This window comes from Sciurus carolinensis, chromosome 16 (genome assembly GCF_902686445.1).
Source record: "Sciurus carolinensis chromosome 16, mSciCar1.2, whole genome shotgun sequence".
Classification (NCBI taxonomy): Eukaryota; Metazoa; Chordata; class Mammalia; order Rodentia; family Sciuridae; genus Sciurus; species Sciurus carolinensis.
This window is the reverse complement of record NC_062228.1, coordinates 28,248,975-28,319,525: the sequence shown is the minus strand read 5'-3', so window position 1 is coordinate 28,319,525 and position 70,551 is coordinate 28,248,975. Positions and strand designations below refer to the sequence as shown.

The window sequence follows — 70,551 nt, the reverse complement described above, 5'->3', positions numbered from 1 at the left end:
TGCAGAGAAAGGAGCCCCAGCATCAGGATCCCGAGGTGCTGGTCCCTGCATTCACCCACTGATTCATTGTCTCTTACCTCTCTGGGACTCAGTTTCCTCATCTGTATAGAGGGGATGTTACTTTTTCTACATGTGCTACTGAAATTTTATGAGTATTATTTCAGACCAAATGTGTGTGCGTGTACACAAGGTCGAAACATAGAGAATCTGCAACAGAAAGAGAATGAGGAGAGGAGGAGAGAAGACCCCGGGAGGTGTAGCATCCTTCCCAGGGTGGACTATCTCCTTTAAGCTGACGTCATTGTCTGAGCTTCAGAAAATCCAGAGAGCTGTTGGGAATAATGTGATAGTTTTCTCCCAAGGACCTCTGACATCAGAGGAGATCTTGCCGGGGTTGTCTGTCTAACGTCCTGAAATACCCATTTTACAGATGTGTGGTGAGGAGGAGAGGTAAGACCAGGAGACTGAGAAAGATGGTTGCTTATTCACCCAACCAACTCCAAATGGCAGCCAAGGAGAAATGGAACAAAGGAACGCTCCCGGACTGACCCTGGGATAGTCAAATGGTGGCCCTAATGCAGTGTGGACGCTGGGTGGGGCAGGGCCTACTGAGTGCTTCCCATGCTCAGCGTCCTATTGACAAATCCTAGGGCGTCTGAATTGCCTTTCTCAGAAGCACACTGTGTAGTCTTGGGCGAGAGGACACGGCAGTGAAGTAAGCTCTAGCTCCAAACTGGGACTGGCGGGGGGTGGGGATCAGGTTTATTTTCTAGAACTTGCATTGAACCAGTTGGGTTTTTTCCCCCTTGAGTTACTAAGGACAGCTAAATTTTAGCTTTTCACTTATCCACTAATAGTTTCATTATACCTGGAATGAACTTGTTGCTCTGCACCTCATAACTAGATTCTTAGAAGAATTAAATGTCATTATGTGACTTACACTGAAGGGGTTGGGTCTGAGGCTGAAGCTGATAGGACAGCACCGGAGTGGAGGGCCCTTCGACAGAGCTCAGTCAGGAGGGGCCCCCACCGGGCTTCTGGTTCACATTTGGGACAACTTGAACCAGTTACTCTTCCTTAAGGAGGGAAAAGAACCTGGCATCTCGCAGGGACCTGCGATGACAACCACCCAGGCTCTCACAGCCCCATGGGACCAGCGGCCAGAGTGGAGCTGGCCTGACCCGACGGGATTAGCATATGGCAGAGATGGCCGCTAGGCCTGTTTTGTCCACAGGCATCCTTCATGGACCTCCGGGTGGACTAGGATGGTCGGGAGGCCCTGCTGGCCTTGGTTCATTCGTGGCAACAGCTCAGCTGATTCTGTCGCTGAGGTCATCCTTTGGCCGTCAGCTTGGGGACAGCAATGACTGCAGTGAAAGAGAACCGGGTACTTGGTATGGGTTAAATTGTATCCTCCACACAGTGATATTGAAGTCCTAACCCCAGCACCTCGGGAATGTGACCAGAAATAAGGATTCTCTAGATATAACTAGAAGCCTTCAGGTTGCTCTAATCCAATGACTAGTGTCCTCATAAGGAGAGAAATCTGGACACAGATCCACATGGGGAAAAAATGGCCACGTGATGGCGGAGGCAGAGACGAGGGCAGGGCAGCTGTGAGCCAAAGAAAACCCGGGATTTCCTTCCACCCAGAAGCTGGAGGAGGCCAGGAGGGGCCACCGACAGGTCTCAGAGGCTCACGGCCTGCCAACACCTTGAGTTCAGACTTTCAGCCTCCGGAACTGCGCGGGACACATTGCCATTAATCGAAGCCACTTTGTGTTGCTTTGTTACAACAGCTGGAGGGAATTCTCTTGGTAAATGTTTTATTTCCAAACATAGAGCAACCAGCTTCAGCGATGGCCCTCCAGGTCCTCAGGCCTCGAGGAGAAGTGGGTGCCCCTGCTCGCTCAGGGCAACGGGCAACGTGCTGGTGGGTCAAGGAGTCCACGGAGTCCATTCCCACTCCCTCCTGCCTGTCCAGTACGACCTCGGCCACACCTGAACACCAAGGCGGACAGTCAACCCAAGAGATGGGTGCTGGCAGCCAGGAGTATATGGTGATCAGGACTTGACCTTGGCCTTGAGGAGCTCCCAATCCACAGGGAACGTGGGTAATTAATGACGTGTGGACGAGCCTGTGACCAGGATTCCTGAGTGTCACTGGGACATGTACCAGGGGTTCTCATCCAGTCTATTGGGTCAGAAGCTGAGATTGAGACCTGAGGAGGTGGAATACTCCAAGCCGAGGAGAAAGACCTTTGCTCACAGGAACAAGTTGAGCCTGGCGGAGGAGTCAGGAGGGCCAGCTTGGCTGGAATGAGGGCTGTGAGCTGGGGGAGCCTGAGAGAAGCTCCTGGAGAGACACGCGGGGCCTGACCGGGAGGAGCCTGGTGGCCAGGTGGCAGATTCCAGACTTGGCCCTGCAGATCAAGTGTTTTCAGGTTCTCCAAGTGAAGAATACAGACCCCAGAGAACCCACCACTCATGAGCTTCGACCTCTGTCCATGGTTTTGACCAGGAGGAATGAGTGCCTATCTCTGCTCCATAGTTTCTTGATGATCAAGATTTTGTTCTTTGGGTTCCCTCTTGGTTTGATCAAAGTTGAAACCCTCATCAATCGTCACCTGTGTCCCCTAGGCGTCCCAGCTTCAGATCAGCCAGGAAGAGCTTCTCCATGAGCCTGGGCCTCAAAGTGACTGAGCCATCCCAGGAAGACCTTGACCTGCTACCATGGCTTCTGCCATGAGGCCATCAGGAGGCCATCCCCAGAGACAGAACAGATGGGACCGGTGGATCTTGAATGTTCAGTCTCCAAAACCAAACTAAATAAACCTCATTTTTAAACGAAGTGTCCAACCTCAGGTATTTTGTTATAGCAAGAGTGGATGGACTAATATATGAGTACTGGAGAAGAGGCTGCTGGGTAGAAATATTTTCTAATGTTATGATCCATGGTAGGCAAATGAAAGAAAGAAAAAAAAAATAGAGAAAGGAAGAAAGAGAAAGAAAGAGAGAAAAAGAAGGAAGAAAGAAAGGAGAAAGAGGGGGGAGGGAGGATCGAAGGAGAAAAACATGTACCAAAAGCAATCAGCTTTTCTTCTTCCATATTTAGCGGGGAAACGGTCCCTGTACTGGGGCAAGATCTCATTGAGATACACCCATTTGTATCTGCATTTGAAATTTTCACTGGTTCACTCCAAAAACAATGGGTGAGGACTTGCTTTATGTCTGTAAGATTTAGAAATACGACCAAAGTCTTCCCTCTGGGAGCGGAGGTTGGTCAGGTCAAGAGAGCAATGCCAACTCCAGCCTTGGCTCAGAAACTGCTGCTACCCCCAAAATGGTGGGCCCGTGGTTTCTCCTCTAACAACATGAAGAGACCACGGATCCATTTGAGTTTGTCCCCAGTCTCTGGCCAGCGTCTAGCCTGTAAAAGTGGAGAAATCGCCTGTTGCTAAGGACTCCGTGGGTCTGAGCTGGATACCCTGGGGGTTATGTTTCCAAAGTTGTTCTGGGCCCCACAGTGTAGCTGTCTCAGATCCTGGGCTGGGTCCTGGAGAGAACTCAGTGTGTTCTCTCCAGGTCACTGTGGTCTCGAGGGCCAGGCTTTTGGCCTCAGGGTGTGCTGAGCTGGGCCAGCCCATCTGGCTTCAGAAGTTCTCAACCTGGGGGGCCCAACCACGAGAGGAGCAAGGTCCCTCCCAAGCAGCGTCGCTCTGGTGTCCACTTCTGGTTTGTCCAACCTGTCTCACTTTTTGTCATTTGCCTCCCAACTTGATCTTTGGATAATATTAAAGGACACCCTGAAGGGAAACCCAGTCCTTTATCAGCTTTTGTTTTATCAGCTTGTTTTCTTGTTTCCCATGTGTAGATCTGAGATCCCCAATTAGATAGTCAGCCCCGCTGAGAGCAGGAGTTTTGCTTTTTCTTCTTTTCTGTAAGAAAGATGAAAAAGAAAAAAAAAAAAAAAAAAAATATATATATATATATATATATATATATATATATATATATATATATATAAAATATTTCTAAGGGAGCCCAAGGCAGAAAAGGTCAGCACTGTGCACTGAGAAAGGACATCTCAAAGCCGATGATGTAGGAAGGATGTTTGTTTAGCAGACAAGAAAGTGGCCGGCTCGAGAGGGTGCCTCAGGGGACTCGGGATGGAGTGGCGTGTGCAAAAGCAGGGAGGGGCAAAGGAGCAGGAACTGCATGGGACAGCTGCCCCCACTTGGGTAGGGGGAGTTCAGGTGCACGGCCAGTCATGGCTAAGGGGGTCGGGTGGAGAGTCCCCGATGCTCCTGCAGGGGCAAGTGCTGACTTTCTCAGGGCAGTACTGGTGCAAAGAGGGAGAAGTGACAAGGAAGAGGGTGCAAGCTCTCAAACACCCAGAGGCTGGGGCAGAAAGGCCAGGCGGCCAGGAGTAAGAAGTCCAGGGTCAATGGGAAGATCTCAGGCTCTTCCCGCGCTCAGAGCATTCAAGCAGAGCTTCTGATGCTTTAGGAACCAGAACCGTGTGTGATGTAGATCTTCCTGACTTGCCAGGCAGTGAGCGGGTCAAGTAAATTTCGACGGGGGCTCCAGTTGGTCTGCAAGGCTCTGACTGGTGATTCCCCGGAACAGAGGTAACTCCTTCCACAATCCACCCTGAACATCTGGCTGTGTAAAATGCCACAGCTGCCTTGGTGACTCCCAGGCACCTTCCTGAGTGATCGCAAACGGTGATGGCCTGTCCCCGGTGAGAGAGAAGAGGCAGATCTCTCAAGGTGGCGAGGCGGCGCAGATGTTTGCATTTCCTGGGATTGCAATCCATGCAAACGAGAGAAAGGAAACCTGAGAAAGTCAATGGCTGAGGCAGGGTGAAATGTGTCCCTGTGGTCTCCTAAGCAATTAGCTTTGATGTCCCTGGCAGCTGCTGAATTCCAAAGGCAATTGCAGGAGCTTTGATTTGGAACCAGTGTCTTATTAAGACACCCCTAGAAGCAGCGGGGGCCGGAGAGGAGGAAATCCAGGGTGGTGGTGATGGGGGGTGGCGAGTGGAGGGAACCATTCTTCTCACCCTCAGGTATCTGCAGGGCTCTTATGTAGACGGGGAGGGATCAGTTTTCTTTGTGGGGATCCGAGGGCTAAACCCAGGGCCACAAAGTAGAATCGATAGGGAAACAGACTTTTTACCTGACGAACTTGCTCACAATCGCACATGTCTAAAAGCGTAATCAGTTGCCTTTGGAAGAAGCAAGTCCTCTGTTGTCAGAGACATTCAAGAGCATGTGAAATCACCACTGTTTGGGGTGGAGAGAAGGGCTGCTTTGGATGAACTCTGAAGCCCTTTCCATCCCAGAAATTTTGTGGTTTATCTTGATAGCAACAGCTTGTGATGTTCAATAACCTGCTGTATTTGGGGTCATGACCACACACACACACACACACACACACACACACACACAAACACACACATATGTGCAAATGTTTGCTCTTCAGTATTTACCCTGAAGAATTAAAGTCATCTTACTATAGTGATACATGCACACCCATGTTTAAAGCCACACAATTCACAGTAGCCAAACTATGGAACCAGCCCAGGTGTCCATCAACAGATGAATGGGCGAGGAAAATGTGTATACGGAGTTTTATTCAGCCACAGAGAAAAAATGAAATTATGGCATTTGCAGGAAAATGGATGAAACTGGAGACCATGATGTTAAGTGAAATGAGTCAAGATCAGAAGGTTAAGGGTGGAGCATGTACAGATTTGTAACAATAAATTCCATCCATATGTAAAACTGTAATGCACCAATAGAGAAATAAATATTCAAAAAAGAAACTACAGATGTCTCTCTTTTTACTCTGGAAATGGGACTTGGGAACTCTCAGCAGAGGAACATGGTAAGTGGAAGGATCCAGAATCACGGTACCCAGAGGCACAGGTTAAAGGGCTGCGAGCTGCTTTGTGGCTGCCCTGGAAGAGTTCGTGTATGAGCCCAGCTTCTGTTGGAATAGGCAGACAGGACATGGGAACCCGGAATTATTGGTCAAATGGCTGAGTCACTGAACTAATTTCAAAGTCTGAAAGTAATAGAAAAAATATTTTTTATAAAACAGAAAGAAAAAAAAAGGAACAGGAAATCAGACAATTGGAAAGTAATGAAGGTTTTGCAAAGACCCCAGGTGACTAAGACAACAGGAGAAGCCAGGAAAATGTAATTACTCACCATGGAGCGGGAGTCCCTTGTGGCAGCCGGTTACCTCGCCCCTGGCCCTCCTCTCACCTGATTCCTGCCAGGACATGATTGAAGGGGCAGGAGAGGGGGCTTATCATTAGCTCAAAGTGGTCTCCATCACCCCTAATCACAGAGCCAGCAAGCCATCATTTCGTCCACCGCTGGGGTGAGGGCGAGGGGGTCAGCATGCCATGAAGAGGTGGGCAGTGGCCTGGCTTTGAGGCATCCTTTGGCCACTCTGGTGGACAGCTTTTTTTTTTTTTTCACATAAGGACATGGAATATCAGCACAGAAGTGGATGCTGGGATCCTTCACCCATTACCCAGAAGGGAAAGTTGAGGCCCAGAGAGTCGATCCTATGGGAAGAGCAGTGGGGCAGGTGGAGGAGTGTGGAGTCAGGTTGCTTTCTGTCCTGAGTTCACAGAAAGAGAAGTTCGTACTGGGGAACTTAGAGGTTGGGCCTCTGCTTTCAAAAATCATCATCCTGAGAATTAATAGGGAAAGTCTCTCAAAGTTAGTAACTGGGTTTGGAGAAAGAGACTTATCCCGTTCCATATGCTCAAAGTCACTTATTTGTTGGCAGAGTGAGTTTTAGGGCGCGCTTAGCAGCAGTGGAAATTTGCATTCTGTTCACAGACTGATCAGGGGGCAGCAGCCCCTGTTTATCCACCTGAAAGGCAGAGAGGCCCCAAGAAGGCTTCCGGCAGGAGTGGACAAGCGAGGCAGTTTTCTAGAGTGGTCATCTCTGAAAAGAACTGGACAGCGTGTTCATTCAGTGTTTATGTATTTCTTTATGTACTTTCAGAATCAGAAAGCGTCCCCAGACAGTCCTCGTGCGATGTCAGTGGAAGCAGCCTCTACTTGCCTGCCATCTTTCCTTTCCTGCCTGGGAGGAACGCTTCATCTCTTCTTCCTCTCCCTCTTCTCCCCCAGGAGACTCCAGGGCCTCCTGCCTGGGCCCTGCTCCCCTGCCAGCTCCCTGCATTTGAGTCCATCAAATGCAAACTGGATCGTGCCGCTCAGGTGGGAAACCCTCCTCGGCTTTCTCACTGGGTGGAGAGGAGAAGCCGTCCACCAGAGTGGCCAAAGGATGCCTCAGAGCCGGGCCACTGCCCGCCTCTTCAAGGACTGCTGACCCCTTGCCCTCACCCTGGGATGGCCCTGCCCTTCCTGCTGCTCTGCCTCCCTCCAGTCCATGCCCCTGCCCCCGTGGTCCACGTCGGTCCTTCCTGGCTCCCTGCAGGGCAGAGTCCTCCTTGTCTTCCAACTGGAGAGGCCTTGGGGACATCCCTGAGCACCCGCTTCTCCAGGTCCAACCTGCCTCTTGGGTGTTTTCTTCAGAGCGCTTGCTAATAGTCGACCTCTGTATTTGTTTGCTTATTTTTTTCTAGACTTTCCTTCCAAGTTTGGTGAGGGACCTCAGCTGTCTTTCAACCTTGTAGTCCTGACTCATAGAATTGTTCCTGTCACAGAGTTAAGACCTGGTCATACTTGTGGGAAAGAAGGAAGGAAGGAAGGAAGGAAGGAAGGAAGGAAGGAAGGAAGGAAGGGAGGGAGGGAGGGAGGGAGGGAGAGAAGAAGTCTCTTTTTTGGGGGTGAGCACCAGGGATTGAACTCAGGGGCACTTGACAACTGAATCTCATCCCCAGCCCTATTTTGTATTTTATTTAGAGACTGGGTCTCACTGAGTTGCTTAGCGCCTCGCTTTTTCTGAGGCTGGCTTTGAACTGGTGATCCTCCTGCTTCAGCTACCCGAGCTGCTGGGATTACAGGTGTGCGCCTCTGCACCCAGTAACACGAAGTCCCTTGTATCTACATATTCTAAGTGAATGTGAGTCAGAAGAGAGTGACACTTGAAAGGCTTAACCATGGGCTTCAAGGCATTAGAACAGCCATATTTGGGGGCAGGGTAATAGCAGCCGGGAAGCTCCCACATCTTACCTTTCAGGCCAGCTGAGATGCCCGGGGCAGAACAGACAGAAGCCAGGGGAGATGGGGAGTGGGATGGGAGTAGGCTGGCATACTTGGAGAAGGGGAGAAATCTCAGCTCTCACAGGTGTGCAGGACATGGTCCTGCCTGGGAGACTTCTGAGGCCAGCATCGGTCATTTCATGAATCACGTCGGGGCTAACATTGTCCTTGAAGAACATAGACAGGGCAGAAAGAAGAGTGGGTGGGGTGCACTTCGGACCCAGAGGAAGGAGCTCCTCCGAGATGGAGCTGGGGTCTCCCAAGTGGGGTCTCACTGCTCTGCAAGTGGCAGTGTCTCTGCTGCAGAGCTGGCCTTAGGACGGCACTCCACACTTAGAGGTTCAACGACAGTTGATGGCATGGGCGAGGTCACTTGCTCCAGGGAGGGGGGATGACACTGACCTTTGGCATCCCCGGGAGCAGGACTCAGGTGGGTGTGTCACGGGAGAGGAGGTCCCAGGAGTTCTCAGAAGAGAAGGGGGACTCGACTCAGGACCAGCGACATCCTTGGCATATGTGACAGAAAAGAATTTCAGCAGGCGCCACTCAGAAGCATAGGGAGGTTTATTGAAGAATGCGTACACACGCTCTCGAGAAACGTGGGCGATCTCCAAAAAGAGATGCGTTCCAGGGTAAGAAAGGAACACCCATTCAAGGGAGGATGTTGGCCACCTGGAGATGCATTTTGGGGGTTCCCGACTCTTCTTCTAACGGAAATTGGGTGAGGGGTAGGTTGAGGAAGCTATGTAGGAATGATATCAGTCTGGTGATCTCAAGACAGTTAGTGGTGGTCTGGTCAGCCTCTGGATTCTTAGACTGACCTGGTCTTTGTCATTTTATCAGTAGATATGCTAGGAAGTCCCCTAACCTAGAAGTTTCTCGAAATATCATCTCTCTTTACTTAATATATTTGTTGAGGGGGTGTTAATTATCAGTACTCATGTGGATTTACAGATTTCCCAGGAATTCAGGTGTAATAGGCCTGGGAAAGGAGTCACAGGCCTGGATAAGAATGCGGGCCTTCTGAATTAAAATCTTATTTCCCATGTGTGTCCTTTCTACCTGTTTCTCACTCCTTCCATCCTAACCCAGGTAGACATGCAGACACAGCCCAGCAACCACCAGTGAGGAAACTCTGCCAACCAGGAGGCTGGGCAGGCAGCTGCCTGGGGCATGAGCTGGCTTGGGCAGAGGAAGAGGAAGGTGAGGGTGGTGGTCAGGGTCCCTGGCCAACCTCCGATTCGGTGGCTCTCAGACCAGGTCCGTTTCCTGCTGATGCCCAAGTGAACCCTCAGAAGCATCAGGAGGGTGTTCCGCCCATCAAGTCGGTTCCCTGGGGCTTTGACTTGTAACTTTGTTTGTAGATAGTGGGCCTTTTCCGCCCGGCTCCTCATCTCGAGCCTTCTGCCTCTAACAATCACATTATTTAATTTAGACGAGTGAAGTTACCTTAGATCAATTATACTTATTTTTCCTGTGTAATTTCCAAAGCTTAATATCTCCATTCGGGCCCAGCCTGGGGGACAGGTTGTCTAGCAGAGTCCTAAACGATTTCAGCCTTTAATTCAATTGTACTTTTGCCATAGCCTGGACAGCGAGCATAATTCTTTTATCCCTAAGATGTCTCATTAGCAATAATCTAATAGCGCACATTAAAATATAGGTCACCGAGGTGGGCTGCTGGGTGGAAGGCTTGTCATAACTTTGAAGACTGGACAGCTGCCTCGGTGGGTCCCCCCAACACAGCACCGCCCCAACTCCAGGCTTAGCTCTGACACAATCGACTCAACGAAAAACAGTTTACTTTCTGCAGTTCAAGGTTAAGGACGAGCGTTGGCTAGAAAATAGAGTCCATGTCTGCGGCTGTGGGATGGGTGAGGTGGAGGGAAATGTTTCTTGCCAACATGACATAATAGAAAAGATTTCTGGCCTCAGGCATCTGGGACCAGAGCCTCCTGCCAGTTGTGTGAGGACACAGAGAGGGACCTGGGATCAGCTCTTACTCTCTCTGGCCTGTTTGCACACCTGAAAATGGGGAAAGTGGCCGGGTCAGGACCATGTTTCCTACACCCCGGCACTTCATGCTGGCCTTGTCCCCGTGTGCACTGGATGCTCTCTTTTACATCAACTCATTCTCCTTAATTAAATACATTTGTTTTATAAAGGAAGCTCAAGTGTCAACATGGAAAAATCTCAAGAACATTTGCAGAGGGACTCGTGCAGAATGATAGCGTTTGTATAAACTTGAAGCATATACAAAATGATCTTTTCTATTGTTTTGACAGGCAAAACGAACGCATGCCAGTAGAGGTCAAGAGAGTGGCCACCTTCGGGAGGGTGGAGGACATGCTGACGGGGAGAGGACACCAGGGGACTTCTGTGGGGTTCGTCATTGTTTTGAATGACCTGGGTGTGGTTATGGGGGTGTACTGACTATGTGAGCAGTACACTCTTAACCAGTTCATTTTTCTGTGTATGTTATCCTTACATACACACAAAACAAGAGTATGAAACTTGAGGGATACACACATAACTTTAGGGATTTATATATATATCAATATATATGTATATATAATAGTATATATAAAGTATATTACATGCATCTCTATATATTATATGCATATGTAGATGCATACAATATATTTAATATGTATACTATGTTTAATGTGTTATTAGGTATGTAGTATATATGTATATAATGTTGATTATTCCTGAGGATAAGCTGTCATCTACTTATACATCATATATGTATATGATGTATCTAATATGTGTTATTAAGCATGTATTATGCATATACATGCAGGGTTGATTATCATAGGCATGTACACATGCTTTCGTGGCTCAGGTACATGCTCGGGAATACTTAGCATTATTTAAGGATGGTGGCTACAGCGGGGAAGTGGGAGGAAGGAGCAGGATTTCTAATGTTTTTGCTTCTTCAACTACCTGGTTGTTTGTTGCATTACTTTCTATATTTTTAGGCAAGTGCAACATCTCTTAATTTTAAAAATGAGGCCAAAGGTGACGAATAATGAAAGAAACTTTATGTAACCACCATAAATTGAAACCAATATCCAATGCTATAAATGAATGGTGACTGAAAATAAATACAGTGAGTCAGGTGTGGTGAGGCACATCTGTAATCCCAGCAACTCGGGAGGCTGAGGCAGGAGGATCACAAATTTGAGGTCAGCCTGGGCAACTTAGTGAGACTCTGTCTCAAAATGAAAATAAAAAAGGCTGGGGATGTGGCTCAGTGGTAGAGCACCCCTGAGTTCAAGCTTCAGTCTCACACACACACACACACACACACACACACACACACACAGGCAAATGAAAGCAGTTAGGAAATTCTCCTTGGACACTATTTTGGCCAGAAGTCTCCGACTCAAAGCCAGGCTCTCTCTGTTGAGATGGGGATCAGTGGGTGGGAGAGGCTTTAGAGGCTGTTAGCGCCAGACTGAGCCTCGCTCCTTCCATAATTAAATGATCCAGAGTAATTTAAGGCAGGGCCTGTGCAGCCTTAAGACATGGCCCCCGGGAAAGAGTCCCAAGGTCCCTCTAAGCTCTGACTGTCCTCACCTCCAAGTAGATGAGGGCACAGGGAAAGAAAGGTCTTGTTAGGTGGGGGGCAGGGAGAGAGAAGAGGGGAGAAATTATTGGTAAAATTTGTTAAAATTTAAAGAAAAGCCCCCTTCCTTCCCATGGCCCCTTTCTCTGGGTTCTTCCCAGGGTCAATGGGCCCAGAAAACAATCCCCCGTGACTTTTGTCATTCGGAGGGTCAGTGGAAATTTCTGGAAGCAGGACAGTCACACCCGGGGACGGCAGCCTGTCACCCTGACACAGCCTTCAGCTTCCTCCTGTGCCACAGTGAGCTAGGGCCTGGCTCCCAAAAGCGTGTATTCACGGGCACTGGTCTCAAGGTTGGTCTCGCGTTGGTGACCACAGGTTGCTCTCCAAGCCCGCAGATCCTAAGACTCGGGTGACTTCACCTCCTGCCCTGCTTCACTGTTCCCATGGAATAAGCAATAAGCACCCTGTCGTGATGGGTAGGGCCAAATGTCAGATGGAACCGACTTCAACTCAGCTCCCACCCACACGCAGCAGCGGAACTGGCTACTCGTCCACAAAGGGATGCACGTGCTTGGGAAGGCGGTTGTGTGCTTCTGTCCCCTAGGACAGGCAGGAGTGGCCAGATGAGAGCCCTCTGTCATCCCCAAGAGTCCTGTCCAGCCTGAGCCCTCCTTCTGCTACCTAAGATCTACCTGGACCTCCAGGTCTTCCCAAACTCCTCCTCAAGATCCGCCTGGGCATTTTTCATTGCTTCAAAGTGTGGCAGCAACTCTGGTCTGAAAAATATCTCCACGGAGAGGACCTGGGATGCTGGAAGAGCCTTGGACCAAGCGTCAGGGGCTGGGGTCTGAGTGCCTCGGGTCACGACTAACCTGTGTGGCTGCTGGAGTCCGGGCGAGGCGTGAAGTGGGAGCAAGTGTCCGATTCTTCCAGCTCCTTGGCGGGAAGGGGAAGGAGGAAGACTTGGTAATGGCGGAGGGGTGTCATCAGATGCTGAAGTCATGGGCAGGTGTGGCAGGCAAAGGGCAGGAGCGGAGACACAGGATGGCGTTTGGGACAGGCCCAGAGGTGGTGGAGGGCTGGCCTGAGGGCTTGTAGAGGAGGAGGTGAGAGGCGGAGAGGAAATCCTCCCGCTCTGTGAGAGAGGGCCAGGGAAGGTGGCAGCCCGGAGAGACCCTGCTGGAGTTCAGAAGTGCATCCAACACAGCCCCGAAGCCCCCAGGCAAAAATGATGAGTGGCCCAGCTGGGAATGGGCAGCTTAGGTAGGAAGGGAGCAGCGAGGAGGGCGGGGACCAGGCAGGGATCCACCGCGGCTGGAGCTGAACGGCAGTAAGAGCGTGTGCCCTGGAGCAGCCCGCATGGAGGTTCCACTCCTACCCGCATTCCGCTCCAGCCCGCAACCCAGCCAAGGCCCTTGACCTCTTCCCGCACCCATTCTTCAATCTGTCAAGTGAGAAGAGCAGTAGTGAACGTTATAGTAAGTAGCCCGTTTGTACTGTGCATGAAAGATGGACCACGACAGATATGGACTCTGTATTTAGCACGTGCCACTGTGTTTAGCACTTTGCAGGCACTCGTGCGTCTAAGTCTCCTGACCGCCCCAGGAGACAGTTCTACTGTGGGCCCTGGTTAATAAGTAAGAAACAGAGACACACATCAGTCCACCCAAGGCAACACAGCTGGGAAGTAGGAGCCGGATTTAGCCACCTCGCAGTGTGAAAGTTGAGGGCCACTGTACCTGCTGGATACTCAGGAAGGCCAGGAGGTTAGGGACCCCTCAAGAGACTAGGAGGGAGTGTGATGGAGTTCTCCACAAAGAGGGCCAGCACATCACTGCCCTGAGCCCTGGTCCCCAGTGCCCCTGCCTCTGCCCTGTGACTTTTCAGCTTTCAACCTGGGGCTGCAGGAGGGAGGAGGAGCAGAGCTTCTCAGGTGTCTGTGTGTGTGGTCCCTAGAGTGTGGCCTACCGACTGCACCGCTGTCTCCGAGTGGCTTCGAGTTCCAGGTCCCGAGCCTGAGAGCAGAGCAGGAGCAGCACAGACCCTGAGCAGCAGCCCCAGCCCTGGGCCTCACGGTGCCGCAACCTCGGGAGCATCACGGGAAGAGGGTGCGGCTCACACCCGCGTTCCCATGTGCATCCCACCTGCTCTGGGGGCTACGGAAACTGCCGGAACCTCCAGGATGGTCCCCTAGATGGTGAGCCTGAAGCCGTTTTTCTCCCTTCCTCGCCCCAAAGGTGACACACCTCCCTGGGGAAAGACAGTTCAACTAGGAAATGACTGTGGTTTTCACTAAGTGTGCTCAGACCAAAAGGAGGATGTCCTGGGTCTGGAGAGAGAAGGCACTCGGGTCGGACACAGCAAGTGCAGACCACCAAGGCCACCCTGGACCGGCCAGCAGTTACGAAATGTATGTCACTGACGGGGGGATTATTAAAAAAGAAAAAAAGAACAAGAGTGAAAATGCTTCAAATATGCAGATTCCTGGCCCCACTGCTGACCCACAGGTTCCAAATTTCCAGAGTGGAGCCTGGAAATCCATGCTTTTAATAATCTTCTAGATTGGCATGAAAAGTGGCAAGAAGGCAAAATATGTCTAGGAAAAAGCAGCAACTTTTTTTTTTTTTTTTTTTTTTTTTTTTTTTTTTGCGGTGCTGGGGATCGAACCCAGGGCTTTGTGTTTGCAAGGCAAGCACTCTACCAACTGAGCTATCTTCCCAGCCCAAAAGCAGCAACTTTTGAGGACGTGACTGATGCCAGCATCATGGAGGCTTGATAAATGTGATTATCCTAACAGGTGTTGTTATACCCATTTTATAGGTGGGGAAACTGAGGCTCAGAAGTAGAAGTTCAACAAAGACAAGGCTTTAAACCAAGCTTTTATTTAAAAAAAAAATAGCTCCAAAGACCACATTCATGATTGTTGGACGAGTCCACATTTGTTCTTTCAACCTGGTCTTGAAATTTAAAGTCAGATAAATCTAACTTAAAATCATGGAGAAGGTCTCTGCCTCCCACAGACACCAAGGAATTAAAAATTTTCAATAACAACAACTTATGACCCATGTGCTACATGAGTAGCTTCCTATGTTCTTATTCATTTAATCTTCCCAACCATCCTGTGAGGTAAGTACTATCATTCGTCATCGTTGTCTTTCCCATTTTACAGGTGAGGAAACTGAGACCGAGAAAAAAAGGAACTAGGTCAAGATTTCATGGACATTTAATGGTGGAGGTAGGACTAAAAATTCAGGCCAAGTGGCTCCCAAGTCCATGCTTGTAGTGTCTGCACCTTTCTGTCTCTCCAGGCTGCAGAAAAAGCCTAACCTGGTAAGATTCCCAGGAACAGACACAAGTGGAAGGGGTCGGAAGGTAGTTGTAAGAATTGTGTGGCTCAAATGCATTACTGGTGAAGCCAAAGATTAGTGTTTCCGGAGGAAAAAGAGTGAGCATAGACACTTGAGGGTAGTGATTTTAAGGGATTCTGAGATAGATTTCATGTGGGAGTCTGAAAATCACCCCCAAACTGTATTTTTTCCATATTTTATTGGTGCATTATAATCTCAAAACTGTATTAAAATGTGTTATACATTAAGGAAGAAAATACATGGAAACATATCCTCTGTTCTTGGATGAGAAAATTGAATATTGTAAAGACATTCATTCTCCCCAAATTGATCTATAGATTCAACACAATTATTGTTAAATTGCAATGAAATCTTTCAAAAACCTCTGAGTTGATTTTGAAATTTGTAGGGAAGAGCATTGCCAAGGCACTTCCAAAGAAAAAGAACTGGAGAGTCTTGCTCCATCAGACAGGATAGCTTATTATAAATAATGTTAATTAAGCCAATGTGGTGTTGCTCAAGCACAGATAAATAGATGAAGAGAGAGCCCAGGAAAAGTCCAACTACACAAGGAAACTTGGTTAAAGATGGAGAACTCTCTGTTCATCAGAGCAGAGATGTTAACTACTTAATGACTGAATGAGGACAACATGTTATCAGTTTTTTGCATGAAAATAATGAACTGGAATCCCTACCTCACACCCTACACAAAAATGAACTCTTGGTCCTGACTAAAGACATAAATATAAAGGGCAAAGCTCTCAAATTTTAAAATATAATTTAGGAAAAAAAATAAAATAAAATATAATTTAGGAAAATACAGCCAGGGAAGGACTTTTAAAAACTAGACATAAATATTTAAAGGAATAATTTAATTACTGCAAAAATAATAATCTCTACAAAATCCCCTCAGTAGAACAAAACAGCCTAGAACACAACCAAGTGAAGATATTTGCAACATGATAGGAAAAACTTAGTAGTACCCAGAATGTTTATGAAAAAAAAAAAAAAGTGCATTTCACAGAGGAAAAAGAAACCCAAAGGAGCCATAGCATAGGAGAAGACACTGAGTGTCTTTAGAAGTCAGGGAAATGCAAATGAAAACTCCAGTAAAACACCATTTCTGAACTGAAAGGTGGTCAAAAGTTAAAAGCCTGCATAGTAAGTACTCCAGGTTAGTGAGGATGGGAAGAAATTGGAAGTGAGGAATTGATGCACCACTAGAGGTGGAAGGGGTATAAGCACTTTGGAGAACAGTTTAACATTACTTGATAAAGCTGTGCAAACACAGAGCCTATGAACTAGCAATGGACTTCTATGAAGAAAGCCTGGAGAGATTTTTGCACAGGTATACAGGAGACATTTCAATGATAGACACAACCTAGTTCGAAATTTTAAAAATAACTACAAATAAGACAAAATTCCAAAAGTCCTTCACATAGAACAAATAAATCAATTGCGATTATTCATACAACAGAGTGAATATGTACAGCAATGAAGATAAGCCCACTACAGCCAACCCCATGCTCATGAATAAATACCAAAAATATTATAGTCAGCCAAAGAACTCATGGGCAACATCTACACCATAAGGGCTTTCGTGTGAAGTTCACGAAAGAACAACACTAAACAGCGTACTGTTTAGAAATGCATTCATAGGTGGTAACACTCTAAAGAAAAAGAAGGAACCAGGATTGCCAAATTCAGGACAGGAGTGACCTCTCTGTGGAGGGAAGGGGGCGAAGGACACTGCTGAGGGAGGGACACAGGGCACCTGTGGGACATGGAGGTATTCTCCTGCTTAAACTGGAGGACCGTGTGAGTTCTTGTATGTTCCTATAATAATAATTACTATTATTGGAACCGTGAACTGTTCACACCTGTGCTATATACATTTTCTCATGCATGATCAATTTCATACTAAATTTAAAAACGCTGAACACCGCACACCTCTGGGAAGAGCCCATGTTTCACTGATTATCTTTGGAATATCTGGTCAACAGGGCTGAAGATTTCTGAGATTCTGTCCTATTCTGCGATTCCTGGAGGGACAGAGGCCTCATTGCAGGCTGATCATCCCTGTTAAGCACCGACAACCCGCTCTGCCTTGGAGAGTATCGTGAACCAGGCGCGAGACTCTGTCCCCCAACCCTCATGATCATGGTCAAAGGGTGTGTCTGGTCCTCCCTTCTTCCAGGACACTGAGCGCCTATCCTGGACACCTTTCCTTTCTCCTGACACCTGCATTGTCTGTCTTTGCTCTTTCCATGGTCCAGCCCATCTTGCTGGTAGACTTGACCATCACATGTCAGAGTTGAGTGATGGCTCCCAGCCCAGTGTCCTTTCCGCCACACCACCTGCACTCCTGTCCTCCGCCCCAGCACCCTGTCCTTGCTTGATCTGGCTTCCCATGCGTTGGCAAGTCGACGGAAGGGAGAATGTCCTCATTCATTCATATCAGCCATGAAGGACTTGGTTTTTATTCTGAATAAGACAGAGAGGAGAGAGAGAGGGAGAGAGAGGAAGACAGGATCCAAACTCATTTCCAAAAGGTCTTTCTGCAACTGTGTAGGGCTCAAGCTTCAAAGGACAAAGGGGAGAAATTGGGGAGGTGACTTAGAGACCATGCCAGCCATCCCAGCAGGAGATGGTGTGGCTCGGAACAGGAAAGTCACCGGCACACAGGGATGCAGAGATGCGGTAGGATTTGGAGCCCATGGCGTTTGCTGCAGTGGCGCAGGTGGTGGTAAAGGAAAGAGGAGTCGAGGCTGACTCCAGGGTGTGGCCAGAGGGACCAGAAGGAAGATGGCATCCTTCGTAATGGGGAAGGAGTGTGGAGAAGCGGCCTGTGTGTGAGTCAGGGAGGGACGTCCAGGACTCTGTTCTGGACATGGGCAGTTTCAAGGGCCTTGTATTATCCACGTCGATGTCTCTCACTGGATAAAGGAGTGTGGAATTTGGAGGGGGTGGGGGAGACACAGGCAGAGGGTACACGTGAAGGTCAATCGTGGGGTGTGCGGCAGTGCATTGGGGTCGGTTGGGCTAAGAACTTTAGGGAGAAGACTCCAGGGATGGAGCCACATCTGGATGGGATGGAAGTCTCAAGTTTCCCCAAGGGGCTTTAGTCACAGTGCCCGAGGGAGACCAGTTTCAGCTCAGGGGGGTCTCGTATTGAGGAGCCTTTCGTGCTATTTGTGAATAGAGCACAATTTGGATAAGTGACCAGTGACCCCAGGGAAAGTTACTGCAATGAAACAGATCTAATGTCCCTAGAGGAGGGGGGACGGGTGGGGGGAGGCGGGAGGCAGCCTCCTCTTCCCCTTCCCCTCGGTTTCCCCCTTGGTGCCGCGGAGGTGAAGGCTGACTGTGCCTAAGGACCAGCCCTGCGTGCCAGGTCCTTGGTGCCTGCAGGGAGCCGGCCAGCTGGACTGACAGTGCCAGCCATCGCCTAGCATCCCATGGCCTGTGTCACCAAGGGCCACAGTAAGTGGAAGTGACGCCTCCCCAGAGGCCGTGTTAGCTCTGATAATGCTCCAGCCTCCTGCCCACCCCTTGCCCTCAGGCCACCTGGGGGCAGGATGCAGGGCACCAGGAGAAGCCACATGGCCCCGTGGCTTTTGGAGCTGTGAGCAGGGAGTCTGGGCCGGAGATGCAGGCGACGCCTTCCCCTTCTGCTCAGCCTCAGCCTGTGCTCTCGCTGCTGTACCCCAGAAGTCTCTGAAACCACAGGAGGAACTCTCAGGGCTTGCTGATTGGCCCTGTGAGGGCGTGCATGCGGGGAAGTGCCTCCCGCTGGCCCTGGGGGACTGCTTCCAGGGCCCTGCCCACACCCCTCCTCATTGGCTGCACCTGCCAGCGCAGCCCGGACCCTACAGCTTCCTGCCGCCAGCGTCTGGGACTCTGTGGGAAGCCTTTCTTTGGCAGCAGAAGCAAGATTACCCCATATCAGGTGGGCTGGAAAGTGGGGAAGTCAGTCCTCAGGTGCCACCCAGGTGGATCAACATGCCAGCTTCCTTGCCCCTAGATGAGACGGCTCCAGGCCATAATGTGTCTCCAAGGTCCCGGCAGCATGCACACCAGTTGACCACAGTGCTAACTGCATCTCAAACTAGCATCCCCACTCCTTCTACCCTCTGTTGGGGGTTTCCTTCCCTTTCCTGTCACACTGCCCAAATTCTCTCCCAATGCTTCTAGCAACTACCTCCTAAATAAACTACTTGAATTTGAATCTTTGCTTCAGGGTCTGCTTCTAGAAGAATCCAATATCAAAGACACTCAACCCACTCAAAGAATGAGTTCTCTTCTAGTCCTGTTTTTTTTTTTTTTTTTTTTTTTTTTTTTTTAAGCCTTTTCTGGATACTAGCTATGTAATAGGATAGATTAAACATCGTCCTTGTCCCCAGTAGGGAAGTCACGCATGTAACTGTATGACACAAATATCTAATATAGCAGTATAAAAGCAATCAAAAAGTATTTGACTCTGTTGTGAGAGATGGTTATCAGGGAAAGCTCAGAGTGTAGTGACACAGGAGGTTTTGGAGGATGAATAGGAGTTTTCCATATAGAAAATAAGATGGAACCAGCATACTTAAAAATTCAACAATGCATCAGAGCATAAGCCTAAGTTCAGGGAGCTACTAGTAGTGGAGTCTTTCCCATGTTGCATGTTTCGGGGTGGCAAAAGGTTTAGGGAAAGTGAGGAATTCGAATAGTAGAAGATATGGTTGCACAGACAAGTGGAATCTTGCCTACACTGACGAACTTGTTTAAATATTGTCTTGGAAAGATGAAAGGATTTTTGAAAATCGTGGGTTATCTTTTTCTGATTGTGTAAAGATCAACTGCTCATTGTAGAGAAGTTGGCAGCAACAAAGAAGCATGAAGAAGAAAATAAAATTACCTTGAATCCAAGGTTAATTAAATCACGTTGTGTCTTGGTGTATCTCGGAGGAGTTTTAGGCAGAGGAATAAGAGGGTCAGACTTGAGTTGTAGGAAGAATCTTGGCAGCTGGTGATGATCATGTGGCTGGAAAGATACTGGACGTGGGGTGATTAGCCAGGAGGCTGCAGTGGGGAACAGCATGGGGACTCTCTGCTGGGCTGCTGTAGGAGTGGGGGGCTTTGCAAGGTTTTTAGGAGGTGGGACTCTCAGAACTTGGTGACCAGATGGGTGAAGCCTGGGATAGAGGGAAGGCATCTGAGTGTCTCCAACGATAAGGGGACAGAGACTGGGAGCCAGGTGACCTGGGCTCTTATTTCAACTCTGTCACTTCCCAACTGTGGGAACTCAGACGGATACCTTACACCCTCAAAGTCACAGCGTCCTGACCTGAAAAATGGAAAGACGATTCTGTGCCTGCTTCCTTCCAGGCTTGTCACATGGTCCATAGTCCAAGGGGGTTAAGTAGCCCTGATGGGTGGGAACCTCAGTTCCCGGATCTCATCCTAAAACCTCTACGCCATGCTTCCCCTGGTCTCCTGCCTCCTGCCTTCGGTCTCCAGAAGACCAGGGCAGACCTAATCCCTTCTAGGTTTCCCTTCCTCTCCTCTCTGCATCGGCCCAGAGCACATCTGTCACGCTGGTCCCACAGGTGTGACTGCCACAGGCACACCATTCATTCATTCATCCACTTCACATACTAACTGATGCTGCATCGTTGTACGTTACAGGTGCTAGGAATTCAGAGGTGTATCAGAAGTCCCTACTCTCAAGGCGCTCATATGACACCCAGTTGTCAAATTAATAATTTTGGATTGCGATGTAATGAAGGGAACAAAATAGGGTGGTATGTTAGAGGTTGAGGGTGTATTTTGGATTCGAGAGGTTGGAAAGGGACCTGAGTAACTCAGGCAAAGGAAGCAGCAAGTGTAAAGATCCTGGGGTGGGTTTTATCTTTGGATGCTGAAAATAGGGAGAGATCCATGTGGCTGGCCTTATCCAAACTTCTACCCACCCCACCCCTTACTTGCTGATTTAGCTTTACCAAACTTCCACACTTCCATGGTCACAACCAGTCCCCACTATACTGGGCTGTGACCCACTCTTTACACACTGGGCTGGGAACTCCCTGTCAGCAGGAACTCTCCGTAGCTCCTCCAGTCTGCTCCGTTGAGGCCATCTGATTGTGAATCAGGTGTCTTATGAATGAAGGAATTAATCACCTGACTAGTGAATGAGTAAGTGAAAGACCACCAGGTCCAAGTGACTGACTCTAAGTACAACCTTCTTGAATTTTCTGACCCCGCTCCTCCCCCACCATTCCCCTCCCTGGCTGTACTTTTCCACCATAGCAAGTCTTACCTTCTTCCCTACTACATAATGTGTTTGTTGTGTTTTCTGTTTGCCCCTGTCTCCCCGGACTAAATGTCAACTCCATGTCATCAAGAAACTTTGCGGTGTTGTCCGCCAATGGGCCTCGAGAAGCAAGGAAGAGGCAAGTGTCAGAACCAATGAGTGCAAGGGTGAGTAAATAGATGGATATCAGTCCTTAGCCTTATAAAACAGGGGTCACAACCTTCAAAGGTCACTGCCCATGACAGTAACCTTGCCGCGCAGGGAGCCAGTCAAGCCACCCAACGGGCCGCAGGCTACCAGTTTGAGTCCCCGACAGCGAGCAGAATATTCGTCCCCATTTTGTTGACGAAGAAACCCTGAGCAGGTAGTTTAAGTGGCCTGGTGCCACTTCGCTGATGGCAGCGCTAGCTCTGCACAGGTCACCCTCGTCCTTGACCCGGGTCCCCTTTCCTGGGCCTTCTTTGACCCGACTCAGATCCCAGTTCTGGGCGCCTGGCGTTGTCTCCTGGTCAGAGTTCAGAGTCTGGTGTCCGTGGGAGTGGTGTGCGCTGCTGCAGCGCAGGATAGAGAATTGCGCTCCCGGGTCCCCTGAGTCCTCGTAGCCCGCTCCCGCCGCCCGAGCCCCCGCCCCTGCCCATCCCGGCCGCGCTGTCAGTCTCCATTAGTGCTAACAGGCTCCAGACAGAGCGGGCTGGGCGCTGGGCTAATGCAATCGGCGCGTTACCTGGGGCGCAGGCTACATTACCAGCTCGGCCCCCGCCCAGCGCCGCCAGAACCAGCCAGCCCACGTCCTGCCGGCCACCCCGGACTCCAGCGCTCCTCTGGCAGCGCCCGAGTGCCACGCGGCGGAGCCCAACCCCGGCTCGCGCCCCAGAGCCGGGCAGACCGCACGGCACCCGGGTCCCCTTGCTGCCCACACGTGAGTGCGCCTTGCGCGCGGGACTGGGCTAGGTGTGCGGGGAGACCCAGGCTGAGCTTCACGAAGTGGAGTGCCCACAAGTTTGAGTGCAGATGCTCCTGGGGCTGTTGGAGGTGGCCGAGACCCGCGGTGGGGAGGGGGACGGCAGGCTGCACCGGGCACTGTCACCACGGGAAACTTCAGCCTTGGTATGTCCAGACCCCGCTGTTTGAGGGCAAGAGCGAGCGAGGCAGTGAACCAGCGAAAGCGCTGCGGGGTCTTCAGCCGGACTCACAGGGAGGTCAGAGGCGGTCTCCATCTCTTGAGTTCTGTCCCAATGGTGCGCGTCACAAGTTCTATATCCAAATTTTTCCAACAGACGCACTCCCTTTTCTGCGAACCATGAGTAGGTTCAGCGCGCGCTGATCTCCATCTCCCGGGTGGTCTCTGTTGGCACAGGCAGGAAGGACGCCCCCGCCCTCACCAAGTGACCACTTCTTTTCCTTTGATACGAGCAGAGCTTCGGTGTGTCCCCGGTACCGCTGAAAGTCCCTCTCACCAGCCGCACCCATGCTTCTGGCGCGAATGAACCCGCAGGTGCAGCCGAAGAACAGCGAGGAGGATCCTGAACCGGAGCCCTTGCCGGCTTGCAAAACTGCGGATCTGCTGGTGGTGAAGGAACGAAACGGCGTCCAGTGCCTCCTGGCGCCCCGTAACAGCGATGCGCAGCCGCGTGAGACCTGGGGCAAGAAGATCGACTTCTTGCTGTCGGTGGTCGGCTTTGCCGTGGACCTGGCCAACGTGTGGCGCTTCCCCTACCTCTGCTACAAGAATGGTGGCGGTGAGCACCGGGTGGGGCTGAGGCTTTAATCTCCGGAGGCTACCTGTCCGGTAGCCGTGGCCGGTAGGGAAGAAAGGACACACGTGGGGGAAGGAGGAGACACACGGACAAGTCTAGGACATAGGAAGGAACCGGACAGGGCTCAGGGAAAAAGAATTACCCTAAGGGAAGAAAGAAATTGAGGCAAGACCTTGGACCCTGATAAGCACATGGGTGGAAGGATAGAATCTGGGGCACCTGTTGAGTGAGGAGCTCTGACCCTTTGATGGTCCCCTGGAAGGGAGCTGGAGATTTGGAGAGTTCTTGAAGGGCCCCTAGAAGTGCCTGCAATGCAAGGTGATTTAGGAGTGCAGCACTTGGAGCCTGGGGGCAGGGACTCCTGGGTCCAGAGAGGATAGAGGATTTGGGTGCCCGGGAGGCACCTGGAGAGATCCTTGAGGATAGAGACTGTGGAACAGACACAGGCTGAGAGAAGCCTGTAAGAGATGCCGGCATCTGAGAGAGCAGCCCTCTCAATTTGGCAGTTGTTTCGCTTTAGGGTTAGTGTGTACCCCATCCATAGGATTGGGTCAGGAGGTGCCAAAAGCTGGCCTGGTCCTTGAGATAGGAGGCCTGGGTGATTGGGGTGAAGTCTCTTGCTCCACAGGTCCTGGGCACCTTGCAGGGTGGAGTGGGAGAGGGACCTGGAGAAGAGAGTGGAGTTCTCTCCCCCTCCTGCTGCTGGGTAGGTAGATTGCCACTTGCCCTGGAATGGGAGCCTGGAGGTCACCACCAGCCCCCTCAGGTAAGAAAAGGTAGAGCATTTGGAAGCATCCAGGGGTCAGGATGCTGTGCCTTTAAGGCCTAGCTCCTTCCCGAGGGTCCTTGCTCCTCAGATATCCAAGTCACCCCAGTCCTATCATTTGTGCTAGGATGAGCTATAGGATGCCCTGCAGAGCTCTCAGGAAAATAAGAGGAAGAAATTTGTCCAGTTCTGGAAAGTTCTCGATCCCCTGGGCCATCCTTCCAGGTCCTGGCTGTGGCTCAGGACCTGGAGGTCCTGAGGAGGTCAGTGGGAGGGAGCCGGGTAAAGGGAAAACTCATGACTTTGTCCCACAGGGCCTAGGACTCACAGTTCTTGGCTTCCATGTATACTCCAGACATTTTTTGGGACAGGGAAGGATCAGTGTTTGCAGCGAGGGGCTGGTCACCACAGAGAGCAAGTGTCTGTGAGCAGAGGATGCTGTGGACAGAAACAATTTGCCCCTCTCTGAAAAAGTTAATCCAGAGTTGGAGCCAACAGATGAGGGTTTGTGTCCCTGATCTCCTCAAGCACTTCCTGAGATGAGTCTGTCACGGTCAGGTGGCTGGGGCAGCAGTCCTCAGCTTCAGGAGCCCCGCGGCCTGGGGGCCTCTCTACTCTGCAGGCTCAGCACTTGTGTCTGACCCTAGGATGGCGTGGGCAGAAGACATAGGTAAAAAAGGGAAATGTAGTCCAGAGGTGAAACTGCTCCACATTCGCCTGCAGGAGTTTCTCAGGGCTTTCGGGGCAGGTTTGAGCATTCTGTCCCTTGGGACCCGAGGAGGCAGAAGATGCAGCCTCTCAATATTTTTAGCAGGTAGGGAGATGATGAATGAAAGACAGATTGGGAGACCATAGGACATGCCAGCCAGCTCGTCCTCAGTGACCGTCCGAGACGACTTGTCCCCGACAGCAAAAGGCCCTGTCATCAATCAGCAGTATTTATCTGGGTCCCCTCAGTTAGGGCAGAGTTCTTCACTCTGTGTGGTCACCTCGATGAATGAACCACAGCTTCTGCCTGCCAGGAGCTTGAAACTCGGAAGGTCCTTATTGTCATGCTGCGACAAATCGTTTTCCTTGTTACATGTTTTGTTGAAACTAAAACTACCCCAGATGGCCAGTTGGACTCGTGAGCTAGATAAATACTCTAGGGCTTATTGACACTGTGTTCACTCTGTCATTGCCACCAGTGCAGACAGAACACCTGCTGTGTGCAGGACAATAACCCAGGTGCCTAGGGGACAAAATGGAGCAAATGTGTCCCAGGTTTCAAATATGAGGTGAAGTTGGCCGGAAGCTGCCTGTCTAGTCTAGCCAGCCCCGTAATGGTAATGGCTCACCCCAAGTTTCTCAGTAATTTGTCTCTCTGTGGGTCTTGTCTCCCAAGCAGGAGGGCAGAGCCTGTGACTGTTCTCTTTTTCTTTTATCTCTGGACTTCTAATGCCCCAGATAAGGCCTAGACTCTGCAAATATGAAGAGTTTTGTTGTGAAGCACCCAACAAACTCCTATGGAACAGATAAATTAATGAAATGGTCCGGGCGCTCAGAGACCTGCTGCCAACCCAGAAAGCACCGAGATGCAATAGTAACTAAGGAAACAAAGCTTTGTGTGCAGAGATCGTCGGTTTGGACAGGGGAGACCTTGGCTGTGGAGTCCAGGGTTCCAGTTTCTAGCCAGGTGGCTTTGGGCGACTCTCCAAGCCTCTGTTGCCTCCTCTGTCAAATGGAAGCACTGGTGTTCAGTCTAGAGTGTGGACCAAATTCAGGGCAGCCTGGCATAGAGTGTGACTTAGCAAAGGTGACTACTTTTTTTTTTAAAAGTGTCATGGTAGTGATGAGTGACATGGAGGGGAGAGGTGCCACATGCTGTGAAGGTTTAAGGAGTTGCTTAGGAAAGGCTCAGGAGAGGCAGGCTGTGCTTAGAACTCGGCTGCCCAGGATAGAAGGGGCAGGGGCAATCTCCAGCTGCACCCGGGACAGGCATGGACAATTCCACAGCCATCTCAGGAGAGGAGGGCAGGCTGACTGAAGGGCAAGTCAGGAGAGATAAGGATGGAGAGGCAGGTTGGGGCTGAGCTACGGAGGCCTAGACAGCTGGGCCAGGGGTGGGGGAGTAAGCCAGCGAATTCCAGTTGGCCTGCAGGGGCGGCGCGGGCTTACCTCAGAGTAGGCAGCAGCTCCTTTTCTAGCTTACCACCCCAGGGTGTGCTCAGTGGGTCCCCTCTGGGCTTGATCTCTGCTGAGACCTGCGGGCTGGCTGCTCCTATGGATCAAGTCCCACCCAGTAATTCTGAAGTCAGTCCCAGAGATGAGCAAGTGGAAACGGTCCAAAGAAACTGAGTTTGAATCCCAGTTCTGTCACTCACTAAGTGACCCCAGGCATCACTCAGCCCAAGTTCCCTAGCATAGAGGGACATGAGTTTAGATGATGCTCAAGATCCATCCATCTGCAGTGTCCTGGCTTCCGGCTGTACCCAAGCCACACCTCACCGCCCTGCTCTTTACCAGCCTCTGGTCTATGTGCCCTTCTGGTGCCAACATTAACACAGAAACTCTCAGAGGCTTGCTGTTCACACTGGCCCAGTTTGGAGAATGTTTTGAAATGATGAAGGTGCCAATAGTTTAGGCCCCTGGCTAATATTTTCTGAATGAATTACCGGGGAAGATCAACCTGTCTGAACATCTTCCCAAAGGCCGGCTGCTGGGATGACAAGCTGTGGGTGGCTTGTGGGAGGGGAAAGCCACTCTCAGAAGTTTTGGGGCTTTGTTCAGACCCTCTGGGACAGTTAGTCTCAATCCAGAGGCAGCAGTAAGCAGAGGGACTATTTCCAGGGTCTGAAGTTTCCCTCTGAACCCATGATCTTGGTGTGCACTGGTCCTTGGGGAGGGAAAGGAAAATGGACTGGGTACCCATGTCTGGTTCCCTGCCAGGAAAGAGGCCACCATGATTATCCTGTGCATGTGGCTGCTTCCGTTTGAGACACAGCATGCTGACTGCTCTGCACTGTGCCTTGTGGTGACTCTGTGGCATTCAGGTTTGAACAGGCCTGGGTTCGACATTTGCTAGAATGTGGCCTTGGACAAGTCACACACCCTCTCCGATCTGAGTTCAGTTTTCTTGTGCAGAAAAGCTAAATAACCGTAGCACTGTCCCACAGTGCTGTGTGGGATGACATCCAACCATATATGCAAAAAACCTGAAATGGTGTCACATAATCAGGACTCAATAAATATAGATGCTACTCTTTTGCTATTTTTTGATGACGTCAGCTGAATGCTAGACCCAGAAGTCAAATGAGTTCCTGATTTTGCAGGGGGCAGAATTTATCCTGAGAAGAAACAGATGAAGGTAAATAGGTACTGACCTGGGGCCCTTACGTGGTAGAAAGACTTAAGAATCAAGAGTTAGGCTTTGTTCCAATTCCTGACAGCTTAACCTTGTCTCACTCTAGATTTTTTCTCCTGAGAAATGGGGACTGACCTTCCTGAAGGTGGTCCATGAGGGTTTCCCAAGATGCTGAGGTTCTGAGTCCCCAGTGGGCTTCTCAGCCCTCTCCAAGAAAGCACAGGGTCTCAGGCACACATGGGCCTTCGGAAATCCTCCCGGCTGAAATCCTTGGGAGTCTCAAGACCAAGTATGAGGTGGTGGCTGGTACAGAGGACTGGGGTTTTCCAAACTCAGTGTCTTCACACCCAGCCTGACAGCAGGGGGTCTGTCCACACCCTGAGCTGGCCAGCCTGACCCTGACAGTTTAACTCAGCTGCACGATCAACCAGCCAGCTTGTGTGACCCCAGGCTGATGAGTGTGCCCACCCCTTTGTAGGAATGAGGATCTCATCCGGGACCTTTGACCTGGGGTCACCACCTCGATTTGTCCCATGACTCTGAGCTGGAAAAGGATCTGGAGGAACCGTTCCCACTGAGATGGAAATTGATAAGGAAAAATGTTCTGTTCTGCCCGCAGGTCCAGCCTAACTGCCTAAGTAAGGATCAAGCCACAGCACAAGTAGAGAAAGGCCTGGGGCTGTCATTAGCTTCATTCTCAATGTGATTCATTGCTGAAACCTGTTTATTTAACCAAAAATCACTTATTAAATGCCTACCAGATGCCAGGAACATAGAGGAGAATGAAAGAAAATCCCTGCCTTTAGGGGGTTCCCGGTCTCCTGGAGATATCCCAAAAGTTAATGCCATTTTACTTATTTATTTACTGGTACCAGGGATTGAACCCAGGAGCACTTAACCACTGAGCCACACCCCTTGTCTTTTTAATTTTTTTATTGAGAGTCAGGGCCTCGCTAAGTGACTGAGACTGGCTTTGAACTCAGCAGCCTGCCAAGCCACTGGGATTACAGGCATGAGCCACTGGGCCCAGCAGCCATTTTAGATTCTATAATCTAAGGTATGATATCCCAAATGAGAAAGGTGAGGTCCTCCCCTGTTCTTTGTGGCTCTTATTTCCCTCTGTATTGTAGTTCTGAGCACCCCCAAACACCTTCTAATTTGTTCCTCTTAAAGAGACCAAGATGGGAAGAGGCAGGAAACCATAATCTTCAAAGATCTTTTAATGAAGTCACAGCTTTGTTAGTAAAAATTAAGTCCAGACGGGACAGCCACATAAGGAGAAGTAACTCCACCTCAATTCCAGCCGCGTCGTCCTCCACTGGAGCTGGGTTTAATCTATCCATGGAGTGGGTGCCTCTTCTCTGGGGCTCTTCCTGGGTCTCAGAGGTGAGGCAAGAGGTCGACTGGAGGGACCCAGGGTGAAGGTAAGGAGAGGAACCCTCTTGGGGCCAGAAAAGTCAGTTCTCATCCTTTCATGTAGAATTTGCTTGTGTAGCACCAGAAATTGATGCAGCCAAGTAGCTTGTGTAGATGCTCCTGGCCTGTCAGTGAAATTCAGGGAAAGGAGCAAGAGATGCAGGACCTACTTGGACCGAGGACAGAGAGACCCTGAAGCCAGTGGGCAGGGCCCTCAGGACCTTGAGGAGAAGCTGTCTTGGGGAGAAGGCTGGAGCTGGTACCACATCTCAGTTGCCCCACCCCAGTGGAGAGTCTCAGTTGCCAGACTTGAATGATGTGGGCATGGTTTATCACAGGAATAGTGTTTTCCTGCAGAAATGGCCATGGGAAGCCAGCCATTTGATTGGCAAAGACTCTGAGGGGGACCCTACATTTGACACCAAAGACACAAAAATTGCTTTTTAGAAAAGACTTTGTCTTGTTCTCCACAGATGGAAGGACAGAGTGGAGCATAAGAGGGAGGCAGAGGGTGGAGGCTACAGGGTGGGAAATTTGGCCAGAGGAAGAGGCTGGCCACCCAGGTGGTCTCAGCGAAGTCTCAGCTGACCTCAGGGGAAACTCTGAAACTGGGATGGCTCCTCTAACTGGTCCAGAGTGGGGGTGAAGGGGCTGGGACTCTATGTTCCGGGGTGATTCGTCATTGAATGGGGACAGGGGATGGCCTTGGGTGAGGCAGCGACAGCCTGCAGTTGGGCAGCAGTATCAAGGGGACCACTGTGAGCTTCGTTCCTTGGGTCCGTCTGAGCGTAGTCAGAATTCACAGTTTGAGGAATGGTCTCAGGGCACCCACCTCCTCTTCCTGCAGCTCCTCCCGATTATTCTTCCCCCAGCTCCCCACCAGCCCTGGGTTACTCCATTCCTTGCTGAGTCCACTCCTACCCCCTCCTCTTTCCAGAGGTTCTCCTTACCTACCTTGGTGACCACCTAGCATCCTTAGTAACCACTGGGCTTCCCTTCCTGAGGGCTTGGCACTTGCACAGCAGGGTGCCCTCTAGTGGCTTAGTGTCTGGCAGCATCCATTGCACTCATGAGACAATTTTTTTGTTTTTTTTTTAAACTAAATTTGTCCAAAGGGCCCTGGCCAGAGACCCTACCACCGTGGATGCTTCTCTTTCCTTATGAGGCTGTGTGAGTGCATTGGTGTGCAGAAGTCTAGGTGTGTACTATTGCATGAGTGTGCACAGATGTGAATTTATGTATGTGCATCTTTGGGGTACCCCCAGTGGCTGAGCCCCTCACAGGCCCCTGAGACTCACAGGCCCAATGTGAGGCTGGTGCAGCCAGCACGGCCACACTGGAGATGGAGCAGAGCCACAAGAATGTGGCAGTTATGGTCTTGCAGGGCAGTGACGTCTAGGGGGTTTGCAATAAACCTCAGCTTCCAAGGAGCCGCTCCAGGGCCCTTTAGGAACAGGCAGCCTCGGCTGACCTCGGTTGCCCTTGAAGCCCGTTTCTGACTCTTGAGTCCTGCTCTGGTTCCCTTCCACAGGGGGCTTGAGCCAGCCAGCTGGTCCACATCCTCTTTCAGGAAAAGGCCCTGGCCAAGGGACAGCTTTCTGCTTTTTATCTGCATGCAGCTGTTTCACCATCCCCGCTTCCTTCGCTGTGACTCAGACAGCAGGAGAGGAGCTAGATCTCTAACTGGGCTGGCTACCTGCTGGCTGGCAGTGCCACCCAGAGGTTTAGAGTTGAGGACACGGGCCAAAACAATGCCTGGTTCATTGGTGGAGGCTGTTCTTTTCCTCTGTTGGCCCCGTAGGAGGAACAGAGTCGCCAACTGCAAACCGCAGCACTGGGACCTGAACCAGAACTCCCAGCCTTTCCTTCTTCCTGTTCCCTTGTGCCACTGGTTTCACTCCTCGGGCCGGCTGAACCATTTAATGTTTTATTTCCCACTCTGCCCCAGCTCTGTCCCCTGCTCCAGGTGTCCAAGGGAAGTAGCAGGTGGCCAGAGGCAGAGTGGGACTCAGACAGACCAGGTTTGAGAAGCAAGCAGCAAACTTACTAGTCAGGATGAGCGATTGGACTTTCCTAAGTCTCCATTTTCTCATGTGTAAAATGGAATCAGTGGTAATTATCTCTTAGGGGTGGTTTTAAATGAATACTTACCTAAAATCCTGCCTGTGGCTTGGTATATAAAAGGTGCTCAATAAATGATACTTGTTACTTCACCACCTTCACTGCCTACCTCCGTTGCCTCCACCACCACCATTGTTAACCAAGTGGACAGGTGTCGGTTCCAGTGCCGGACCAGCCCTCTCTGTGTGGGAGGGGGAAGGACAGGCAGGGAGTAAGTGGAAGAAATGAGAACTTGGCACATGGCATTTCAAAGAACTCCAACCTGGAGCAGGTACCGGAGCATGGATCAGCCTATAACCAACAGAATAGGTGGCTTGGCTGGTCCCAAACCCTCAGAGCATCTCCTTCTCTCACATCCCATTCACCTTCGTGTCCTTCATCTAAAATGGAATGTTCTGGAATTTTCAGGGTATGTTGGGAACAGCTCTAGAACTTGGGAACCAAGCAGGCCTGGGCCCAAATCCCAGATCTGTCATTTAGCAGCTGGATGACCTTGGTAAAGTCACTTAGTTCTCTAAGCCTCAGCTTCCTGGGGGCACCACACTTGTTTCCTCAGAAGGTTCTGGATGTTGTAAATGGGATCTTAGATATCCAACGCCTGGCCCGACTGGATACGGAGGAGGTGTTCATTTCCTGTAGTTTTCCCTATTCCCCACCTGCCGGCCCCTGTCCTGCCGGGCAGGGCCTCCGTCTGGCAGCATGTAGGCCGACACTATGCCCTTCATCTTTGAGAGCCCTGGGCTTCCTGAAGAAGGCAGAGGCCTGGGGTGAGTTTGCCCCTGGTTGCCTCCATTCTTTCTAGACTTAAAGCCCCAGTTTCCACCTTTGCAAAGTGGAGGTCGTAATACTCTTTGCTTTGTAGAGTCATTGTGACATTGTGTGGAAAGGGCCTGGAACTCAGTAGGGGCTCAGCCAGCGGGAGCTGCCGGTATCTGATGTTAAAGTCTCACGGAACTGTCTTTCAATATTTCCCAGTTTCCCCACTTTTCTGGTGTGGGCAGTTCAGAGTATTTAGTTTCCAAGGTTACGGCATCTCAGTCAAAAGTCAATGGCAAGAGGAGTTTGGATTTGGCCCGGCCAGCTCTGGCTGCATCAGGAAAAGGAACCGGCATTTTCCTTGGGTCACACTTGGCAGCCCCGGCTAATGTGGCATGCATCCTAGTGAGTCACCTCCCAGTGCCAGAGCCCACAAAGCTCACTCCAGGCCACCGGGGCACCTGAGCATTGGCTCTGGAACTCAGATGTGTCCAACTTCACCAGGGACTCCCTGTCAGTTACTGCTCATTGCCTAGGACCCCCTGGCGTTTCTGCTGTGCTCTGGGTGGGCATCTTCCCTGGTCAGAGATCTGAGCCTTTGGCTCTGTTACTCTCGGCTTTGCCTTCAGCCACTGTAACAGGTGAGCCCAACGGACTCGATGACCTGAATACGAGTCCTGCTTCTGTCACTCACCAGCAGTGCCAACAGGAACTGCCAGCTCCCTTCTCTGTCTCTCAGGGCTCAAAATGACACTGATCGTATATTGGGTCTATGGGCTGTCATAAGGTCTGCAAAGAATCCAGTGAGCTAGTGTTTAGGAAAACCATGTGCAACCTTAAAATGACCCCTATGAGAAAAGTCAGAAACCCAGTTGGATGTACCTTTATGTATTGTCTCTCCCTCTCTGGCCTCAATTTTCTTGCCTGTAAAAGAAGGGGTTGGGTTATATTGACCTTCCTGGAGTGATGATCCATGAAAGAAAGATTCTACGTTTAAGTGAATTTGGTGGAAGCTACACCTAGGATTCTCCTAGTGGTGTTTCGTAGCCCGTGTTGTATACGTAGCAGAGGCTCAGAGAAACCTGCAGATGTTACCGGTTTGGCCACAGACCCTCACTATTGCAATCGTGATTACCACTATTCCCATTTATTGTTATTAACTTCTCTGCATAACTCCCTTTACCTGCTGCACAACGCTCCTTGGGAAATGGCCAGGTGATGGAGCAGATGAGGGACACTGGCCACTCTTGCAGACACTGATCCAAGCACTGTGAGGGGCAGGGATCTAGGGTGTCACACTCTGCCTCTGTGTCCTCCAGGTGCCTTCCTGATTCCATACACTCTGTTCCTTATCATTGCTGGGATGCCCCTGTTCTACATGGAGCTGGCTCTTGGGCAGTACAACCGGGAAGGCGCAGCCACGGTCTGGAAGATCTGTCCTTTCTTCAAAGGTAAAGAAGGAGCCTGGGGGAAGTCAAAGGTTTTTCCCAAAGCCTTCTTTGGGAAATGCATTGCAAAGATGAGATCTGAGATAGATTAACTCTCCCTTCTAGGGAATATGCTCTAAAGATGAGATCTGAGATGAATCAACTATCTGTGGGATTCTTAGGTATCGACAAGGTCAAGAGTGTCCACCATTCAAAGTTACACAGAGAGCAATTGCCATGTCAGGAATAGCAACACACAAAGTCTGGAAACCTGAGTTCCAATCCAGGCTCCACCAGCTGAGTGACCAGAGAGAGTCTATTTTCATGTATGGGAAATACAGAAATGTCAGAAACCTAGCACCTCCGTTCCCTCCCCTCTTGCTCCCATGGCAGACATGATAAATTGATTGTGGATCTTCTCAAACTCAGCCAGAAAGGTGCCTTACAATCCCTAATGCAATTGATTGCAGATGGGATGCGATGGAGCCTGTTTGCATTTGGGACTTAGAGCACATCTGCAGAAAGTAGCCATGACAACTGGCATCCCTTGGCCTCCAGATGTCTGGCAGAAGGGTGTGGAGCAAGAGTTAGTATTGCCCAAACACTGGTCAGAGAACCAGGGCAATAAGGACAAGTGTGACTCCCAAGAGCCACTTCTCAGCTGGCAAGTGTCCCTGGATTAGCTTCTGCTTACTCAGTCCTGTGGTAGGTCCAGACTGATGCAAGAGTATTGTGTGTGTATTAGCATCTTTTCTCTTTACTTGCTAGAAATATGACTCAAACTGGCTTTAATATAAAAGAGATCTTTTTGATTGGTCTACTCAGGTATGGTTTGATCCAGGTGCTCAAATTGTATTGTTGAGAATCTGTGTGTCCCAAGTCTGTTTTCTTCTGTGTTCACATCATTCCAGGTACATTTGTCTCAAATGCTAACAAAGATGACTGTCAGCAACTTCAGGCTTAAAGCCTGCCAAGTTTAACTGTGACCAAAAGCAAACAAGCACACAAGTGAACAAACAAAACACCTTTGTATATTTGTGTCTTCATTAATGTTCCTCAAGAAGACTCTCATTGGCTATATTTGAGCAGTTTGCCAGGGTATTGATCCATACTGTGGTTATGGGAAAGCAGTACTCTGATTGGCCAGGCCTTCCTCCCGTGCCCATGATCAGATCAAGGAAGTGAGGGATTACCTTTACCCACGCCTCACAGGCTGAGTTACTTAAGGATAGTCCTTAAAGCAGGGCTGGGCAGGCAAAAATAATTTCTGCTGTAGGCAAAGCTGTAGAAGTGGCCTTAAAGCTGTGTTGGAGATGTTCTGGAAGATGAAGTGTTGGCACGGGAAGCAGGTGGTTGAGAACAGGACCCAGAGAACTCAGTGGGCTGATTCCGATCAGGGAGTGCTTGCTTGGGAATTCTCCCAGAAGCAGATCCTGAGGCAAGGATTTTAGTGTAAAGTGGGGAGGTGGTCCCAGGAAGTGCCAGTTGGGGACAGGCTAGGGAAGACAGCCCCTAAAGTGGTGTCATCAGGTCAAGTCCACCGTGGGCGAGCAGAGAGGGTGTGAAACCCACCGACCTCCTCACTATCCTGTCCAAGGGCCAACGGAGCAGGGTACTTACACTCCAAGTCCCAAAGTGGCTGCTCCCGGGCCATCTGATCAGCAGCAGGGAGGGCCACAGTGGCGAGGGAGAGCTCTCAGGTCGGTACCCAAGGAAAGTGGGTGGGAACGGCCATCTGCTACAAAACAAGAGAGAGGCAGGGGTCGGGGACGGTGGTGGTGGGTGCCAGATCCCCACAGGGCTGGCTCTGGCCTGGGCTGGGGAAGCCTGACCTCCGTGTGCCCACCCAGGAGTCGGCTATGCTGTGATCCTCATCGCCCTCTACGTTGGCTTTTACTACAACGTCATCATCGCCTGGTCGCTGTACTACCTCTTCGCCTCCTTCACCTTCAACCTGCCCTGGACCGACTGTGGCCATGCCTGGAACAGCCCCAACTGCACCGACCCCAAGCTCCTCAATGGCTCCGTGCTGGGCAACCACACCAAGTACTCCAAGTACAAGTTCACGCCAGCAGCAGAGTTTTATGAGTAAGTTGTAGACGCCTTGTCCTGGGCTTACTGAGGCCGGGGCAGGATCTGAGCCAACCTCCAAGGAAAACCACAGGTGGGGTGGGACAGGGCATGCCTATCAGCACTGAGCATGTGACAGGCCTGCTGCAGAGGTAGGAGCTGAGGATGCAGCCCTGTCTGCAGCTTCCTGGGGGACTTTTGGTGTGGGGCAGGAGAGCAGAGTGGGGGAGCCCATGCCAGGAAACACAGGAGGACGTGAGGAGCTGTTAGTGCTTTAGGACATAAAAGGCACTTTGGAGAGATTGCCAGTCTGTGGGAGAGGCTGATGAAGGGAAGCAAAGGAACCTAGCTGGGGCGGGCGGAGAAGGCCTCTCTGACCAGGTGACACAAGAATTGATGACGTCGGCCATAAAAACATCTAGGGGTTCATCCAGCAGGCTGTGGAGATGTGTGTGATTGGACTTCAAATCCTGAGGCTGCCAACTGACCCATCTGGTGCTGCAGTGTGTCAGGGGCATCCATGGGGACAAGTCGCTGGAGCGTATGAATGAATTTCCGGAAGTGGGAAGCAGGCTGACTCCATGCAACTCAGGGAGATTATTTGGACCTTGGGTGCATGAGAGGCTCTGGCTGATGGCAGAAGACAGACCATTGTTAAAAAAAGAAAAGCAAAAGAAAGGAAGGAAGCAAGGAAGGAAGGAAAGAAGGAAGGAAACTTTTTATGTTGGAAAGATTTTATACATAGAAAATTTGTAAAAATAATACCTGTCACCTGACTTGCCCTATTGTTGACACCTTATGTCACCATGGTGCAGTAATAGGAACCAGAAGATTAACATTCATGTATTATTAGCTGGTCTGCTACAGACCTTGGGCCTCATGTCAGTTTCCCCAGTTTCCCTGCTAATGTCATTTCCTGGTATTTAGTTGTCACATCTCCTTAGTCTTCCCTAATCCATGAGAGTTCTCTGGTCTTTCCTGAGTTTTATGACCTTGACACTTTTGAACAGTACCAGTCAGTTAATTCTGTGAAATAGGCTTCCGTTTGGGTTGGTTGGTTGGTTTCTCATCATTACATTGCAGGTGTGAATTTGGGGTAAGAATACCTCAGAGATGCCCTTGTCAAGTCACCCTGTCAGGGCTACGCCATGTCAGTCACTACTGATGATGTTGATCTTGAACGCTTGGTGAAGGTGGAGGCCCCAGCTTTCTCCTGTGCAAAGAAGTATTTTTTCCTTTTGCAATCAGTTGATATCTTTGGGGGAGATCCCTACGGCTATGCCAGTGTCTTGTTTCTCAACACTTTTGTCACATTTCTTAGCAATCCATAGATGATTCCTACAAGCAAAGCTCATCACTGTGGTATTTGTCTAATTGTGATGTTCTGTGGCCATCTTCTGTGACCTTCTAGGTCAATTATGGGAATTATGGAAGGATGAGTTGTCCCCCGTCTCCAATTATATATTTATTTATTTGGGTACCAGGGATTGAACTCAGGGGCACTTTACCACTGAGCCACAATGCCAGCCCTATTTTGTATTTTATTTAGAGACAAGGTCTCACTGAGTTGCTTAGCACCTTGCTTTTGCTGAGGCTGGCTTTGAACTCTGGATCCCCCGTCTCCACCTCCCGAGTCGCTGGATTACAGGCATGAACCACCTCCCGAGTCGCTGGATTACAGGCATGAACCACTGCACTCAGCTCTCCAATTGTTTATTTGTTCCATTATTCATTTATATCAGTAGGGGCTCCTGGATGTTTATTTTGTTGTGTGGTTTAATCCACAACCATCCTTCTTTCATGTGTTCCTCTGAATCCTCTCAACCGCTACTTTGTCCTTTTACATCCTTGAGGAGGGGGATGGCTGACTCATTTTCAACCACCTAATTTAGGATGTTTGCCTGGTGTGGTCCTCAGAATGTAGCATCCATTGTCCTGGCCCCTCAGGCCTAAGTGAGACCCATCTGAGCAATCCCTCTGCCCATGTGAGCAGTTAAGCACAAGCATGGGTTATCAGCCATGGGGCAGGGCAGATGAATCCCATGGACCTCTATCCTCAGGGTACACCTGATCTAGAGTGGAGGTCCCTGCACTTAGCTATAAAGAAACAGGGAGAACATGTTTTTAATCATGCAAGTCATGTATTTACCTGTTGCATAGACTATGTTTAATTTGATGCTTAAAAAGCTAACACCTTATCCCACAGGTCATATCTAAATAGACCAGCACACAGATTTACCCAGGACCATGATTGCTGCTTCCTGATCTAGAACAAAGTTTCCCAGAAAAATTTTCCACAATGATAGATGATAGAAATGTTCTATATCAGCTTGGTCCCATGCAGGGATTACTCACCACATGTGGTTCCAAGCAGTTGAAATGTAGCTAGTATATGACTGAGGTCATACTAATTCAATTCAAGTCTTAATTTTACTTTAATTCATTACCTTTTAATTGTCACATGTGGCCAGTGGTTACCACTGGCAGTGCAAGTCTAGAGCGCGAGAAAGACAAATTCACAAACAAGAAAACTTTAGTGTCGCTCCCTTTCAGTCCTGTGGATTCCCCAAGTCAAAGACCTGGGAGTGAGTCCTGGTGTTTTGGAGATTGGAGTTATTCCAAGACCATTTCCATTCCTGCCATCTTTGCACAATAGGCCCAGGAGGTTCAATTGGGTTAAGAGCAGCCTCTGTGAAGTCTGCAGCCTCCTGAGGCTCAGGGGAGTCAGTGCCTCAGGACCTAGTAACTACCCTTGCGAGTGGACCATTGCAGAGAATTTGCCGAGGGTCCTGTACCTGAACACTCACTGCCTCCCCCTGTGATTTCTATGGACTTCCAGCAGGCATGTGCAAAATTCTGTGGGTCCATAACTGTCCTCAGATACTTCCAAAGCTCCCCAAAGGATCTGAAATACTGCCATTATTTAAAGTGAGCATCTGCTCTAAGTGACAGCCCTGTCCCTGTCTCCCTCGCTCTCACACTAACAGTTCATCACTCACTGTGTGTACCAGGTCCTCTGCCAACTTTTAAGCCTCGCGCTCATTGACGTAAGTTCTTGTTACTCTTGTCCTCACTGTGCACAGACCGGACAGCGAAGCTCACAACCACGCAGGTGGCACTGTGCAAAACCACGATTTGGACCCAGGCAGCCTACACTTGCAAGCCCTCAAGAGCAGGCTCCTCCTTCCCTTGTGTACCCAGGAACCTGATTGTCCTCATGCATGCCCCAGCCCTGAAAGGCAGTGAAAGCACAGAGTCTGTCCCTTAACCTGTGTGTTGCGCTGGGCTCCAGCCTTTATAAAAGACTGTTATCATTCAGAGATGTTGCCCTAGTCCTGACTTATTTATCCAGATTAGATGGTGTCCCAGTTATTATGAAAAGTGCCTTTTCTCCATTATCTTTTACTCCTGATCACTGTCTTAATTGTCAAAATTGTCCTTATTTTATTATGAATGAGGAAATAGGCACAAACAGTAAGTGTTTGTCCAAGCTCATCCAACTTAAAAGTGACATTGAAAGTGAGTTTGAACCCAGGCAGTTGTGTCGCAAAGCCTGAGCTCTGAGCTCAATGGTTCTAAACTTTGGCTGCATGTGGAAATCACCCAGAGAGTTTTAAAACATGCTGCTGTTGGTTCCTGTGTCCAGGGACTTGAGTTTCACCGGTGTGGGTACTTCCAGCGCATGTGAGTATTTATTAACAGCTGCTTCCGTGATTCTAACACCTCGCCACTGCACCCCCTGTCATAGAACAAGATACCTGTGGGGATCAGGCTGACATCTTGACATGTCATGGAAAAACTAGGGTCTCCCTCACTCTCTTCTTGAGGAATGCAACCTCAGAAGACCCCACAATGTTTGGAGAGCTTGCCGGTGGAAGTTCTAGGTCTTTCCATTTTGAGTGTGGTTTGGACAGGGAGAGCAGTAAGGACTACGGAGTGAGGGGGTTTCTGATCCATGTCATTGGTCTCAAGCTTCCCCCACCTTATTTTCTCAGGGAGGAAAAAGCATGATCTTTCTTTAGCTCTTGGCTCCGGTTCTTATTAATCAAGGTGGAAACCGATAGCCTGGTTGTCTCCAGTCTGGTTGGTATCGGATTACTAGACCAATGTCTTCATGGCCAGCATGTCTGCCCCTGCGGTGGCACCCCGCGGAGGATTTGGAGATCATAGTTCTTTTCATGCAGCCATCCACTTCCTCCAGGCCCGGCTATGAGCAGAACATAGTGGAAGGTGACATTCCCATGTGCAGGACTTGGAGAAAGGTTGTGAAAGAGGGATGCAGACCTCCCCTCTTCTCTCCTTAACCCACCCACTGCAAACCCTCAGAGCTAGCCTGAACCAGGTACTGAGCATCTCTTCATATCCAAATCCCATTTCATCTTCTCAGTTTATGGGGCGGAAATTACCCCACTCTACAGACGAGAAAGCAGAGGCTCAGTTTTAGGGACCTGGCAGAGTTATCTGAGCCCAAGTTATCTGATCCAGGACTCCACCCCATATACAGCCTCTCTTGTCCGTCCTTCTCCTCTGTCCAGTTAGTCTCCGGTGGGGATGTGCTCAGGATTGGAATGCAGGGTAGGTGGGACCCCTTCTGGGGCATGCCTTTCTCACCTCCGCCCTGCCTGTGGGCTGCAGAGAGCACAGCGCTAGGCCACAGACTGTTTCTGGATTTTCCATGGCACTTGAACTTTTTATCTAAAGGCTTCTGCTTTTAAAACAACTCAGCGCAGTCTGGGGAGCCAGCAAGTGGGGCTCCCAGTGGCAATACTAAAGAGATTAGATAATTTTTTCTCTTTCCCCCAGGACTCCTGGCCAATGCTGACACCATCTTGTGCTCATTTAGGCAAATGGATTGAAACTCTCATTTAAGAGAACAAAACTGCTCTTCTTCCCAGGCTCAAGGCCTGAAGTCAAAGGGCCCCATGGCTAAAAGAAACTCTGAAGCTCTACCTTTATCAGTTAAAGTGCACTCTTGATGAACAGGTGTTCGGCAATAGGAAAGTTGTGTCCCATGCCGGCTCCTGAGAGGAAATCTCCCTCTACCCCAGTCCTAACCTAACCCTCTGAACTTTTAAATGTCAAGTGAAAAATTGAGTCTTTTTGGCCCATAGACTTTGGAAAACCTGGACAGAACTCTTCACGATGATTCACTTTCATCAACTGCTGGAAAACTAAACCAAAACCAAGTAACTTGTACCAACCCCCCATGGCTTGGGGCCTGCAGAGCAGAGGAAGCTAGAGTCTCATTTCTTTTCTTGGAAATCAGTCCTGGAGTCTGGTTCATTTTACTAATGAAACATCTAGAAACCATGACCACCCCAAAAGTGGCCTTCAAGTGCACACAGGGCTCATTTCGGCTCTTCCAGTGGACACTAGAGGCCTTTTAGCAAGATTTAGGGCAAGCGTATATGGGCCACCCTTTCCTTGATTTTAACAGTAAATCAGTGAAATGGTGAGGGACACCATTCAACGCTGCCCACAAAAGCGTGGGAAGAAACCCGATTGAGCATCAGGCAGGGTCAGGACACTCTGCCTTTGGGATGTGGCCAGTTACTCTTTTCTCCTCTTCCCTCTTCACTCTTTCTCTCTTTCAATAGGAAGACATCCTAAGTCAGGGGATCATTTTTATTTTTTCTGAGTTGAGACTAGCAGAACTAGTTTTGCCAGGCTGACAAATCGGGCTAGAAAGTGTGTTCTAGGATGCAGAAACAGAAGGTCCCAAGGCCTGCAGCCACGACACCTCCGGGATCATTGCATAGTAGCAGAGGCAACAGGTTAAGGCAGAAGCTGGAGCGAGCAGGGCTGGGGAGAGGTGGGGGCGTGTTTCAATAGTCCAAGAGGGAGAGAATGTGTTTCTGGCCTGAGACAGGGCCAGCAAGGACGCGGGTGGGGAGAGCAGACCAAAGGACGGATGAGGAGGAACTAGGCACAGTGACTGCTTCCACAGGGGAGATGAGGAGGGTAAGCAGCTTAAAGCCACAGCACCTGACCTGGGGCTGGAGATGGGCGTCGGCCTGGGCGGGGTGTGGATCTATGGGCTGCGCTCGCTCTCAGAGCTCTGCTGCTTCACCCCTGCTTGCCTGCACCCCTCTCCCCATCCCTCCTCCACTTGTGCACCCTGTCAACCCACCATGCTGCTCCACTGACTTGCAAAGAGCTGCTGGTCACTCCTCCATGGAGTCAGTCGGCTGGCTCCCTGGCTGAGCTTTCTTGGGCACTCCCTAACTCTTTGCCCTGCCTGCTGGACCCACTCACAGTGAGGATTACAGTTGCTGTTCGTGGCATATTTCCTGGGGTCCCCGCAGTGTCTCACATTCTGTAATTTAATCCTCACTGGGGAGTCATGTTACTGAAGAAGAAAAAGGCTCAGAGATAGGAACGTTTGTCCCCCTGCCTGTTAGTTCCAGCAGGGTTGGAATTCGCACCTGTTTGGCCATAGCTGTGTCATTACCTGTGTCACAGTGGGCACGGAGCAGAGGTGCAGAAAGTCCGTGAAATCAGTGAAAGGGTTCAGGTCACACAGGAACTGAGGACGGGGCCAGGATGGGAGCCAGGCCTGTCTCAGTCTCACCCCAAAGCCTGGATAATTTCTGTACAATATTCTTCTCTTTTCCTTCAAGTTCTTGCAAACATTAGACATGTTTGAATGAATGAATGATTGAATGAATGAATGAATGAACGAATGAAGCAAGCATACACAACATCAGTCATTGTCTCCAGTCCCAGAAGCAAACTTTAATTCCCACCCAAGGATAAGCCGGGTGAGTTCCAGACTCAGGGTATCGTTGTTCCTCATAATCCTGCAGTGGGTCCTCCCATGTCCTTCTCTCTGCTTCCAGCAAAGACTGTCAGCTGCCTCTCATCTGTGGACTCCTCTGACTACCCAGGCTCCCAAAATAGTCACAAGCCTATTTCTTAGGAGACTTCCGAGTCTTCTTTTCCTCAAGTTTAGAAAGCCAACTCTATTTTGCCAGGAAAGTAAAAGTTTCTGGAAGACTCAAAGAAGCCTATAATTTGGGTGAGCCTCTGACTCAGTGGGTCCAAGCTTTGGCTGCCAGCTGGCATCAGCAAGGGTGACACTGGTGTGGTGCCCAGGTTCCATTGCTCAAAGATTTATGAATTAATTGGTTGAGAACAGGGCCCAGATAGTAATATTTTATGACATAAAAGGTTTATAATTTTTTTTTTTCAATTTTGACATCAGTGAGTTTTAAAAGGGTAGGCCTCCAAGGATTCAGCCAATGGTGGATTGCAAAAAAAATTTGAAAAAAGATTTGCATCTGTACTGAACATGTACAAACTTTGGTTCTTTGTCATTTTCCCTTAAATGAACCAGTATAATAGTTATTTGCACAACATTTATTTTTGATTAAGCAAGTATAGCAGCTACATAGCATTTACTTGTATTAGGTATTATAAGGAAGCTAGAGATTATTAAAAGTATTCAGAAGTATGTGTGTAGGGTGTATGCAAGGATGATACCATTATATGTAAGAGACCTGAGCATCCTTGGATTTTGCTATCCATGGATACTGAGGGACAAATCTCTCAGCCTTTATGTTGCAGGGGCACAAACATGGCTGGCAAATGAGCCAAGAAACACAGAAACTGAAAGGATTAAAGATTAGGATCAGGGGAAATGAGGGAGCCCTCCAGGAGGAGGTGACATTGGGGTTGGGTCTGGCTAGGTATCCAGCAGTTGGCAGTAGGCTACAGCCTCTGAGCATCAGACTCACAGGATGATGGGCAGAGACCCATTCTGGGGCCCCGCCGCAGCTCCCTGGACCCTCCCAACACTTGCCACACTTTATTGCTGACCTGTGATTTTGTATTTAATGCTACCTCTCATGTTAGAATAGGAGTCCACCAAGGCAGGGACTGTGTGCCAGCAGTTTCCTGAGAGTATGCGAGGCCCCAATGGGCCAGCCAACTGCAGGCCCACAGTGAGGAATGCATGATGTGGGTGCAGAGCAGATGCCACACCCAGATGTCCCCAGGCCTGCTGCTGTGTCTTGCGAAGGTGTAGAGTTACTGGAGTAACCTCCCTCCCATGGAGCCCGCTGTACTCTATTATCAGTTGGTCTTATTTGACCACTCATTATGTGTGAGTGTTTCACCCACATGGAGGGAGCTGCTGTATAATATTCCACTTTATGAATATAGCATAATTTATTCATTCTATTGTTGATGGATATTTGAGTATTTTACAATTTGGGGTTATTATGTTCAAGGCTGCTGTGAACTTTCTAGAACCTATTTTCTCATAAATGTATGTACAAATTCTATTGGATAAATACCTACAAGTGGAATTGTTAAGACACAGAGTATGCATAACTTTAATTTTAGCAGATATTCTTAGATAGGAGGCTTGTTTATTCCTGACTTAGACTCTGGACAAGAGATTCTCAGGTTCAGCAAGACGAACATTTTGGATGGGGTAATTCTTTGTTATTGGAGACCGACCTGGGCATTTAGGATACTTAGCAGCACTGTGGTCTCCTATCATCAAGATCCCAGTAGCTTCAGGTCCTTTCAGGTCACGTCAGTAGAAAGCACCTCAGGCATTGCCAAATACGCTCTCAGGCGCAAGATCAGCTCTTTCTCCTCTAGGGAACTCTGCTCCAGAGGGTGAGCTCTAGAGAGCAGGCACCTTCCCTGTCTTTTCACTGTGTCCCCAGTGCCAGCCATGCAGCAGGTACTTCAGAGAGCCATCCTGGGTGCAGGCCATGGCTGACCAGAGCCAGTCAATGCGATGCATGCAGGGACCAGCGCTTCCAAGTCAAGGCGAGTGGCTGAGTCCTGAGTGTGCACTTGGGACAGGGCCCTGGTCTGGCCCGGGCTATCATCCCTGATGCAGTTTCCCCGGTCCCCACCTCTCTCCACGCAGACGTGGCGTCCTGCATCTTCACGAGAGCAGCGGGATCCACGACATTGGCCTGCCCCAGTGGCAGCTCCTCCTCTGCCTCCTGTCCGTCGTCGTCGCCCTGTATTTCAGCCTCTGGAAAGGCGTGAAGACGTCAGGGAAGGTAGTGTCTCTGTTTTTCTTTCAGCCGAGAGGTTGGTCTTGGGGAAAAATATTTATTTTTCTAGCTATAACCACGTGATTGATGAAAAGACATGATAGCTCTAAGGACCGAGCCGGGTTCGCCTTCGGCTCTGACTGACATGGATGGATCCCTTCTTTCCCCAAGCCTCAGCCACCCCAACAGCAGAGTGAAGGGGTGCAAGTAGATCGGAGGCCCTCATGCTCTCCAGCTAAAGCTCCCCTGACAGCAGAGACCAGGCACTGGGACACTCCCAAAGACCTTGGGACAAAACCTAAAACAACTCTTGACCTGATTTGCTTTGCTATATCTTGAATGCTGACCTAAAACTGCATGCAAATGTTTCATGGAACGTAATCATTTGGAACATAATGGAATATAATCATTTGCTTTACTATAAAATCCCCACCCCTCTGAATTTTTGAGTAAAAGAGAATGCTCCTGAGGATATCTAGATGTATGGGGTGGCTTTGTGTTTCCTTTGAAATAGTGCTGAGTGCCTCCAGGGGTCTAGGTGCTTTGGAAGGAAGGACACAGGGTTAGATGGTCATCAAAGCCCCATCCAGACGTGGTATTGTCAGCTTGGGTGACACTGCCCCCTGTGGTCAGCCTGTAAAAGTGGAGTACACTTGGAGAATGGCCTGCACTGATGCTTAGTTAACCTGAGGAACAACCTGGGGACACCAATCCCTATGGGCTCCAGAACTTGACTGTATTAAGGAGAACAGAGCTGGGAAAGTTCTTTCCCGTATTTTTCTTAGCAATGGGTGTGTAACAAACCACCCTGAAATGCAGTGATTTCAAATAGCAAATATTTGATTATCTCATGATTCTGGGCGTTGACTAGGATCAGTTGGGATGGTTCTTCTGCTCCGAGTGATGTCGTCTGGGCCACATATCAGGAGTCTTGACTGGCCTGAGCATCCTAGATGGTGTGTACACATTGCTGGTAGTTGGTACTGACTGGGGGTTGAGTTGGAGCTGTTGGTCGGAGCACCGGGAAGTGATTCTACCTGGCTTCTCTGTGTTGCTTGGGTATCTCACAGCATGGTGGCTGTGTTTCCAGATCACATTCCAAGCAGACAAGCCCTGATGTGCAATAGCTCTTCCAGTCTCTGCTTGCATGATGCTAGCTATTGTCCAATGGCCAGAGCAAGCCTGTGATAGAGACTGGAGTTCATGTGGGAGGGGATTACACACAGACACCAGTTATTGGAGTGGTGGCAGTCACTAGGCAAGTCTGCCAAGATTAGATAGGGGTGAATTTGGAAGACACTTCATTCAGTAACTGGTTTTGGAAAGCAGGGTGCATCAAGATTCTGTCAGGTCCTTTGAAGTTCTTCCTTATGTCTTTGAGAGCAAGGAAGGGCACAGGGGACCAACAGTCTTTGGGAATGTAATCTGTTAAAAACTGGAGGTGGAATTTCCTATCGGCATATTGGGGATTCAGTGTTTTCCCTAAGGAAGGACTAACATGAAATGCAGATCAGGGTTGGAAGGAATTCTGGTGTATAGAGCAAAACCAGTCAGGTCTACTACCATCCCAACACCTGGCACACAGTAGGTCTTCAGTAAATATATGTTAAAGGACTGAGGAATGGGTGGGTAAGTAAGTTTGGGGAGCTTTATTAAGTATTCTTTTGAATTCAGTTCAACTTATCAAACTTATCAAACTATTCAACTTACTGTGGACACCTACTGTATGCTTGGCTTGATGCTAGTACTGGTGATGCAAGAATAAGTAAGACAAATGCTTTCTTCAAATTCTTACAGTCTATACGTATTACAGACGGGTTGTGGGCCAACCAATGTCATGGTCTTGGGTCTATATTCATGGGTGTCTCCCTTTACACTAACAATGGTTACAATCTATATATGCTATTATATATCTTGCTTATTTATATATTTATTTATTTTGTGGTGTTGGGGAGGAACCCAGGGCCTCGTGTGGGCCAGGCAAGCACTCTACCACTAAGCACAGCCCAGCACTTCTTGCTTTATATTTTAAAGTTAATTTTGCCTTGGAGATAATTTCACATTATGTGGTCAGGTCATACCTTAATAGAAATACAAACAGTGGGTTTTTAAGCGGTCATGAAGTCAACGGAGTGGGTTTTGCCACACGTTGTTAACATGAGATATGCTGGATAATCAGAGGGCATTGCACAGAGGAAAGGAAGAGGTGTTTCAGTGAAGGCAACCTGTATGTTGATTCGTAGTTTAACTTGACATAGAAAGTCTTCCTTACCAAAGGTCATGGTCAAAAAGCCTGAGATGCTGCATTAGTAGAGGAAGGGAGCTCTTTGAACCCAGAGAGTCTGCAGACATTGTGGAGAAGATGGCCTTTGTGCTGGGTCTGTAAAGACAGGAATGGGAGAAATGAGGAGGCAGGAAGAGGTTCTTTACATGGACAAGGCTACAGAGGTGCCCCAGCCCCGCCTAGTTCAGTGCTTTCTGTAACTCTCCTAGCTACGGGGACTCTCCCAGCCCCCTCAGAAGCCCCGAGGGGAGTCACGATCTATTCTGTGAATGACAGAAGTACGCTCTACTGGCCGATGTGTGGGGTCACCACAGGCTTATAAAAGGGCCGGCCAAGATGGAGTTCCCCACAACCACTGCCAAAGGGGTAGAGCCCGCCCCGTTGAGCTTAGTACAGAGCAGAGCATAAGCTCTTCACAGGCAGCCAGCGGAAGCTGCAGAGAGGTCAGGAGGAGCCGAGCAGAGCAAGCTCATTTCCTCTTGCCAAATGCATCTTCAGAGGTGAGGAGGAGGATGTGTAATGAAGGGTGGGAGAGTTGTATCACACCAGGAAGTCCCCCCGTGTGGAAACAGGAGAAGTGAGCCACAGGAGCCCCCCTGCATGTGTCCACTGAAGCCACAACCCACATTTTGCGTAAGTCTCCGGTGTTCTGGCAGCTGAGAAGGCAGAGGCCCCAGGCAGTCTGTGGGGAGGATTTTTAGAATGAGGAACTTCGCTTAGGACATTCCTGTGCCCCATTTTTAATTGTTTTTATAAATTGGCTCATGAGAAAACCAAGAATGTTTCTGATTTCTTCCGGGACTACATCGGGAACAGGACACAGCTTTCATAGCAGGCCTCCATGGCTACAGAGCCTGCCTGCAGGGACTCAAGACTGCACACACTTCCCATCTTGGCAAGTGAAGACGGGGCTTCAGAAGATGCTCACTCCAGGGCCCCTGAGATGGTGGGGGTGGCTCCTAGTGATGGACAGGCATGACCCCAGGCCATACACCCTGTGATGACTAGTTGGCTAGTGGGACACCTCAGGGTAGAAGGTGAGGCCTGCCCCAGGGCTGCCATGCTGGAGCCCCACCCACCTTCTGGATCTCCCGCACCCTGCCTACTCTGTGAACATTGGACTCAAACTTCAGGCTCTCCTTCACTGCAGAAAAACTGAGACGTCGGAGTTGGTGGGGATCAGTACCACTCTCCCCACTTCACTGCCAACCTTTGGACTCTCAGGGGGCTGGGACCAGATGGATCACCTCCTGAATTCTAGCAGAGACGATGCCATTGGGGAGATACGAAGCCAGATCAATTCAAAGGAAACCTCAGCTCTAGAACATTTAAATAAAAAGATAGTCCTGCTACTTTCATATTCAAGTCGTAAGTCGAGCCAAGTCTTACCACTACTGTGTCGATACAGGCTGGTCCTGGCTTGCCTTGGTAAGTGTTTGGACCCAGTTGTAATGAACAGCATCATTTGCATATGAGCCATCATATACCAAAAAGCACGTAGCTCAGTGTTTTCTTGAGTAACATCAGTGCATAGCACATTCCCCAAAAACATTTTTTAAGAAACTGTGCCTCATTATTAGTGAAAATGTCCCTGAGATTCAGTTCAGAGGACCACAAATTCAAAGTCAGTAAAGGTTAAATTAATACTCTTTCACAGTGACAGTGTGGACATTTTTGATCTTTGTTAGACCTTAGAGTAGGTCAAACAGAGCTTCTTCAACTTGAGTGTACGTAAGGATCACTGGGAGGGTTTGTTAACACTTAAATTCCTGGTCCTTTCTTAGAGTCTGGGAACTCTTGGGGCTGCTGATGCTAATGTTGCTGGTCCACAGACTCCACCTTAGTCTAGGCAATTCTTTGTGCAAGACCTGGATTTATAGTAAGTCTTGGATACCTTCAAGTGAGGTATACTTACCTCACTGTTCTCCTGGGCAGCTCTTTTCCATTAGAGAGCTCTATTATTCAAATCTTCCTTTCTTGGAGTCCAGGTCCTCATTTTGATGATAAACAATTGGTTTGAGTTTAGTACCCCAGAACATCACAAATTATCCACAGAAGCATGAGGTGGGTAAGACATTGCAGGTGATAGAAAGAAGTGGCATTCCTTGGGGGTTAAGAACACTTGCTAAGACCAATGCACTGTTTGTTGTCGTCTTTATCTCATGCTCAAGTTAAACTTGAACTCAGAATTAAACTCTTAATATGAGTTTGGTTTCTCATAGCCAGAGATGCATTGCAAGTTGAAATTCTGAGAGCTGAGAGACCTGGGATGGAGACAGAACCCAAATGTCCCTTCTGTTTGCCCAAGGTGCATACAGGGCACACGTGAGCAAGGGCGAGCTATTGCCTAAGGATCCAGGAGCCTCCCTTTTGACACAAAGTCTTAGGCAACTGACCTCCCATGAGACATCAATTCTGAGAACCTTCGACAAGACTTGGATGGTTTAGTTCGAGCACATGTGCATGGGCAAAGTAAGCTCCCCTTTCTCTGTGCTTGACTGTTGCCATGGTCAACTCAGTCATGCTCTGATGTGTTCCTTGGAGGAAGCTGAATCCTTGTTGGAACCACACACGTGGCAATGCAGGGCCACCTCCAGGTCCAAGGGGAGATTCTTTGGAGTTAAAATGCAAGATTTATTTTTTCTTTTTTTGATGGCAGTTGTGTGGTCACCTCTAACCTGCTGGGATGGGCAGTGCAGCGTGGGCTTCAGCTACAGACATGAACTGTAGGGACCCATAGTAGATAGGACCCCCTCACAAAGGCATGTGTGGATGCTTCCCTGAGTTTTATGTTAAGGATGCATTTGTGCCAGTTGGGGAGATCAAATCCAAGACCATTGAGTGAGGCCACCCAGATGCAACAGCTTCCCTTTCCAGGTCATGTTTATCTATCTCCCCAGTTGTTATTGGCAATTTGTCCTTCTTGTTTCTGCTCCCCACGGGAGAAGCCTGAAGCCCATATTCATGAATACCTTCATAACAGGGGAGTGATAGAGGGACAACTGAATACCACTGTGAAATAGGGACCCTTCTCTAATTCCTTCTGAGCCAATGTGTGAACACCACTGTGTCCACTCTCTTGCACTGACTCATTTGCTCATCCACTCACTTGCTCATGGTTTCAGTCACTCTTTGATTTAGTCATCCACTAACCCTCTGATTTATCGCTCACCTGCTCATCCATCTATCCATCCATCCACTAAACCATTGGTACCTAACTATCCATCTTAGCATTTATCTGTTCATCCATCCACCCATTCACTCAACCATCCATCCATCCATCCATCCATCCATTCAACCATCCATCCATCCATCCATCTATTCTTCCATCCATTTGTCTACTAGTCATTCAACCATCTACCCATCTAACTCCATCCATCCATACATCCATCCATTCACTCAACCATCCACCCTTCTACCCATTCATCCATCTATCCTTCCGTCCATTTGTCCATTTAGTCACTCGACCATCTACCTACCTATCCATTCTTGTATTTAGTCATCCATCCATCCATCCAACCTGTCAGGCATCCACTCAACCATCCATCCATCCACCTATCCTTCCATCCTTTCACCAATTCATCCATCCATCCATCCATCCATTCACTTAACCATCACTTCATCCATCAATCCTTCTATTCATTCATCATCTAACCATTCAACCATCCATCCATCCATCCATTCATCCATCTAATAATCCAACCATTCATCTATATAACTGTCCAATCATTCATCCAACAAATAGTTTTAAAGGACCCATGCAAGCCAGGTGCTGGGGATAATTTTTTGAAAAATTTGTTTCTAAGGGGTCACAGTCAAGTGGGAAGAACAGACAAATAAACAAAGAGAATAAATTCCAGTCTTTAAGCATAGGTATGGAAAACATATGACTTTATTTTCTATGTCTTGACTTTTGTTTTGAGTCCATATTTTTCTAGGTGGACAAAGAACTTTACTCTCAGTCATGTACCAGGAATTCCATTTTCTTCCAAGGGACATGCAAAGACCCTTGAGGCTGCATAGTGCCAGAACTTTTGAGGGGAGAAACCATCTGGACTTTAAGTCATGTGTCCTCTCATGTCCTCTCTGAGTCTTCTGTGGGTCTGATGGCCCTGGCCCTGGCTTGTTTTTCTGTGTAGCATATAGTCCTTTCCCCACAAGCCTGCCCACAGCTGCATTTGCCTATAGCTGGGATTTTTCACCTTGAAATTGATGTTACTTGGGGAGTTTCTGAAATATACTGAAGTTCAATCTGGGTTCAGGCATCACCTCAGAGCAATTAGATCAGAAAGTCCAAGTCTGAGAACTGAGCTTCAGCATTCTTATCTATAGCTTCCCCAGGGTACTCGAACTTGTAACCAAGGGCACCAAGGGACAATGGAGAAGCCCACACAGCCCTTCCATGCCCACTTTCCACAATCTCTTCCTCCAAGCTGGGCAAGCGGGTGAAGTGTCTTATTTTAGTCTGGGGATGATCTCTTCCCCTTTGTGTTTCTGAACAACATACTTTGTCTTTGTCCCAGATCTGCTCCAACTAAGATGAAGAAGGGCCAGAGATTTTGCTTTCTGCCCAGCCACATACCTTCTTGGGCAGTGGGCTTAGGAGAGTGTGCTTAAATGAGGCTAACGGCAAAAAGGGAGAAGCAACAGAGTGGGAGAAAAAGAAGGGAGAGGAGGAGGAGGAGAGGAAAGAGATTAAGAGTTCTAAAGCCCTGCCTGTAAGATGAGTCTAGATCACACCCATGGTATGATGGATGCAGGACTGGCAGGAAAAGTAGACCAAAAAGATGTGGGTATGCTTAGTTCTACCTCAGGCCACTTGAAGGGGCTCTGTGGAGGGGGCGGCACCTCTGCTGGGAGCCTAGTCTTTGCCGGTGGTGACCTCGGCGTCCGTCTCAGCACTATTCCCCCAGTGGTGGACGCACTTGGTTCCGAGCTTCTCTGGGTGCACCATGTCTGTTCAGTCTCCCTGGAGTCTGGCTCGGGGCCTGACCCGGAGTGGAGCTGGGGGCACGTGTGTTGGGTGAAGGGAGCTGGGGGGAGGGCATGACGGCTGTCTGGGAGAGGACCCTCTGGGAGAGGACCCCTGGGCGGCGGCAGAGCGAGGTGCTCACGGCCAACTCGCCCGCTGCCCAGGTGGTGTGGATCACGGCCACGCTGCCTTACCTCGTGCTCTTCGTGCTCCTGGTCCACGGCACCACGCTGCCCGGCGCCTCCGACGGCATCAACGCCTACCTGCACATCGACTTCTACCGCCTAAAAGAGGCCACGGTCAGTGACCACCCAGACTTGGGCCGGGGGAGGGAGGGTTCTCGGGAGCAGATGGTGAGGGGAAAAACTGGTCCCGGTTCTGCCACAGACTTGCCGTGTAGCCGCGGACCGGATCCCACCCCCTCTGAGTGGCAGCTTCTTTATCAGATAAATGCAGATGAGCCCCCGATGGTCTGCATGAGCCTGTCCGGCTCTGATGGTCTGGCTTTCTGTGATTCCATTTAGTGGCCTTCATAGATCATTCTTGGCAGGTGGGCCAGACCTTGTGAAGGGAACGTGATGTCCTCTGGGCTTACTCCTGTCCTTGTCCATGGCACCCTAGTCCATCCCAGCCGCCCCCACCTATAGCTACTCTCTAGTCCCCAACCATGACCTTTACCACCATCCTGTCATGTCAGCAAAAGGAGCAGCCTTAGCCTCCAGGGAGACCTGGACCTGCCACCTCTCTCCCTCAACAGCCTCCTCCAGCTCACCGTCCTGCCTAAAATCCCAAATTGCAATGAAGAAGCGGTGAACTTGGTAATGAAGTCCAGAGCAGTGGGGTGAGGATGGCCTCCAAGAGGCCATCTTGGAGGGACCCAGTGCCTTGAGCATCTTTAAATATCAGCCGAGATCATTTCCAGCCTCTTCCCGCAGGTTCCCATCTGTGAGAAAACCTCAACAACTCTTCCCACCGTTCTCAGGGGCTTCTTCACATTTTATTGGAACCCACAGAGATCCTTGGAAGGCAGCAGCACTGTTGAATTAGGAGAGATGCTTCCCGATGTGCTCCCTGCCCAGTTCAATATGACAGCGCATCACCGTGCTGTAGCCCGATGACCAAGAAACAACCCATTTAATTAGCAACTACCAGAAATATAACCAAACATAAGACACAAATCTGCCTTATTAATTGTGAAACACATCTGATCTCTATTTTTTTTCTGCAACTGTTTAGCTCTCCCCAGTGGTTCAGATGTGTGGAGGCCAAGCCCTTAATGCAGTCTGAGGAGCAGACCTACCTCCCGCCATGAGATTGCCCCTCGTTATGCTCCGTTTGCAAAGTTGGAGATGTGCAGGATAGCAATGGCAGGATGACAGATCTCCCCGTTCAGATCTGAATCGCAGCTTAGTGTGGATGGGCTAGGTATAGTGATCCCCACTGTGCAGAGGAGGTGGTGAAGATCTTAGAGAGGTGAGGTTGGCCAGGGCAGGGAGGTTGGCAAGAGGCTCAGGTCTTCAAGCCTCCAACTGTGCGCACTCATTACCTCAAAGACGGAATAAGTGGACCCCATTGCTTCCCAAGGCCCCCACTGGTCACCATTGTCCTGGGGTAGGATAAGTCCAGTAGGACTCATTAATCCCTTGCTGTGGATGTCATCTCCATACAGTGGTCAGAACCCTCTGCTCTTACCCTGTTGACATCCTGGCTTAGAACTAGAATATCGATCAACTTTCTTTGAAAATAAGGGCATTAGCTGATGCGGTGAGTTCCTCCAAGCTGAGTTTGTCCATGACTACCCAAGGCTGGGAGTGCTAGGGAGACCCCAGCCTGTCTCTGGGAGGGGGGCTGTTCTTTGGTCCCAGAGGACCGCTAGGGCTTTCTGTCCATTCTTGAGCTGAGAGGCAGTTCAATTCTGTAGGCGGCAGAGGGTGATGGCTTTGTCTGCTGGTTTCAGGTATGGATTGATGCTGCAACTCAGATATTTTTTTCCTTGGGGGCTGGATTTGGAGTCTTGATTGCATTTGCCAGTTACAACAAATTTGACAACAACTGTTACAGGTAAGCTGCTTCTCAGAGCTATGAAAAGCTCAGACCTTCGTGGGGACGGAAGAGGGGGCTCTGTCTGGTCCAACTGTTCTTGGCAAGCCAAACTTCCTTGTGGCCATCCTGGGCATGCTGCGACTCAGAATTGCCCAATGGGGTCCCGATGAACATATTTCACTCCAGGATGCCTCTTAAACAGATGTGGGGTGCCCATCAGGGAAAGTTGAGGTCGGTAGGATCAGGAGATCATGGACGTGGGACAGAGGAGCATCCCGCGACTTTCAGAGCAGGCAGTGCTGCCTGGCTCTGTCCATCAGATGACCAGGCAGGCGGGGTGGAATGGCCAGGCTGATAAGGCCTGGCTGGGTCAGAGGTAAGACTGGAGGGAAGAGAGTGAGTCATACCTGCTCCAGCTTGTGAGTAAGTTCTCAGTGCTGCCTCTGCAGGCCCAGTGCTGTGAGGACTTCAGAGATGGGCACGGAGGAGAGCCCTCCTCTGTCGCTCCATCTGCAGCTTAGACAGAATCACAGTGTCTTTGGTACAAGAAAGAGTAGGATGCATGTGTGTCAGCAGCACTAGCTTCAGGAAGGTGAAGGAAGGGTGTGGTGATGGCCCCTTCCATGGACTACCAGTGACAACCTGCATGGGAATGTGAGCTGCGCCTGGGTGGGTGGTTGGGAGTATGGCCAGCAAACCTGGAAGGGAAGGCGCGTGTGAGGAACAGCACGAACACGGGCAGGGAGGTGGTGTGTGTGGGGACCAGCAAGGTGACTGGTTTGCTTTGTTTAAAGAGTACATATTGGGAGTCGAAATTACCCTAAAAGGAAGGTTGGGTCACCTTAGCAATTGAATGCCAAGGTGAGCAGTTGGGAGATCTTGGGGAACCATGGGAAGTTTGGAAGAAGAATCCCCATGACTTGATTCCCCAACAAGAGTTTGATACCAGAGTCTAGGGCAGAGCTATTCCCTCCACGGCTTTTCATCTACTTCCTCTTCCAGTGGCTACTGACCCAGTGAAGGTCACTGGGGATCCATGCGGCAGCAGGGTATGGCATTCGAGGCTGCAGATTCCACAAATGGGCAGAGGTCTGTGGGCAGGGGTGGAGGGTGAGAGTCAGGGGGACTTGAACTAGCAGCACTTCTTTCCCCCAGGGACGCCCTGCTGACCAGTACCATCAACTGTGTCACCAGCTTTATCTCTGGGTTTGCCATCTTCTCCATCCTCGGTTACATGGCGCATGAGCACAAGGTCAACATTGAGGACGTTGCCACTGAAGGTGGGTGTGCAGACCACTTCGGCTCCAGCCAAAGGAGGCGGGGCCAAGAAAGCCTCCTCATTCCTGGCTGCACAGCTCTGCCCTGGCTGTGGGACCGAGAGGGCTGGCCATGGAGGTTTCCAAACCATCCACTGGATGGCCTTTCCCTCGAGGCTGTCAGTGGGAACTCTAGGCAATGCTGGGCCCTAGGAAGGTAACAGAAACTTCCGAGTCGGCTAGGAGGAACACGTTTTGAGGTGCTCACTCTGGACCAACTTCTGTGCTAAGCACTTGGCATTTGCCTAAGTCCATTTTCTGTGGCGATAACAAAATGCTGGAGACAGTGTGACTTATACGTAAAAGAAATTCAATGAGTTCGCAGTTCTAGAGCTCCAAGAGTGCCACAGTAGCTTCTGGTGAGGACCACATGCTTTTCAGTTCACTACAAAGTAGAAGGGGCAATGACTGCGTGGCGATGGGCTAGGCACAGAGCATGACCTCACTTTAAATAATCTGCTCTCCCAGTAACCAATCCAGTCCTAGAGAGCAAAATCCGTTCCCACAAGAAAAGTGTTGATCTTAACAACCTAATAACCCCTTTAGGTCCCCAACAGTTCTTGACATTGCTGCATTGGGGACTGGGCCTCAATATGAGTTTTGGTGGGGACAATCTCTGTTCAAACCATAGGAACTTAATTCCATTTAGTTCTCACAAGACTGAGAGGTAAGTGTTAATAGATTCACTTTAAAGATGACCAAAGCAAGATTGACAAAGCACGAGGCCCAAGGTTACCCCGTTGGTGAGCAATGATGCCAACATTCATCAGTCTGACTTTGGAGCTGTGTCCTTCTCCACTGCTTCTTATATTCTTATCACCACAAAGAAGCTGAGACCTGGGTAAGGGCTCCTTCTAATAGACTCTTTTGAAAATACCAGTGGATCCCTTATGGCATGTAGGAGATGGGGTTTGCAGCACGTAGCTTATGGCTGTCTAGGCGAAGGTATTGCTCTTTGCCTGGATGTTACAGGTCAAAGATGCACTGGTTGTGTTAGCCAGCTGTGCGTTACTGTAATAAAATACCTGAGAAAATCAACTTATAAAGAGGAAAGTTTTGTTCTGAACCAGATTTTGGAGGTTTTGGTCCATGGTTGGGGACCCTGTTGCTTTTGGTCCTCTATCAAGGCAGCGTATCATGGTGTGAAACATATGGTAGAGCAGACTGTTCCCCTCATGGCTGGGATACAAATGAGAGGGAGAGAAGAGGTGCCAGAGTCCCAGTACCCCTTCAGGGACCTTCCTTCAATGACTGGAAGGCCTCCCAGTAGGTCCCACCTCTTTAAATTTCCAGCACCTCCCAATAGCACCAAGCAGGGGACTATGCTGTCACACAAGGGCCTTGAGGGGACATTAAAGATTCATATGATTGCACAGGTGAACTGCAGGTTTGAATATGTCATCTCCTGATCATGCCCACTACACAGGACTGACCAAGTGTCTTGGGGCTGAACTTGAGTTGATTGGGCCTCCAGATGCTCCCTGGCTACCTGAAGTTCTGATCAATAGTCCCGGCCATTGATGAGGACCTTGATGTTTGTTACAGGGGCTGGCCTGGTGTTCATCCTGTATCCAGAAGCCATTTCCACCCTGTCGGGATCGACGTTCTGGGCTATCTTGTTTTTCATCATGCTCCTGGCTCTGGGCCTTGACAGCTCAGTGAGTGACCCTGCTCACCCCTAAGGATCACCCCCAACTCAGAGAGGACGTGGTAGAATCTTCTGAGATAACCTAGCACTTTCCCATTTATTCTATTTCATCATCGACAACCAACAAATCATTTTGAACCTCATTGGTTTCTTAGATCCTTTTATGTGACCCACAGGCAGGATTGGCTTTCCTGACATCTTTTTATGTCTGCAAACCACCCCTCGCACATGGTGCCTGAGGTGCGTGGGGTTGACGGGTAGCTTCCTCTGACTGCCCTTCCGTTAGCTGATAGATCATCCGGGAGCAGGGTATTGGGAAGGAATCCTAGGGAAGAATACTGATTTTGATTGACAACGTTTGCCGAGAGGAGAGGAGCACGGAGGCCTGCACCTTCAGCAGTGGGTGCCCATAGCAACGGGATATGAGGACCTTTCGGCCTCAGAGTCTGGAGTTCGAGGTGACCACTGGATAAATTAGAAAGGCAGCTGAAAGTCCTTGTCAAAAACTGCTGCTTGAAGTTCCCCATACTAGAAGCTCTTCTCTGGTGGATGTTTCTAGAAAGGCCTTTTATATGCAAAAGTGTCCTGGGGAATGCACTTTACCCCTTCACTCTCTCAGGTAGTAGCTGATGATGGGCAGACTGGAGTTCACTCTCTACCCTCTGACATAGCTTCTGACTTTGATTGACATCCGGGCAGAAAAGAGATGAGAGGATGGGGAGGGAGGGAGGACCGAACACGGAATTACTGAGAGGCCAGCCCGGCCGCCAGGGCGCCTGAGTCCCAGGACTTGGAAACCCCGGGATAGCTGGGGCCCCAGGCTGAGGCCACACCTGCTTCACACCTACCTTGTCTCTCCAGATGGGAGGCATGGAGGCCGTCATCACGGGCCTGGCCGACGACTTCCAGGTCCTGAAGCGAAACCGGAAACTCTTCACGTTTGGCGTCACGGTGGGCACTTTCCTCCTGGCCCTGTTCTGCATAACCAAGGTGAGGAGGGGCTGGACTCTGGGTCACTGGGAGCTTCTGGGACTGCCTTTCAATCAAGCGAAGACAGCAGCCTTGAGGCTGGGGTGAGCGGGCGGGGCCGAGCCCAGGGAGAACCTTCGCAGGACCAGCATCCTCCTCAACCCTGCGGCTCCCTCCTCTCCGTTACCTCCCACCTCTGCCCTGAGGATTTCCAGGCAATCCTGCTGCTTATTGATTTAGGGGCAGAAAAAGCCCCTTTGAAGTCCATCTCCTGTGGACTGACTGAAGTGCCCACCCGTAGGGCCAGTGGCTCCCAGAGGCCTTGGGCAGAATGCAAATACCTAAGGTCATATGTCCTGCCTCAACCCTGTCCCCTGCATTCTCTCCCGGGGTTCTGAGCAAGTGGGACAGGGGACAGGTAAGATTTGATGAACACAATGGAGATCTGATGGATGCAAGAGTGGTGGCCTTTTCTAGCCAAAGATGACCCAGGCCTATTCTCTCTGTGCCCCAGGGTGGAATTTACGTGCTGACTCTGCTGGACGCCTTCGCGGCTGGCACCTCCATCCTCTTCGCTGTGCTCATGGAAGCCATTGGAGTGTCCTGGTTCTATGGTATGACACTGCGTGGAAGAACTCTGGTCCCCAGGGCTCCCGGAGCCCTTTCCCCTGAGACACGGAAGGCCCTTCCATTCCTGAGCAGCCACCAGAGTCTGCAGAGCAGGCCCTGTGTTGCAAACAAGTCTCCCCAACCTCAGCTCATCTTAGGACAAACTCCCTTTAACAGGTGGTCCCTGAAGGCACCAGGGTCAGTGTCTAAAGAACCCATAGGAGTTGCCCACCCCAGCGATAGAATTCATTCTCACGTGGGGTTGTCAGATTTAGCAAACAAAACACAAGATGCCCAGTTAATCTTGAGTTTCAGATAAACAATGATTTCTTTCTTTCTTTTTTGTTTTTTAGTATAAGTATGTCCCAAATGCTACAGGGGCATACTTATACTATTCCTTTTCATACTGTATGTGTGATTCCAACTTAACTGGGTGTCCTGTATTTTATCTGGTAACCTTATTCTAGAGCCCGAGAAAGCATTTCACAAGTTGTCAGTGCTAATTACTATCTTTCCCCTTAGTCTTGTACTTACTCTTTCTTGGGAAGAGACTGCAATGTAGGAGCCTGACCTATTGGATTGCAGCCAGGGACACGCATAAATAGATACCTATGCATGCAACAACTATGCGTGCATAGTTGTTATTTTCAGAAAAAAAGAAGTAAGAGGAAAGAGCTGGGCTCTGGAGCCAGGGACAAGTCCTCTCCCCTGCCTGAGTTCTGACTTCTCTCTTACAAACTAATCGGGGTGACATATAAAAGGTGCCACTGTCCCTGAATTGTCCTCTCCCTTGCTCGGCATTAGCAAAGTGCCTCTCTCAAGCCCCAGTGGCTCAGTCTCTGGCTCCCCTGTCCTGCCGTCTACTTGGAGCCAGAACTTTCGGTGGGGGGCCTAGGGGATGCCCAGGGCTCTCTGGGCCCAGCCTGCCAGCCAGAGGGGCTGCGGTGACGGCTTGCCCTCGTGCACACAGGTGTGGACAGGTTCAGCAACGACATCCAGCAGATGATGGGGTTCAAGCCCGGCCTGTATTGGAGACTGTGCTGGAAGTTCTTCAGCCCCGCCTTCCTCCTGGTGCGTAGTGTGCGGCCGGGCGGCGTGTCCGGGGTGGGGGTGAGCTGGAGACATTTGCTCTAGGGGAGGGGGCACTGGGACTGGAAGCCATCCAGGCAGACAGGCCCCCGGGTGCTCAGCCTGCGGACCAAGGTGGGCTTCCGCCTTCGCCGCTGGCTTTTGTGTTAACATCTGCTTCTCGGATTCCTCCTCTCTCTCCTTCCTCTCTCCCTCCCTTTCCTGGCCCATCTCCCTCCCGGCCCTCACGCTGCCTCACGGGTCCTGGCTTGTCCCCTCCCCCTCCTCCCCGGCTCTCGGCTCGGCCCTCCGGCAGTTCGTGGTGGTGGTCAGCATCATCAACTTCAAGCCGCTCACCTATGACGAATACGTCTTCCCGCTCTGGGCCAACTGGGTGGGCTGGGGCATCGCCCTCTCCTCCATGGTCCTGGTTCCCGCCTACGTCATCTACAAGTTCCTCAGCACGCGGGGCTCCCTGTGGGAGGTGAGCTCTGGGTCGGTCATGGTGGCTGGGATGGGTGGCATGGCAGTGGAGGTGAGGCGGAAGGACAGGGCTGCCGGGGTCAGACAAACCCACCTGGTCCGCCAAGCTGTTTATTTCCCTGAGCCTTTGTGTCCACCTCTGTACCTGAGGATAATATCGTGCACCTTGAAAGGAGAAAGGACGCCCTTAGCACAGGGCCTGGTCCGCGGGAGGGTCTGTGTATGTGACCTGCTATCGCCATGGCTGTTCCTGCCATGGAGTCTGCAGGAAGGTGAGGCTCAGCCCTGGGTCAGGAAGGATCCATTAGCCAGACTGCCTTAATTGGGCCCACTTCAGGGCCCCCTTCTAAAGTTTGTCATGTCCCCAACTGTTGGTGTCCCAACTTTCCCTCCCCAAACCCACTGTGATCTGGTCATCTTCCTCTTACGGGCTTCCTTCCTGATCGTAATGATCTGAGCCCTAAACCAAAGATGTCTGTCGTGTGTTCTTCTTCCACGAACATCCATGGTACGTGCAAACCCACACACACAGACCTGTGAATATTTGGGACATGGTGCCATGTTCTGAAATCAGGCCAATCCCCTGATTGAACCGTGAAAATTCCCTTTCCCCTATAAACCCGTGCCAGTCGCCTTTCTTTCAGGTCCTCACTTTGTAAAACAAAGATTCCATTCCTCCCCTCCTTGATCTGCTCTCGTGACAGGTATTTATTAAGAATCTGGTGTGTGCCAGACACTGTTCCAGGAACCAGATTAAAAAGCCCCTTACGATGCTCACATCCTGGCGAGGACATGGATAAGCAAAATGAGGAGGCCGGAGAGAGGGTCACTGGCAGGCCCTTGTGCCTTCGCCCCCAGATCTTGCCACGTGTCCCCTGTCTGTGAAATCCCAAAGTCAGAGAGCCGCTATCTGCCTCTTGGGGAGGCCCCGTGTTGAGCCAGCTCACCCCGGATGTGGGAGCCAGGACGGATACCTTCCTTCCTCCCACCTTGGGAATTAGGGGGCCTCCCATCACCGAGGCATCAGCCATTGATTCGGACTCCCTCCTGAGTCCCTGCCCTGTCCCTCTCGGGAGGCCTCCCTGATCCCACACAGGCCCAGGCGCCTCCTGCCCGCTCACACGGTCCACTCACTGCAAGCCCAGTCCGAGTGACCTGTGTTTGCTCAACTCCAACCCCTAACGAGCTGTCAGCTCCCGCAGAGACCATGCGGGGCTCCTTCAGCTCCGATCCACAGGCCTCCCCGGCATGTGAACACAGGAAGCAGCTCGATAAGTGTTCCCTGGATGAATGACTCAGGGTGAACCGACCAGCTCCACAGCAAGTGTGAGGGTGACTTTATAGATCCAAGTGGGGCTTCAGGTCCAGAGGGTGCCAGCCGAGCGGCCGGGAGGGTGTCCCTGGGACAAAAAACTGAGGCCTCCTCCCTTCTCCATCTCCGCAGAGACTGGCCTATGGCATCACACCGGAGAATGAGCACCACCTGGTGGCGGAGAGGGACGTCCGGCAGTTCCAGGTAGATGCGACCTGGAGCCTGGGCTGGGGTGGTGTGGGCCCAGCTCTTCCCGGCTGTGCAGCCTTGGCAGGAACTCACAGCCAGAAGCTCAGTGTCAGTGGGCCGTGGCCCTCGGGACCGTAGTGATGGGCGGAGGAGGAGGAGGCCCGTCCTCTGCCTCCCACCAGCCTCCCCCTGCCCCCCTGGTCCTGACTCTGGATGCCCAATGCCAAATTTGCCTACGACTCTATTTTCTTTCCATGAGTTGTCACCATGGAGTGTCCCCAAACTAGGTGAGAATGTCTTATCTTGAAGAAAGGGCTGCAGGGACATCAGTAACACATTTCTGACTTAAGTCCTATTCTTTCCCCTTAAAAACCTCTGGACTGGGATGTCAGGGGGTCTTGGTGAGTAGCCAGGGCCTGCGCCACACCTCCGTCTCTGGGAAGGTGACTTTGTGCTTTCCGGGCCTCTGTGATATAAGTCCGGCATCAACCTGCCTGTCCCCCGAGGGCACTTTAGGGCCCCCTGTTTTTTCTGCTCCTCTTTGCTTGCTGCTGCCCCGACCTGCTGCCCCTGGGCACTCCTGGTCCCTGACTGCCTGCCCTGGCATAAGCGTCTCACCGTCTTCCCCTGCAGCTGAAGCACTGGCTGGCCATCTGAACCCGACCCCGCGGAGGAGGAACCCACCCTGCACGGTCCAGGCCAGAGGCTTCGCGCTGCCCCGGACGCTGTCTTGGGGCTCCTCTCCTGGAAGATGCCCTTTCTGACCCCCGTCTTCTACTTTTCCCAGTTACAAAGAATTTAGTGGTTCTGGTTTTTGTTCTGCTTCTGTTCATCTGGCCCGTGGGCTGTGAGTGTGGAGGATTGGTAAACCTCAGGGGAGAGGAAGAAAGGAGGACATAGGACAGTGACTTCCGGAACCCCTGAGTTTTGGGGGGCAGACTTACCTCTTTGGAAGCCCCCCAGATTCTGATGCACGCAGAATCTTCTACCACATTTGCTTGTACTTTGGGTCACGAAGAAATCCTCAGTTCACCAAAACTGAAAGAGGATGGTGTTTTGGTGAGATTAAAAAACAAAAACAAAAACAAAAAAAACCCAACCAGAAGCCCCGCTGAGTTTGGTGTGGGGAACGGGTTTTGTAGGTTCTCTGACTCTTACCCACCCCAGGTAGCATGCTGGTGTCTGAAGCTCAGTTTGGGAGTTTGGATTTATTTGCCCCTAAAATGAAGTCAGCAGTTAGATATTTTAGAGGATCTTGAGCAGAAGCTTTCCCTCTGGCTAATCGGAGTTTGATATGTGTGTGTGTTCTAGAATGTTCCACTGATTTCTGGTGTTCAGGTCGTCCAGGGCCATGGATGTCAGGGGACAAAGGTGGATGAACCACAGTGAGCAGGTTCCACAGAGGGATCTGCACTAGACAAACCCTAGAGGCCTCAAGACCTGTCTTGTTCTGTCAGGAGCCCAGGAAACCCTCTGTGCTTCCTCAGACCTTCCTGGGTTAACAGGGCAGGGAGGCATCCAGGGAAACCAGTGTGTGTCTCCATCACAGGACCCTCTACTGTCCCGTGGGGCCAGGAGGGTGTCCAGGGGCAACCTGACAGGTGCCATGATTACTGTCCACCTGCAAAGCCTTCCCTGGCACAGGGCTGTCGAGCAAGGGGGAACTGGCCCTGCGCACTCCCTTTGGGTCTCTTCAGAGACTGGACTTGGCACCTTGGAGGGCTGGGTGGGACCGAGCACCCAGCACCCCAACCAAGTGCACGTGGGTGGCTTTAGAGAGCTTCGGGATTCACCTTTGACACTAACGGGCAAGCGAGGCCCTCTGGTGGTGGCTCGTTTGGGTTCAGTGAGGGGATGGGTGGCATGTTGAACAGGGCTCTGGCTGGATTTTCGTTTATGGTCTGAGTCTCTGTCCCTCACTGGAAATGGAGCTCGCACACTATTGTTTTGACGAGGGGCAGGGTAGGGCCCCTTTGCAGAATTTTGGGCAAAATAAAAGTGGCATATCCATTGGGTGGAGGAGTGGGGGGGGGCAGGTGGAGAAGGTGCTGGGTCTGAGACTAGGGTGCTTCTGCGTCTGCAAGAAGGGGGCTGGTGAGCCAGGAGCCAGGTTTGTCCCTGAGGGCCTCAGGATAGCCCTGCTGAGTCAGGGAAACCAGGAGACTTCTGGTCTTCCCATTTAAAGGCCAGCTCGAGCCCGAGCGGCAAGTGTCCTGGCCCTGTGAAGGTGGGACCTGCCCTGCTCCAGCCCAGGGGAGCCAGCGGGTGTGACCCTGGCCCCAGCAGCCACCTCGGCTCCTCCTGTGGGGGCAGTCCCTCCTAGGTGCGAGCTTCGATTTATTTTTCATAAGCACTTTCACCCACAATTGCCTCCCAGCTCCGTCGCCCGATTTCCCCCTAGAGTAACTAAGGCCGAGCATTTCAGTTGCTCATGTTCAAGGTCTGGGCTGGTAAGGGGTTGAGTGGGCCATGCCTGGGCAGCGGGGCTCCCCACCCGGAGCTGACCTGAACACAGAAGCACAGTACACTCTGAGCGGCCAAGGCGGTTGGTCACTCTCACCTGGCCGGCTGCCAGAGAGGAAGTCCCTCAGGGGCTGTCGTCTCTAGAGGAGAGCAGTCACCCCCGGAACAGGGCCACCGAAAGGCCCAGTCGCCTTGGCTGGCGAGAGCGCATAGTAGGAAAGGCGTCTGACTCTCTGCCATCTGCGCAAGGTCCTTCTGCCTGCAGACGTGTGTCCCAGGGGCAAATCGGGGACGAGGTGCTGGCCAGATGAACACCCAGCTGCCGCCGTGGTGCTGCCTCCATGAAGTCGGCTCCCGAGTCTGGGGTGGGGGCCGGGAGGGCCTGGCGCCATGCTCAGGCCCCAGGGAGGGCGGGGTCCCCAGAAAACCCTCGGGGGTTCCCATGAAGGAGCCGGGAGACCCTCTGGGTTCACCTGGCCGCGCGCTGAGGGTGGGGGATGGAGTGCTTTATCATAAGTAACGCTTGACTTCTTTTCGTGACCTTTTTTTAATAGCAGAGGTCGCCCGGACCAGGGTGCTCCTGTGTACTGTATATGACACTTGACACTTTTGATATTTTACCAGGTTTTTAAAGAATTATTATTTTTCATGAAATAGAAGACATTGTTTTAAACCATCCTGCTGATATCTACCGGGTGTCTGTTGTTGAGCATCTACCTGTTAGTCTTCATTCTAGATGCAAATGAGACCAAGGAGAAGGGGAGCTGCCAACTCTTGCCAAATATCCTGCTGAACAAAAGTCCCCAAACTGCCTTAATTCTCAGAGGGATTTTTATTTTTATTTTTATTGTTTTGCCCAGGTAGGAGTCAATCTCCTGCCATATAATTTATTTTCCATTCTGATGATGTAAGAGGGAAGCATTCTTACCAAAGAAGTCATTTCCTATAGGAATTTCCTAGAACAATTCCACTGGATTCACTCTATATGCTTATTTATTTCTTTTGAAAGCTACAGAATGGAAAAGAACAGAGAGGGGGTGTGGTGTTGTGAAAACAACACAGCATTTAGAGTTGCACAGACCTGGGTCTGTGACCGACTAGCTGGGTGACCTGGGGAGAGTGGCTTCATATCTTTGGGTTTTAAGATCCTTGTGGACAAAAATCTGGGATTAGATCAGATAATCGAGGGTCCTGTTCGCTTAAAATAAATTTTTTAGAAACCCCTGTATGTCTCCGTGACAATATTCTTGTGCTAAATTTATAGTGAAGACCGCACGTCCCTACTGCAGGGCTTCCCAAAGCCATCCTATAACCAAAGACCTATTGAGCTTAGAAAGATCAAATTTCCAGCCTCCAGAAGTTTGATTTTTCTAGACATTTCAGAGTTTCTATTTCTCAGATATTTCTTCAGCCAATGCCAGAAACACTTGCTGTTTGAAAAAAAGGAAGTCTGACCCTTTGTCGTGAGGGCTGTTTTACAGAATTGGAGGCTGTCCATGGAGGCCCAGGTCTGAGCCCAGCCAGTCAGCTGCATGGGTTTGCTGGTGAATGTGAAGTTCCGGGGGTGCCTGCATTCGTCCCTCTGTCTCTGTTTCTGTGTAAATAAGGACTGTTTCAATAGTGTCCTCTTTGAATCACGGACTGTTCCAGTATCATGCAACTATGTCTCTGGTTTAACTTTATTTTAAAAGTTGTTCTCTTCATAGAAAAATAAATGTACAGAATAATAAAGAACATTTCCTGTGCCATGATCTGGTGATGGAGTTCCAAATGCTTTCTGTCATGAAGGCAAAATGTTGCAAATTATATAAGGCAAGTGGGTTTGTCTGTGACCAGCCTCCAGCTGGTAAAGAAGAGTTTTTGGTCATAGTGGCCCACCTTTTGCCCAAATAATTCTCTTTATAATCCATGGAACAGGAGACCGGAAGGGGTTAAATCTGTCATCTTAGCTCAGAGATTAATGTGCATTTTACTTTTTTGGCCCTGGGAATCAAACCCAGGGCCTCGAACACACTGAGCACATTCTGTGCTACTGAGCTACACCCTCATCCCAACTTACATTTTTATTTAAATAAAAAGCAGATACCAAGAAACAGCAGGTTTAGCTATCTAGTTTTGCTTTTTGCTTCTAGCTGGACTTTCCAGTTGGATTGAATTAATGCACAATTTGTGTGTCAAATTTTCTGGGATGAAGGCTGCATTCGCACTTAGGTCCTCAGGGCTGAGTACTGTCTTTGCGTGGGGAGGACCTGATCGCACATGTACTTGTTTTCAACGAGGAGGACTCCAGTCTGGAGGAGGAGTTGTCAATAGCAAAACGATCCGTGCTTTCAAAGATGCGAAGTCCACCAGAGCAGGCGGCTGGGCCCGGGGCTGAGTTGAGGTCAATGGTAGGAAGTTCCAGAAGACAGCTCCAGAGGGGAGGGTGGGCTGGTGCCGGAAGGGGTGAGCTCCCCAGCACTGGAGACGAGCAGCAGAGAGCAGGCAGTGTCTCCTGGGACCTGGTAGAGGGGACACTGTGAGGGAAGGTGGAGCAGGAGGCTGCACAACCTCTAAGCCCTGCTGTTTGAGGGGTCTGGGTTCTTTTCTGACAGCCATAAGCACAGGCCGTGCAGCGTGAGAGGCAAGCTCACTCTGCCAAGGGGTCCAGGGCAAGGAGCCTGGCTCCCAGAGACACCGTGATGGTTCTGGTCACTTGGTCCCAGGCAGCCTGCATATGGAGCAAACAGCAGTGAGCAGGGGTCCCTGCTGGAAGCCACCACCCTGCCCCTAGCCTGACGAGTTTAGGGGAACCAACACAGCACGGGGAGTCAGGAGCCCGTTTGGGCCCCTATATGGGCTTTTGAATTCTCTGAGACTGAATTCCACCCTGTCCTCTTTGAGGACATCATGCAGATTCATTGTGAGCATTCCCAGAGGAACAGGCACACGGTCCTTCTCGGCCTCAGTTGGTTCATCTGCACAGTGGATCCAGAGTCACCCAAACCAAAGGCTCACCCGTGGGTGGGTCTCCAAGTCAGCACCTCCTGGAATCAAGTGCGAATTTCTGTTTGGAGGAGCTCACGTCCAGCTTTCGAAGGAAACATCTCCGTGATCATCGGATCCTCAAGTCTATGCAGTCGGCCCTCCTCTGCGGGTCCAGCACCTGCAGATTTGACCACCTGTGGATCGAAATGCTAGAAAAAGAAGGTGTCTGCCCTGAACTCGGGCAGACTTCCTCCCTTGTCACCATGTCCTGAGCAATACAGTATGGTGGCCCCTCACACGGCCTATGTGTCGTAGGAGGTGTGATAAGCAATCCGGAGACGATTGAGGCATTCGGGGGTGTGAGGAGTCTCTGAGAATCATCGGGGACTTGAGCATCTGCTGATCTTGGTGCTCCTGGGCATCCCGGAACCGATCCAAGGACACAAGGGACAGCCGTGTCACCTTTGGGCTCTCTTCTGATGACCCCTTACTAAAGGCAAATGTCCACTGCCCTAAGTGAGCCCGTCGCCAGGGTCAAGTTGCATATTCATCTCTGCCCACCCCACCCGGGCCTCAAGGGTGCCCCTGACAACAGGAGCAACGTGCCCACCCGAGGGCCAGGGCTGAGGAGTGGTCTCTGAAGTCACTCCACTGCACTGTCCTCGTGTTCTGCTCCCTCTGGACACAAAGTGGGGCTGGGGAGCAGGTGAGTCCTGACAGGAGCCCTGGACCTGCAAGAAAGAGCAGCAGGGTTATCAGGACCAATCCATCTATGGGGGCTTGTTGCAGGGGACTGGGAAGACCACTTTGTCATGTAGCCCCAAATAGGACAGTCCAGGGAGGTGTGCATGGATCTGTGAGGTGAGGGGTCAAGGCCATGGGAAGGTTTGAGACTCCCAGTGCCCATTTGAGAACAGCTACTCTGACGTTGTGATTAAGTCACATTGTGCAATTCATCATTCAGGCCTGGTTTTTTGATCTGTCAAATAAGAATGTTGGTCTAGGTGAGTCTCTAAAGTCCTGTTTCGGACTCTGTGAAACTCTAATGGAACTGCTCAGAGCTGATGGGCTAATTTATACTAAGATGAGAATGACTGCTTTTTTAGTCAGACAGATTGGCCAAGGTGGAAGTGGCTGCCCCTTATTCATCCTATAGGTTAGTGTGGGAGTCAAACACTTTTCCTGTGCTCATCTCTCGGTGAGAACTCTGCTGTTATAACATGAAGGCAACTTCTCATGGAACAGGTGGTGGAATGATTAGGGCTCTAGTCTGTGGTTCTCAGGTCTTTGGTTTAATAGAAAAGGTGAAGGGTTTGGAATTAGACCAGAACTGGATTTGAATTCCAGCTCTCTATCTGTCCCATCTCCCTCTATCCCTTCCTTTCTTTCTTCCTCTGGTGCCAGGCAAGGCCTCCACCACTGAGCTCCCGCCAGCCCTCGTCTCTCCTTATTGCTGTGGAATCTCGGGCAACTTATCTAAAACTTTGGAGGCCTTCTTGTTTCAGAAGGGTGGGCCTGAGATCCCTGTAGCAGATGAAAGAGGTCAAGAGCGCCTAGGAGCAGGCTCTCTGGGGCCACTATGCCTGGATCCAAACCCTGGTGCGGTCACTCCATAGTGTGAAGCCTTGGGCAAGTTACTGGGCGTCCCTTTGCTCAGTTTTTTATGGACAAATGGAGTGACAGGAGTAACCTCCTGATGGGGCCATGGGAGGATCAAGAGTCGGTGTTGTGTCCAGAAAGGGACCCGATGCCCAGCCAGTTATCACGTACTTGGTCCAGATCAGCCACGCCATGATGGTTTTCCTCTTGCCCAACTCTGCCCATTTCAAGGGCGACTACTGTGTTCCGTGTGGCCAGAACAGCGTCTGTTCCCTCCCTGGGTGGTGCTGCTGAGGCTTGCCTTTGGGTCTAGGGAGCCAAATCCAAGTCTCACTGGGTCTGAGTGCCCGTGACCCCCTGGGGAGGCTCAGCCTTCAGGAGATGCGACTTCCTGGGCCTTGCCTCTTGCCTGCCATCATCAGACCCCTAGTGCTGGTGAGGGAGACGCTGCCCTGTGCTGGCCCCGACCTCGTGGGCAGCCCAGAGGAGGAAGAGATAGACACATGTGGCCGGCGACTCCTCAAACAGCAGCAGCTGCCTGGTTCTGCTGTCCTGCTTGTCAGCTACTGGCTCTGCCGGCCCAGGCTTGGGAGAGGCTGTGCTAGGCCAGAAGAGCAGGCCCTGAGGGTATGGCTTGGAATGCGGGAAATCCAGAGTCCTCCCCTGCACCCAGAGATGGTCCCTGCAAGGGCCTTGGTCTTGGCATTCAGGAGCCACAGAACCTTTGACTCTGCAGCAGAGCACAGCTGCTAGCTCAAGAGCACCCCTGAACTCTGGTCCAGAGCCCCAGCCCGGGGCAGCAGCCTCAGAGCCAGCTGAGGGGAGGCCCAGAGCAGCCCCAGCACAGCCATGGCCCACCCAGCAACAGGACTCCTGCCCGCTGCCCACCCTGAGCCTGTTCCCAGGACCCCACTAAATTTCCCTTCTTGCAACACCGCCCCTGAACAGCTCTGGAGCTGTCATTGAGCCCAGTCCACACCTCTGGTCACTTGACAGTAACCCAGTCCTACCCCTGGGAAGGAGTGACAGGGCGTGGATGAGGTTCTTCAAGGACATTGCAAGGCTGGCCTGTCAAAGGAGCTGCAGATTCAGGTGGGCGACGAGGGGTCCATGGTTCCACCACAGCATTCACGGAGCCCTCCCCCTCCCCCGCCAGCCATGGTAGGTTTTGGAATTGCAAAGCAAACATGGCCCAAGGCATGTCCGGCTTCATGAAAACACTGCATTGGCAGAGGAGGGCCAAACCCCAGCCGCACACACCAGATTCCCAGGAGGACAGAGGCCTTAGGGCCATCAGCACCCTGGACAAGGCCAGTGACTGTGCTGACAGTTAGCAGAGGGTTGGCTCCTCCTGTCCAGGTACTGCTCTTACGGCTCTGCCAACACCAACACGCTGGCTCTTCCCAAGAGCTCCGCGAGGTGGGAAGGCTTCCCGTGTCCAAGGGCAGAAACTGAGGCCCAAGGAGATGAAATAATTTAGGGGTTGTTCAAACTAGGGTTTGAATCCAGGAGGTGTGGATCCAGTCTGTGCCTTTAATTGCTTTGACATTCATCTTCCTTGGACCCAGGAGAGTTCCAAACCCTCTCCAGTAATGAATACATAATGCACCATAATAAATAAGTTTATCCATATGTATACATATATGTAAGTTGCACATATACATAACTTGTAATGCTACGTGATTTATATGTAGAGATAATTTACATGCAGATTTTAAATAAAAACATGCAAATGTATATATCTAAGTGCCTACAATATGCTAAGGAGCAAATGACTTACGCTAGTGTTTAGTCAGCTTTTATGCACCTGTGACTAAATTACTGGACAAGAACAATTTAGGAGGAGGAAAAGTTTCTTTGGGGGCTCACGGTTTCAGAGGTCTCAGTTCATAGACAGCAGGCTTCATTCCTTGGGGCTTGAGGTGAGGCTGAACATCAAGGCAGACGCGATGGAAGGAAGCAGCTCACATGATGATCAGAAAGGAGTGAGATTCGACTCACCAGATACCAATATACACCCCAAAGCCACAGCCCCAAAGTCCACCTCCTCCAGCCACATCCCACCTGCCTTCAGTTACCACTCGGTTAATCCCGTCAGGGGATTAATCCACCGATTGGGTTAAGGCTCTCATAACCCAATCATTTCACCTTTGAATGCGAACTTTTGGGGATCACCTAATATCTGAACCATAACAGCTGGGTCACATAGAGGCAGGGGGTTCCATCTGAGGTCTCTGTTTCCCTTGGGAAATTCCCTACTGGCATTCTTCAGCGTGCCCCAGCCCTGTGCCCTCGGGTTCTTTATGCCTGGCACAGGCTGGGCTGGGCTCACCATCAGAAAGCAAAACCACTGCACCCACAGAACATTAGGATGACAAGTGACTGTCCACCACAGAAATGTGACTATGATTTCTTAACAAGTGAGGGTTTCTGCTCTCTGGTGACATGCAGGCCATGGGTCAGGGAGAGGCAGGCAGCAGAGGGTGGGGTGAGAAGAAGTGGTCAGGGAGAAGGATTTTAGCAAGACCTCCTGCTGGGC

General features: G+C 50.4%; 1 protein-coding gene across 2 annotated transcripts; it reads left to right on the top strand.

The window, feature by feature from the left end:
* The first annotated feature begins 21,634 nt into the window (after positions 1 to 21,634).
* Slc6a2 (solute carrier family 6 member 2) lies at positions 21,635 to 61,947 on the top strand. 2 transcript variants are annotated; one of them, XM_047530025.1, is made up of 15 exons: positions 21,635 to 21,778; positions 22,831 to 23,153; positions 32,893 to 33,024; positions 34,851 to 35,088; positions 43,958 to 44,096; positions 51,511 to 51,645; positions 53,304 to 53,407; positions 54,545 to 54,669; positions 56,251 to 56,363; positions 57,215 to 57,343; positions 57,837 to 57,936; positions 58,902 to 59,002; positions 59,316 to 59,483; positions 60,927 to 60,998; positions 61,617 to 61,947. In XM_047530025.1, exons 2-15 carry the CDS (start codon positions 22,883 to 22,885, stop codon positions 61,638 to 61,640), a joined length of 1,851 nt encoding a protein of 616 aa, XP_047385981.1. In that variant the 5' UTR covers positions 21,635 to 21,778; positions 22,831 to 22,882; the 3' UTR covers positions 61,641 to 61,947. The 2 variants fall into 2 exon arrangements, with proteins under 2 accessions (XP_047385981.1, XP_047385982.1); XM_047530026.1 differs by lacking the exon at positions 21,635 to 21,778 and adding an exon at positions 22,101 to 22,333.
* Positions 61,948 to 70,551: the final 8,604 nt, after the last annotated feature.

What these genes read in the sequence shown, in the direction of transcription:
- Slc6a2 (XM_047530025.1), top strand. Translation starts at nt 22,883, where the DNA reads ATGCTTCTGGCGCGAATGAACCCGCAGGTGCAGCCGAAGAACAGCGAG. An exon ending in ACCGCCTAAAAGAGGCCACG is followed by an intron (nt 51,646 to 53,303) that starts GTCAGTGACCAC and finishes TGCTGGTTTCAG; the next exon opens with GTATGGATTGATGCTGCAAC. An exon ending in TCAGCCCCGCCTTCCTCCTG is followed by an intron (nt 59,003 to 59,315) that starts GTGCGTAGTGTG and finishes GCCCTCCGGCAG; the next exon opens with TTCGTGGTGGTGGTCAGCAT.